The following is a 60,991-nucleotide window of genomic DNA, read 5'->3' as shown; positions in this document are numbered from 1 at the left end:
ACATTAAATAGGTAACAAAGTGCCTGGCATACAGCATTGAATAAAACACCATCATCATTAAGCGTCCCGGGCATCCAGTGCCCTGCGTGAGCTGGCACAATCCACCTTCCATCATCCTCTCCATCCACCCTCCTGACAAATGTCCACTGAAGCCAAATAGAGATGCTTGCTATTCCCTCTCCCCAACCTGCTTGGGCCCACCATCTACCACCTCTTTCTTGGGCCCATTCTCCTACAGATTCTTCCAATCCTCCTCCTTGAAGTAACTGTTCTTCCTCTAGACTTGTGTTATGGGCTGAATTATGTCCCCACAACAAAGATATGTTGATGTCCTGATTCTCAGAACCTCAGAATGTGACCTTATTTGGAAGTAGGGTCATTGCAGATATGATTAGTTAAGTGAAATGAAGCCATACTGCAGTAGGATGGGCTCGTGATCCAATGTGACTGGTGTCACAAAAAGGCCATGTGAAGGTGGAGGGCTGGAGAGATGCGTCTACAAGCCAAGGGACACCAAAGATTGCTGTAAACTACTGGAAGCTCGGAAGGGGCAAGCAAGTATTCCACTATGGTTTCAGAGGGTAAGGGTTTCTCTTGGGTCCCAGCTTCATGCTCTTTGAGTTTTGAACTCTCTGACTTTATTGTGCATACCTGTATTTTGTTTGTTGAAGCTTCTTGGTAAATCACCCTTTTGTCTGTAAGGGGAGAAACCTGTGACTCCCTGGGTTTTAGGGAGCAGTAGGATTACAGGGCTTCCTGTAGATGATCTGTTTTAGGGAATCCAAAGGCAAAGATGGGTTCTACCTGGTCTAAAACTCTTGCTCCACTGTCCTCAAAAATTCCTATTTCCTATATGTATACCCACTATGGACCAGGAACTTGTGCCTTTTTGGAAAATGAGTGAACTTTTGGATAATTTGGAATTGTAATGGCCACTTTAGGGGAAACTTCAACTTAGACAAGTCTACCTGAAAAGAGGATCTCAAACTTCTCAGAGACAATAGAATGCATTCTTTGCTTGGTATGCAGAAGCTTCTAAAAGACAGAATGTTTCCAAAACTACCTTTTCTAAAAGAATCCTTACAGCATACAAACAACAATCTTGAGCAAAAAACTTTGGTCATCTGAGCAGGTAAACTTAGCTTAGTCCAGTGGCCAGGAACACAATTTGGATCCAGCTATTCTTTTGGGTTTTGTATTATTGTACCTGTGACATGGCTAAAATTTTTATTTTTTATTAATATTTATTTATTTATTTTGGCTGTGCTGGGTCTTAGCTGCGGTACACAGGATCTTCCTTGTGGCATGCTTGAGGGATCTAGTTCCCTAACCAGGGATCGACCTGGGCCCCCTGCATTGGGGGCGGGGAGTATTACTCACTGGACCACCAGGGAAGTCCCTAAAATTTTAAAATAAAAGCTATAAGGTCTCTGTTTGTGTCTGTCAATATGTTTACCTATGTAAGTATCTATATTATGTATATGTGATAATTTTAAAAGCGTTCTATTTAATTGGCTAAAAGAAGACTAAGTGCTCGTATGAAGTATTCGTAAAAAACAGAAATATAGAATCTAACTCAAATATTTTTTAAGTTCACATGATCTGGGATAATCTTGGATAAATAAAAACTAGTTTAAGTTTGTTAGTTTAATAAAACAGGCATGTTTTCAGAATTGTCAGCATTAAGTATAGCACAAACATACAACTTTTTCTACCTGGGTTTACTAGTTAAATTAGCTCATGCTATCTCTATATTACAAAATTGTCAGCCAGAAAAATAACTTAAGATGATGGTTAGCTGTTTGATGTCTAATCTAAGCATAACTGTTAAGAAAAAATAACTTAAATAAATTTAAATAAGATAAAAGTTTATACTAAGTTTAACTAAATAATGGATATACTTTGAATATCTAGGTCATATCCAAATAAGATAGTATACTGAGATGTTGATCACTAAACATAAAGATAAGTTTATCTACTTTTGGCTTTTTAATTTTTATAGAGAGACGATGGGTATCTGGGTCTGTTAATAAATATGTCATTTGCCACATTAAAAAAAGTATGCTATGAAAAACATGTTTCTAAAAAGTATACATTTTTATAATTATGTACAGTTGGCACCGTGTATCCTTGGGTTCTGCATCCATGGATTCAACTAACTGTGGATTGAAAAAAATTCCAGAAAGTTCCAAAAAGCAAAACTTGATTTTGCCACATTTTGGCAACTATTTACATGGCATTTACATTGTATTAGGTATCACAGGTAGTCTAGAGATGATTTAAAGTATACAGGAGAATGTGTGTAGGTTACATGCAAATATACATTATTTTATATAAGGGACTTGAGCATCTGCTGATTTTGGTATCCACGGGGGTCCTGGAAACATTCCCCCGAGGACACACGACACGGAGGAATGATTGTATTTATACATTTGCTAATTTACTACAGGATGTTAATATGTGATAAACAGTTCACAACTGCCTGCTTCCTAGTTTTCACTGGAAAGGAAAGATTAGTAATAGTTAAACTTAGCAAAGGGAAACAACTCTGCATACAACGTATGGGAAGAAAATGGGATATATTTTTTTATGAAGAGTATGCAAGGATTATAGGATGTGTTTTTGTTAAGGGAAAAGAGAGCAATGTTGTCTAAAAAAAAAAGACTGGTTGTTCCAGAATAAGAAAAGAAAAAAAAATAAGACAAAACCTAAATGGATATAGAAAATTTCAGGAGGTTTATGGAAAATAAATTTTATGTGTGAGGTCAAATCTGGCTAAAATTGAATAGATATATTATAAGGTTTTTTAAAAACAAGCTTTAATAAATAGTGTACTTATGTAAAACTAAAACAATGTTCCTTCATCTGCTAAAAGGACAAAGTTTTATTAGACTCAGTCTGCTCTTGGTAAGACTCTGAAAGGTTTTTCTTTACTTTTCAAGTAGTCTGCCTAGAAAACAAAGATTCTGTTGTTTTTGAAAATAATTTCCTGTGCTTCATGTTGTCTTTATCAAGACTGATTACTTAAGAAAACTGAGTCTTCTCTGTTAAAAAAGCTAGGGTTTTTTACAACTACAGTTGACCTTTGAACGACATGGATTTGAACTCCATGGGTCCACTTATACTCACATTTTTTTCAGTAGATAGGTACTACACGATTCCAGGTTGGTTGGATCCAAGGATACAGAACCTCAGATTTGGAGGGCCAACTGTAAAGTTACATGTGGATTTTTCACTGCATGGAGGGTTGTGCTTCTATGTTGTTCAAGGGTCAGTTGTATATAACTTTCTGTATTTGCCTTTGAAATCTTTTAATTGTCACTTTGGTTGAATGAATAAGTGTTGTTTCACAGTGACCTGTGATCCTATTTGATCAAGTGTCTTAAACCTTTTGACCTTTTTGTTTTTTAAGTTATTTTACTTTTAAAATTTACTTATTTATTTATTTTTATTTTTGGCTGCGTTGGGTCTTCGTTGCTGTGCGCAGACTTTCTCTAGTTGTGGCGAGAGGGGGCTGCTCTTCATTGTGGTGCTTGGGCTTCTCATTGTGGTGGCTTCTCTTGTTGCAGAGCACAGGCTCTAGGCACTCAGGCTTCAGTAGTTGTGGCACATGGGCTCAGCAGTTGTGGCTCACAGGCTCTAGAGTGCAGGCTCAGTAGTTGTGGCATGCAGGCTCAGTAGTTGTGGCTCACGGGCTCTAGAACGCAGGGTCAGTAGTTGTGGCACACAGGCTTAGTTGCTCCGCAGCATGTGGGATCCTCTCAGACCAGGGCTCGAACCTGTGTCCCCTGCATTGGCAGGTGGATTCTTAACCACTGTGCCACCAGGGAAGCCCCATTTTGATACTTTTGACACACTTCCCCAAATCAAATTCTGAGTGAAGTCTTTTTGACCTCAAACTAACTTTGGGATTTTCCAGAGGGTGCCTGGAAGATTTCAAAAGTGTTGTTCTCTCTCCTTATAAAAGAGAAATGTTAATTTATTAAGTTTATTTGATATGTTAAGTTACATGGGAAACAAAAACTAATGTTTAACTTTCTTAGATTTTATTTACATGGTTGTATATTATTAATATAAGTAATTCAGAAATTATATGAAATTCCTAAAAATCTGATATGTCCTGCTGTAATGTTATCAGTCATAATTTCCGTTATTATTTTATAGTATTATACATCACAAAAATAACAATTTGCTTCTCAATTGCATCAATTTTTTGGTGAATTTTAACCATGGCTCTTTTTAAGTCTTTCGTCACTCACAGACAGTTATTTTTTATTCTCTATTCTTCTCTGAATGCACTTACAGTCAACTACAGGCAAAAATGCTTCATCTTCAAAGAGATTCATGGAAAGGACCCTGACAAGTACTCTAACCACTGGACCACCAGGGAATCCACCCCCGTCTTGTTTTTGGCAACGTTGGGTGGCTTTCGGGATCTTAATTCCTCGACCAGGGGTTGAACCCGGGCCCCAGCAGTGAAAGCGCCGAGTCCTAAACAAGTACTCTAAAGTATACGTTTCTGATAACTTTAAGATCGTAACACTGAACTGGGTCAGACTTTATAAAACTCTAATGAAAACTGGTTGATTCATAAAGCTGCTAACCCAAGATGAAGCAAAACAAGAATTAACAGGAGACTGAATGAACTGATGAAGATGATTATCACTTTTATGATTTAATTTAAACATTGCTGGTTCTTTCATGTTTTGTTTTCCAGATTTAAAGGACCTCTTCTCCTGTCTCTTAAGCTACCTATAACTTACAGCGATTTAATAAAGTATACTTTTGTAAACAAAGTTGAAACATTTATCTTTTTCTCCCTATCTGATCCCTCCAGAATTCAGAAGCTCTTGTTAAATATCCTTATTTTTCATGGCAACACAAGTATTTATATAAACAATAAAAATCTGTTCTCCTTGTAATAGGACACAATTAGACAAGTCCTTGACTTAGCTTCTTAGCCTAAAGAGACTTTAAAGGTCTAATATGAGATTCCTTTGTGGACTTAAAAAATTATTCACAACCTAAAAGTTGAGTTATGTTTTATTTGGCAGAAATTTTTAGGACTTAAGGCAGGGGGGCAGCCTCTCAAGTAACCCTGAGAGAACTGCTCCGAGGAGGCAAGGGGTGGGGGCGGGTAGCCAGATTATTTAGAAGTTTTGCAACAAAGGGCAGGTCGTGGGGAACATCAAAAGATTATTGTAAATTGAAGAAAACCACATATCCCAAGTTAAGGAATTTAGCGCTTTTCTATGTATGGGAAGATGCAAGAATCTGGGCTCATTGAAATCATTCCTTTGATATTCACCTCAGCTCTCTGGGGCCAGTATCCTGTGTTTTCATATCCTGAGTTTCCTCAGGGCTCCCGTTGGAGGGCTGCAATTGCTGATGACCGTGACATCCTTTCTTTACTGATATGGCAGGAAATATTCCATTTTTCACCTTATTACCAGACAGTTTTAAAGAACTTTTTAAGGTTGACTCTATGGAGCCAATAAAGCCCTTTGGATATTACGAAAGCTGTAGCCCCAAAATGTCATATTTAAAACTATGCATATAATGACTATTCTTACTACATTTATGTTAATAATCCAACTTTAATAAGACTAGACTTATTTATTTTACAAATTAGTTTCACTGTAATTATCTTCGATTAAAATGGGATGACTATAAAAAATTTTCAGTAGAAAACTATAGTGTACCCATTATTCTAGTCCAGTTAATTGTCTTTGAGGTTTTGTTATCTACTGTCAATGAAAAAATTAGTCAATCTAAGAAAAAAAATGGAAAATATTATTTGAGCCAAATTGATTATTATAACCCAGGAACAGCCTCTCAGAAAGCTTAACTTAATTAGCAAAACTCCAAAGTTTCAGGTTACCAAAATCTGCAGATACTATTTTAGATGGACATTCCCAAAACATAATTATTCCTAAAGAGTTTGCCAAAAAGCTCTTCTCATTTACCTCTATTTTATTTACTTAAAAGTTTCATCATATCAAGTTATTTTCCTTGCTGACAAACTTTATAACAGGAATAATAAGATCTTATTTGATTTCTAATAAACCTAAGTATAATAAAAGTATTATGCTTAATGTTGATGGCTCTAAAGACATGTCTGCATTAATTAAAACAACAATCTTAAGCTAACTTTAATACCAGATATTAATTCAATGCTGAATATTTCCCATATTATATGAACCTGAAATTCATTCTGGACAGCTTCCTTTATATTTCTGAGTATTTATATAAATGAAACAGGAGGGAAGGAGGCAGGGCACAACATTTGAAAGAATGACATAGCCCGAGGATATGACATAAACTGATTAGAACCAAATGGGTCCAAGATAGTGGACGAGTTGACTTCCACTAGACCTTGAGCCTCAGTATACCCTCACATGAGCAAGCTAAATGACACACCCACAGGCGCCATGACAGTTCCAAGACCTACCATAAGGATCCAAAAGTGGGTGGTGGCCCAATTCCTGGAAATCCCCGCTCCTTCCTAAAGTAGCTGGAATACTCCTGCCACTCATTAGCCTATGAAATTACCCACCCCTATAAAAACTGACAACCCCATAGGCTGGTGTCACTCTCACCTTCTGAGATGGCCCACACTCTGTCTGTGGAGTATGTTTCTCTCTAAATAAATCCACTTCTTACCTATCACTTTGTCTCTCACTGAATTCTTTCTGTGATGAGACATCAAGAACCTGAGCTTCATTAAGTCCTGAAACCAGGTGTGTGATCTCAGTTGGAAGACCGGGTTTTGGCTGGGTTCGAGTCCTGGCACGTGGGTTCAAGTCCCAATCTGAGGTGCACGGTTTCATAAGTGCACCTTAAGCCAATTAAATAGAGCTCTTTTACAAATTAATTTTGGCAATACCACACATTTACAACACACATATATAGATACATACAAACACACAAACACAGAGACCCCATAGTTCCCGTTCCAAAATGTCAGCTATGAATCAGTTAAAATAATTTTAACATAATACCCATCAGTTACAAAAGAGGTTGGATTCAAATTGTGTTTCTGGCAAATGGAACAAATCAAGGTTATCTGATTAGGTGGCTAAATCCTCTTTGTTTAAAATTTATTTTTGGCTGCGTTGGGTCCCCGCTGCTGTATGCGGGCTCCCTCCAGTTTCAGCGAGCGGGGGCTACACCTCGTTGCGGTGCACGGGCTTCTCATTGTGGTGGCCTCTCCCGTTGCGGAGCACTGGCTCTAGGCGTGTGGGCTTCAATAGTTGTGGCACGTGGGCTCAGTAGTTGTGGGTTGCGGGCTCTAGAGCGCAGGCTCAGTAGTTGTGGCGCACGGGCTTAGTTACTCCACGGCATGTGGGATCTTCTCGGACCAGGGCTCGAACCCGTGTCCCCTGCACTGGCGGGCAGACTCCCAACCACTGCACCACCAGGGAAGTCCACCCTTTTTACTAATGTTTATAAAGACACTTAAGATTTCTATTTGTCCTTGACAAGTCAAGTTCTAAATTATCTACCCCCCACCTTTGGTTTTACCTTCCTGAAATTGCACTTTTAAAAAGATGGTAGAGGGAGGGGGAAGGGTAAGCTGGGATGAAGTGAGAGAGTGACATGGACATATATACACTACCAAATGTAAAATAGAGAGCTAGTGGGAAGCAGCTGCATAGCACAGGGAGATCAGCTCGGGGCTTTGTGACCACATAGAGGGGTGGGATAGGGAGGGTGGGAGGGAGACACAAGAGGGAGGAGATATGGGGATATATGTATATGTATAACTGATTCACTTTGTTATAAAGCAGAAACTAACACACCATTGTAGAGCAATTATACTCCAATAAAGATGTTAAAAAAATAATAAAATAAAATAAAAAGATGTTAGAGAAAAGAATACCTGGAGAAGACCAGGTACAACATTTGCATCTCAAAGGCATAGGAGAAGAAAGGCAAGTTCCTCCTAGGAGGAATTCGTTCCCTTAAGGCCAGAAAATTTTTCTCAAGACTTATAAACCTTTTAAGATAAATAGGTGAGGTTTGGGGATTGGCAAAAGGGTTGGTGGGCTTTGGATTGTTTCTGGAGCCACACCGCTGGTCCTTTAAAAACTAAATTGTAAAACAAGGATGGTTGTTTTTAATTCCTCAAAGAATTGGGTGGCCATGTCAATGATATCAAAGGACTGGCACACCCATTTACCTACGTTGGAATGTTTTACTTTCCTTCATTTAGCTTAGGGGAGCAACCCCACCCCCCCACAAAAAAAAAGAAAAAAAATTCCTGTTACGCTCTGAATATCAGCTTTGGTCAGTTTAGTCAGACTGGTGGCCTCCTCCCATCTTGGTAACCCATTTAGAAGCACTTTTGAGGATCCTGCCTGGGTTTAAGAGATTCTTTAACTATGACCATCAGTTGGGCCTTTGAGCTGAAGAGGCTTGCCTACAGCCTCAGGTGGTCCCATTTCTAAAGGTAACCACTTAATAGTGTCTTTAGAGTGGAAAGGCAATTTGGACAGGATTACTAGAATAAGTACTCAAATAAATGAGGATAAAGGGGAGCAGTAGTTGAAGTTTTAGGTACCTTTTATATCATTAACCTTTAGTTAGCCTTCTACAACAAATCTTTCAATGAGGCTATTTTGGAATTTTGAAGCCTTTTGGGGCTTCTGCATACTAATTATTGAATAAAACAGGTACAGTAGTTTGAAATAAGATGTCTCTAAAATTTTAACAATTTATAAGACTTTCCAATTCAAAGGATCCAAGGAACTAGCTCTACAAATATTTTCCCCTGCTAACCTAATTTTAGAAAAGAGAAAAACTTACCACTGTTGTTTCCAGTAGACCCTGCAGACAGAGATCCAGAAGACTGCCAGGTTTAACTGTGCACAAAATGTTTTGGAGGGCCAAAAGAACCCAATTTTGGCCATTTCAGTGTCTGATTTCCTTTAATTCCTAATCAAGTACTTGCAAGCATACGTAAACCCAGCTGGTATTCCCATAGGTGGCTGTCTGCCCGGGAGCGGTTTGGCCTTTGAGGTAAAATTTCCCGTTATTAATTTGGTAGGCTAATTCAGGTATGAGATATGATCTGAACAACTTTCTGAGGACAGTGTGGTGAATCAAATGTGTGCTGCTTCTGAGTCTAGCTTCCCAAGGAGTTACCCTTGGGTCAATTCAACTCTCTTATAGGTCTCGGTTTCCCCCTGCGACAGTCTAAAACCGCCCAAGTGCTAATGTTAGGGGAAACACGGACTGAAACCACCCATCCTGGCCAGGCAAAGACAGTAACAATTTGCACGAGTTATTTTACGACAGGTGATGCTGGTAAGGAACACAGAACTAACAAGCCACCACCAACCGGAAGAATACGGGAAAGGTCGAAAGGAGAGAGGAGACACCAGTCCACGTGTCCTAACAACCTCCCAGAATCCTCCTCGCTGGAATCCACCTTGGCTAAGTGGTTGCACGTGCCACCAGAAAGGACCCTGAGTCAGAATGATTGGCCAGAGACAACCCGGAAACTAACCCAATTACCATAAAACCTAAGACTGCGAGCCACGTGGCAGAGCAGTCCTCCTGGGTTCCCTTACGCTTATGCTCTCCACCCAGGTGCCTCTTCCCAATAAAGTCTCTTGCTTTGTCAGCACGTGTGTCTCCTTGGACAATTCATTTCCAAGTGTCAGACAAGAGCCCAGTCTCGGGCCCTGGAAGGGGTCCCCCTTCCTGCAACACTAAGTTATCGGCCTCTGTCTCAGCCCTCACGCCCTCCTTCCACTCCCCCCAGCCCTCCACAATGGTTGTAGTAGTCAGTTGCCTTGTTCTCTGGAGTTGAATAATTCAGTCTCTCATTTAGCAAAAGTTTTATTCAGACCATATATCAACTTGTTTAAAACAAATTTAACAAAACCCCAGCCATCTATGTTTCCCTGGATGTCCTGAACAGATGCCTTTAGGTCCCTGCCTAGGAAATGCACTGGTGCCCCTTATGACTTCAAGTCTTAAGTAAAACAGCTGGAATAAAATTTTCAGGACCGTCACTCAAACAATGAGATCCAATAACAGGAGAACTCATCAGAACACCTGAGGAGTACTGAGAAGCCAGTGCTCTTAGGGGAAACACTGACTGAAACCGCCCACCCTGGCCAGGCAAGCTAGTAACCACCAACATGAGTTACCTTACAACAGGAGGTCCTGGTAAGGAACTCAGAACTAATAAGCTACCACCAACCAGAAGAAGGGAAAGGTCAAAAGGAGAGAGGAGACGCCAGTCCACATGTCCTACCACAAAATTTTATTTGAGCCAAATTGAGCATTATAACCTGGGAACAGCCTCCCAGAAAGCTCTGAGAACTGTTCCACCTGTTAGAGGTCAAAGCATAGTTATTTAAGTTTTTGAGACAGAGGACTGTATGTTAAATAACATATTATTGACAGTTTATGCAATCCAGATCTGTGTGTAATGGGTCATCAGGGCCCCTTACAGGATTAAGAAGGAAGATTATTTCCTAAGGAGATCTCATTAATGCAGATGCACAGTACACAATAAACGGGAGGGAGGAGCCCAAATGGGCAAAGAAAAATTTTACGTTTAAATTTTTTCTCATCTTGCTATAGAATATGAATTTTATTTCATCACTACTTATAGAACTCAGAGAACTCACCACAACAGATTATATGTGGACAACGTTCATGCCTGTTGCTGTATAGAACCGCTGAGGACATGATCAAAGATTGTCAAACTGCAAACCAGGAAAATCCATCAGATTGAAACTGCCAGCCTCATTCCATCATCTAAAGATGCTTCAGACTCAAATCTAGAAAATTTCTCAGCTGGCTTCTCTCCAAAATTGGAAACTGAATTTATAATTTGCTTGAACTATTAACTTTTATTTTTCCTTTGTTTCCATAGAAATGCCTCATTAAATTACCTGTTTGCCCACATCATACAGAGGCCTAATTTAGATGGAAGCTCACCTAACTCTGCCTCCTGAAATAAAACATCCTCATGTTAGTCCTGTCCTAAGTAATCATGAGGATATGTGTTTGCTAATACATCATGTTGTGTCTATGTAAATTACTAAAAAAATAATGTAGATTGACTTAGAAAAGTAAAATCTGAATTTGATTATAACCTATCTAAGTTATTCAGTTGGTTAAATCTTGGCTTCTGGGAATCTCTGCTCAGGGGAATTTTTCAATCCTTGGTTATCATTCTCCTTATAGTCATCATATTAACCTCTCTAGTGCGTTGTATTCCCTTAAGGGTTTTAAATACCTTTCGGCAGTCACTCACACATCAGATGATATCTGTCAGGATTAGACAACTTGAAGAACTCAACGATCTGACATCCCATGTCTATGATGACGATGCAACTGTTGGTAACAGTGACTACATGACACTCTGTCCTGACAACTCAACTAGCAGAAACACTGAAGATGTGATTCTTCAGCCTGGCTACATCAACAGTGGGAACCCAGAGTAATACTATACTAGTTGGTCACACTCTCAGCCTGCTGAGAGAATGATTAAACCTTTGGCAGTTGGTTGGTGATTGATCCAACTTCCAGTTCCTCTCTCTTCCCTGGAGATCAGGGGGTGGGATTGAAAGTTCTAACCCTCTAAGCACCTGGTTAGTTCCTCTGGTAACCAGCCCCCATCGTTAGGTGTATTCCAAAAGTCACCTCATTAACATAAAAAAGATACCTTTATTGTTCTCATCACTTAGGAAATCCTAAGGGTTTTAGGAGCCCTGTGCCAGGAATGGGAGACAAAGACCAAATAAATATTTTTTATTATAAATCACAACATCACACAAGGTCATAAGGGTGGGGCCTTAAGCCAATAGGATCATGGCCTTATAAGACAAGGAAGATCTCTCTCTCTCTCTGTCTCTCTGCCATGTGTGGACACAGTAAAAAGGTGGTCTAAAACCCAGGAAGGGAGCTAGCACCAGAACCTTGAACTTGGACTTCCAGCCTCCAGAACTGTAAGAAAGTAACTTTCTGTTGCTTGAGCCACCCAGCTTGTGATTCTTTGTTATGGCAGCCCAAGCTGAGTGAGACATGCTGCCATCTTCTCTCACACCTGCACTTTTCTGTTCCAAGCCATCTGGTGGAGCAATCCAACTGCTTCTAGAATTATCTAAAAGCATCACTGGTAAGAAGCTGGTGGGACCAAGGAGCACTTCCTCAGTCCAACACTAGGCCTGTTTTGACTGCTAAATGTTAAGTCCTCTCTGAGAAGCCAGTGCCCACTGAGGATGACTTGCCCATGGCCCCACGGCTCATCACTGACAAACCCAGGCTTCTGTTTGTCACTTCAATGTCCCTTCCCTGCAATGGGCCAACCACTCTTTTGAAAACGAGTCATGAAAACCTCATGATACCAATCCCTAGTAACACATATTTAAATACAGGAAAATAAATAACATAAGCATGAATGTTTAAAGCCAGGGAATTTAAAATGTAATATTTGCACACTGAGATGTCTAATTTGTTTGCTATGCTGATCAGAGCAGAAAATGTTTCCATAGTTCTATTTGTATATTCATAAGTGGTAGTAGACAGAAATGAATCATCGTTTATACATTTTGGCAGTGAAAAGAAAAAGTCAACTTTATGTCAAGTAGCCTAGGGTCCCATGTTTTTCACATGTTCCTCTTTTGGCGTGGAGAAGCAATTCAGTGTGTCAACAAAAGGCAGGACTGAGCAGAGGTGCACTGATGGGAACTTCTCAAATAGTCCAGAAACGTAGAGTCATGATTTTACTGTAGAGTTTCTCCCCAGAGAGCCTTTGAAGACCCCATGTACCCAGCCAGCCAGTAGTTAGCTCCGGAAACATTCTGCCTTTCAGTCGATGTCATGGTTATAAGCAAACCGAGGTGTCACAGCCGTTGATAATCGTTCCAAAAGAAATAGAGCCAGAGACTAGTTAAAGGCAACTTTCCCCTGCAATAGGGGAAGGAAACTTTCCCCTGCAATAGGGGAAGGAGTTAAACTCAATTCCAAAGGCAAGGACAAGTGCGGATTTATGGCCAAGAAAGGGGGGTTGAGGCACCGTCGAATGGAAAATTACTGAGAGGAGACATCAAGGGTGAGGTATTCTTGCTAAACCTACTTAGGAGTCTTGCTGCAGGCAGGCTAGAGTGGTCAGTTCACGGGTGAGGGATGACTTAGCAGGATTCTTTGCTAAGACTGCTGAGGCAGGCTGAGGATGGGCCCTGAGTGAAACCACAGAACACGTCTCAGGGCTTGGTGGAGCTCAGTTTATGTGTTAGCATGGAAAGAATTCAGTGAGAGGCAAAGTGATAGATAAGAAGTGATTTATTTGTATAGGACGCTTGTGAAGGATACAATCGGGCAGGCAAGAGGGCTCTGCCCTGAGAACTTAGCGGGCTACATTTTTATAATCAAAGGAAAAGTGGGGAGGGGGAGAAGACCATGTTATTCCTCATTCTTGAGTAGACCTCAAGCTTCCATAATCAGCTCCTCCTCCACATTGGGCGGGGGAGTTTTTTGGTCCCTACATAGTCAAACCAGGACTGTCATGATGCTATTCGGATCAGCAGAAGGGTGGTAACATATGCTAAAATATGGTAAATCATCTCAGGTTTCAGTATAATGAGGGTCTTCTACTTTGGTATGTCACCTTTCCCCTACATTTTAGTGCACACAGAGGAGCATGTCCTAGGGGTCTTAATTACCTAACCTCAACCAGCAGGATGCAGGCATCATTGACTTGATGTATAGTTTTGTTGTTAGTTTCATTATTAAGCAAGCCTGCTTTGTTTCAGGATTTTCTGATTGCTTTCTTGAGTGATCATTAACTTACAATGTTCTCCCAAAGCCCCCTAAATTTCCCTCTCTATCTATAATCCCTCAGTGGGATTTTTAAACTAGCTATTTGATTATCCTACTCTATCCCTATCAGAAGGATGAGACCTAGTAGAGAAGAGGGTTCAGAGGAGCCTGTCTAAAGTTCGGTCAAGGAGAGTCTTCAACAGAACCGAAGCTACCAGACAGGAGAAAATGCAGAAAAGATTGCCCTTAAATTCAGGTGGGAAATGGATGATAGGGTAGAGTATGTAAGTAGCAAACTATTTTTATAGTGGCAGGGGTCAGGGAGATGGGGCTGGGGAGGGAGGGCAGGTGTGAGGAAGCCCTCATGGGGCTGTTCTCGAGCATCAGCAGTAAGAATGCTGCCTGGCTCCGTGGAGATTATCCAGGACACATAAAGCTGATGAGCAGATGCCAGTAATCCAGGCACTCTTTGATGCCCTGGAAGGAAGTTGGGTATGAACTGATGTTGCACAGCCCAGCTGGGCTTAGGAGTCACCTAATCTAGTTTCCAGGACTCCATCTGCGGCTGCTCCTGTGCTCAGTGGAGGAACATGTGCAGGAGACTTGGTTCCAGAAGAGGCAAGGAGAGGGTCCTGGGCTTCCTTTCATGGCACCTGCAGCCCCCTCCCACCTTAAGGACCAGCCAGTGGGATGGGGTCAGAAGCGAATGACACAAGATCACGCTTCAGGAAGGGTCCTGGGGAAGTCCCTTCCTAGACTGGTTGAGAACACCCATTAGACGGAGAACTGGAGCTCTGCCTGTGTCCCTCATGAGGAAGGCTCTTGAGAGCAGGGTCCCCTGCTTCCACACACACACACACACACACACACACACACTCAGAGCAGCCACAGGAGAAGGGTCTCTAGGTGAGGAGGGGTGCTGGCGCACTGTTCTCCCCAGGATCTCTCTTTCCTGGAGGGCTGTCCCCACTTCACCATGGTACCTGAGTGGGCTGTTCTCCCAGAAAGGGACATCCACCCCTCCCCCAGCACTCTGAGGGCGCACAGTATTTATACGAATAATTGGGAATTTCTTGGTGGGCTGGTGGCACCGTTACTAAAATGAATGTTCTCTACTTTGCTCACTGTGGTGATAAAAGAAGAAACGCCAAACATCACAAAATAGTCTTCATGATATTTAGAGTTTAGCTACATTCATCTTAGTTCTGAGTTTTAAGAAAAGTCAGGCACCTCTATATGCAAGATTTATATTATATTTCTCCTAGTTCCTCTCAAAAAAATTTTTTTTTTTCTCCGATTCGCCTATAAATTCCCCTGAGTCTTCCAAGAGGACAGTGAATCAAGGTTTTGGCAGCGCGCTTCATGGAACAGCATCAGTCCTCCGGCAGAATTTCCCTTAGCCCTGGCTGGTAGCGAACAGTGTCTGCGCATTTTCGCCCCATTTCACTGGGAAGCGCGGTTGGGGGCGGGGGGCGCAGAGAACCGGGAACAGCGAGCGGCTGTTCTGCCCGCGTCTCTTCTGCCCGCGACCCCTCCTTCACCGGCGCTCATTCATTTCGCGCCGCTTCCCTTCCCTTCTCTCTCCATCGCATGCACTCTGTTTTCCTCATTCACCTTGGTTTTTCTCTTGTCCCCACGGGAATATAATGCGCCCGCAGGGCGCGGGCCGGGACCCAGGGCGAGAGGAGCGCGGTCGGCGCCCAAGGGCAGGGTGGGATCCTGTCGTTACTCACATATTTGATGTTTTGTTCACCACTAACTTTTTTTTTTTTTTTTGCATTAATTTTGAAAACTTAAAATATTGCATCAGAATACTATTTATCTTGATCACTGAGTTTTTTGGAGCTAAATCCCTTGAATTCTGCGCCCCGCGCGAGTGCCTCACCCATTCCGGGCAGGGAGTTGAAACTATTTTGCTCGCTGTTGAATCCCAGTGCCGGGCACAGTAACACTCTGGTTCTCGGAATAACACATTCCTTAAGAACCGCCTCCAGTTTCTTGCAGGGACCCTCCCAGCCAGAGCGCAGTACTTCGGGGCAAACCCCAGGAAGGAACAGGGCCCAGGTGTCCCCAACGCCGGGTCCCTCCCCCGTAAAGGTGGAACCGCTCTTACCCTCCCGCGCGCGTCGCCGGGACCCCTGGGACAGGCGGGGAGCGACCATGCGCGGGGTGGGGCGAGCGCCAGCGGGACCTGGGGCGAGGGTGCGACAGGCGGGGCTCGGGGGAGGGTGCGGAGGGGGAGGGCATGGGAGAGGGGGGAGAAGAGTGCGTCGCCGGGAGCGCGGAGAAGGCTTGCCGCGCACGACTGAGAGCTGCGCAGGTGGGTGGGAGGTGAAGGGGGCTGTAGAGGAGGGCGTTGGGGCGGGACGCGGGGGCAGGAGGGGCGGGGGCGGGGCGGGGGCCCCTCGGCTCCCTGGAGGCGGGTGCTGTGTGTGCCGCTGCTGCGGCCGCTGCGTCTGGGGTCGCGGCTGTGAGTGTACCCCCCTCTCCCCAGTACGGACGCCCCTACTCCAGCCGGAGGCCGAGGCTCAGGCCCGTGCTGAGGTCCGAGTGCCCGGCTGTGCGAAAGGACCCAGCCAGTCCCTTCGGCTGGCTGCAGACGGACGGTGACCGCCACTGGCCCCAGGTGACCGTCCGCCTGCAGGTGATCAGCCAGCTGCGCTCACTGCCGCCCCTCCTCCGCCTCGTTTTCCCGCAGGTGTCCGTGCGCTTCGGCTCACCGCCCCGCGTCTCCCGGCAGGTGTCCTCCCGCCGCAGGTGTCCTCCCGCCGCAGCTGTCCCGGCTCGCGGCCATGGTGGACGTGCTGGCCGGGCGGCGCCTGGTGACCTACGACGGCACGTGGGTGGAGGCCGAGGCGGCGCTGCAGAACAAGGTGGTGGCGCTGTACTTCGCCGCGGGCCGGTGCGCGCCCAGCCGCGATTTCACGCCGCTGCTCTGCCACTTCTACGCGGAGCTAGTGGACCAGGCGCGGCCGTCCGCCCCCTTCGAGGTGCTCTTCGTGTCCTCCGACGGCAGCGCGCAGGAGATGCTGGACTTCATGCGGGAGCTGCACGGCGCCTGGCTGGCGCTGCCCTTCCACGACCCCTACCGGCAGTGAGTGGGGACGGTTTGGGGGTTCTGGGAGCTGTTGGGCGCGCCCCCCAGCCCCCCTCCCAATCCCTCATCCCTGTGCTTCTCCCAGCCGTCGGGAGCTCTTTGATAACCCCATCTCCACCCCAACCCGTTTGAGCCTCTCTCAGCTACATCGTAGTCTCTGCTTCGGCTTCCCAGGGAGGCTCTAGCGGTTGGCTGACAGGGAGCATCTGCATCACCGTGGGCTCTTGGTGAGCCTGGGCAGTGGCCTACTCTAGCCTCTGACTCAGTGGGTCTGAGGCTCCGGGAATCTGAATTTATCAGGAGTTCTGGTGATGCTGATGCTGCGGTCCAGGAAGCCCGCTCTGGTAAAGCACAGCCCGGGGACGCCCCATCCTACAGCGCAGGGAAGAAACCGCCCCTTATCTGGAGAGCGGAAGAGGGAGACCCAGAAAGGCCGTTCAGGTCAGAACTGGAGACCATGGGTTGACTGCTGTGGGCCAGTTGGACGGGACTGGGGACCAGGTGCTGCGGGGGAAGGGTCAGGACTCAAGGGCTGGAGGAACTTAGTGCCAGGCCACGTTGCAGTTTCATTTTTACTGGCAGTGACTGAAATTTCATTAAGGCGTCTCCTGCTCCTGTAACTGTAGAAAGAAGCAGGTTCCTGGATTCTGGAGGAGACTTGTCAGAGGTGACAAAAATCCTTGCTCTCTGAAGGGATCTTGCCCCACCCTTGCTTTAGAAAAGATGTAACATGGCAGGGAACCTCAGCTCTGCTGGATTTCAGAGTTTGTGAGCAAACTGGAAATTGACCCTAGTGCTCTATTGGCTGTGGTCATGAGCTCCATGGAGAGGAGGAGGGAGAAGCGGGGGGAGGAGGGGAGGGGGAGGAGGGGGGGGAGGGGAGGGGAAGGGGAGGAGGAGGGGAGGGGGAGGAGGAGGGGGAGGGGAGGGGAAGGGGAGGAGGAGGGGAGGGGAAGGAGGAGGGGAGGGGAGGGGGAGGGGGAGGGATGGGGCACAGACACCGATTGTCTGGCATGCTGGGGTCTCATCTGGTGTTAAGAGTCCACATGTAGGTTTATTGCTCTTCACAAAGTGCATTACACCACCGTCCCTTAACAAATATGGAGGTGAATTTCTGGGTTTTGTTTTATAGCAGCATGTGTTGCATTTCTCTGGGGATTAATATTCAGTTGTGACATTTCCTCCCCCCCACCCTAAATTAATTATTCTGAGATGGCTTTCCTTCTGGACAATTAAAAATGGAAGCTAACTTTGGAAAGTTCCCTGGAGGAGTCATTTTCCTCCAGCACATGCTTTTGGTGATGCCGAGGAAGAGGTGAGGCCCAGGCCCTTGAGGGGCGGGGGGCGGGGGGGTGCCTGCTTCCTGAGGCCTCACTCACAGCAGGATTAGGAAAGTCTTCGATGATAAATCCAAATGCCCGTGATTTACTTGGCGGAAGGATTCATATACCTTCACATCTAGTGGTGGTTGTAAAATGTTTGATTTGCTTAGCGTTCAAGTTATGCACAGCTTTTGAAAGAACATACTTCGTTTTTGAAAGTGACAGAGTGACAGTGTTAGTAATAAGCTCAGGCCCTGGGCAGAGCCCAGCTGTGGGACCTATTCGTGGGGTGACTGTAGGTAAGGTATTCAACCTCCGAGTATAATGATACCCCACAGGACGGATGAGGACTGTGCTGATGCAGGAATTCAGAGCGTTGTCAGCTGGTTGTGTACCAGGACTTTGTGTCTGTTGCCCATTTCACGGTTTTGAGGCACAGGGACTAGTGCTCCTGGCTCTGGAACCTGTCCTTTCTGCTACGGCTTCCTCTCCCAGGAGACACTGAGCCTCAGCACAACCTTGCTAGGAGTGGGGTGGGGGGGGTTGCCGTGCTCCCTCCGCTTCCCGGGTTATCTGGTCAAGGCCCATTCAGTCCACTACAGGTGCTGAGCTGTTCAGGGCGACTGCACTCGGCCAGCTCAGGCGGGCCAGCCTGACCTTGGAGGAATCTGGAGGGGGGGGTTCTTTGGGGGGAAGTTAGCTCCTTGTGCCTCCCCCTTTCCAGACTGAACTTTGTTAATCCTGTCATTGCAATTTAGAAGTTAGGAAATGTGGTATTCTGTGGGAAATTCTTGGAGCTAGGCCCTAAATTCTGTTTATCCCAGCCTGCATTTTGGAATCAGATCATGAGCAAAAATGGAAATAGCTGCCACCAAGGAGAACTAAAGAATGTAGGAAGCCTCCAGGAGGCCTTTTCGGAAGTTCTTGATTTGTGCAGAGCATGGCATCTGCTTGGTGCTGTGAGAAGATGGGTCCAGGACCGTCATCACCAACCAGTCATGGTGAGGGACCCCAGACTGTCTTCCCTCAGCGGCCAAAGCACGTCATCTGCTGTCCACTGGATTTCTGCTGACCAGCCTGAGGCTCAGGAGGAGATAGATCACCACAGAACCCACACACACCCCCTCCCGCCTGGGTTACCCCGGGCGTGGCTGGAGGTGCCGCTGCAGATGCACCTGCAGGAAGAGAATGCCTAGAGCCACTCACCTGTCCGTGGATCTTGGCTGTCCAGTGCAGCCGGCATACAAGACCCGGCCTAGAGAGGCAGTTATTTACTGATGTCCCTACAGCTAGGGGCAGCGCGGGCCAAGGGTGGGCTCTCAGGTCCCGCCCAGATGCCTGTGTGCAGGTGGGCAAGAGGCCTGAGAGAGGGGACAGCATCGAAGACCAGGTTCTGTCCTGCCTTCCTTCCCTTTGTTATGGGCCCAAGAGCCAAGTAACAGCTTCTGACTTTGCCAGCAGGAATTTCTGTCATTTGCTGCCTGGCATGTGAGACCCACTCAGTCCGTGTCTCGCACACTCCCCTCCAGCATTTGACCCATGATCACCTTGTTTTCTTCCCTTTCCACCTGTGTTCTGCCAGACTGGAAAACTGATGTTCCAGAGTACTCTACACACTTTTCCACCTCCACAGGTCATACACATGCTGCATCCTCCAACCCTGGAGCCCCCGCTTCTCTGCCTAGTAGCTCCTCCTTTGTGCCACTGGGGACACTGGGAGCATGTCTGGCCCCAGAGGCCTATGCCCTCTATAGCTCGAGCCAGTGCCACCCCTGTGCTAAGAGTATGTGTCTGGGGTGGGGGCATGTCTCTGTAGTCTCTAGTGTTGGACCAGACATTGTTCAGTGCTTGGCGCCTGCAGGGCACTTGTTTGATGGATGCTCGGAGCAAGTAGAGAGATTTGCTCGGTAACGGTCTGCCAGTGGCTGAGATGGAAAGAGACTGAAGACAGAAGTTGCCATGGCAACCCAGAAGCAGTTGTGCCAGGGATAAGGATGTGCTGCTTTAGGTGGAGGGAGGGAGCCAATGCTGCAACTGCACACAGAGCGAGGAGGAAATGGGCTCTCAGATTTCCCCGAAATGGTTAAAATGCTCAGAGTTATCACTTCATTCTGCCCAGCAACAAGGCTCTTTCCTTTCTGAGGCTTGGTCTATTCTCTCTGGACACGGTGCCCAGAGGAGATGGAGATGACTTCGGGGGAGGAGGGTTGTTATGTGTCTTTCCTGCATGGTTCCAAGGTTACAGCTGTCCCCAAGCAGAGGCTGCCAGGGTGGGGATTTGAGGACCCACACTGGGTGACTCTTTGAAAAGAAGCTGGAGCGATGAATTGTCTTCAAACCTCCTTCTCACTCCTCAAAGCCCCACCTGGTTCCTGATATCCCCGTGTCGTCCCTTTTTCCTTCTCAATCTTGGTAGAGCTTTGCTCTGTTTTTTAGTCTAAGAATCGGGTTTGGCTTTGTTGCTCACCCCATGTTGATTCATTTCCTTGTCCAGTGATTTCTGTCCTCAGTCTTCTTTTGCCTTCTTTCTACTTTCCTTGTAATTGCTTCATCATTGTTTTTCTAGCTTCTTGAATGAAATGCAGAACTCATCTATATAGAGGCCTTTTAGTTTTGGATAAGAGTGTGTAAGACATAACTCTCTGTGTCTAATTGTATCTATAGCTTGGGACCCATAGTATATGGGCATTATGATTTCATATATAATATATGGTTATTTAATTTTTAACTGATTCCAAAAATTATTGCTTATTGGTTTCCAATTCCATTATATCATTAAGTGGTCTGTGTATCACTGATTATTTGAAATATATTAAGATCCCTTTATGACCGAGAACATGGCTGGTTTTGTCACCATTTCATAGATGTTTGAAAACAAGGCATATTTTCTCTCCGTTGGGTGTAGGTACTGTGTTTTTCTTCCTGCTTGAATTAAGATTTGTCTTGGCCTTGGATACTGGAAAGCAGCAGGAAGGGCCTGATGGAGGCGTCACGGGGGAGATTTAGTAACAGGAGGGTCTCAAGTGCATTTTTCCTTCCACTCAGTTTTACAACCCTGAGGGTGACAGATGAGGGAAATCAGACTACAGTTAATGTGAGGCCCTGGCAAGCTGGCTGTGGTAACAGGACGGGGATTTTCACCCAGCTGTCCCGTCTTGAGGGTACTAATCCCTGTGAAGGTTATGGGGAGACTTGCAAAACTAAGAAGGCAGATGCTCCTTTCCTTAAATGAATACAAATAATTTTGTGAAATGGTCACTCAAGGGGTTACATGTGACAGCAAAATGTTTCTCCCATAATGTTAATCAGTGTGTCCTTGAATCTGTAAGGCAGAAAGTCTAGTAAGCCTTTGTATTTATCTAGAACTCATGGAATTTTAACTTTTGCTATTATACGTACCTGATGTATTTAAACCTCCTGAGATGCAGGAGGGATACAAATTTATTGGGTTATATGTGGGTTTAAAATTGCACTGTGCAGTTTGGCAACCACTAACCACATGTGGCTACTTAAATTTAAAACTGACAAAAACAGGGACTTCCCTGGCAGTCTAGGGGTTATGACAGTGCTTTCACTTCCGTGGCCCGGGGTTCAATCCCTGGTCAGGGAACTAAGATCCCACAAGCCACTTAGGGCAGCCAATACATAAATAAATAAATAAATAAATAAAATTAAATAAAACCCAAAATTCAGTTCCTCAGGCTCACCAGCCAGATTCCAAGTGCTCTGTAGTCACATGTGGCTGTGGCTGTGACATTGGGCAGCGCAGATGCAGAACGGTTCCATCACTGCTGACATTCCTCTGCGACAGCACTGTCTTGGACCCCGCTGGCAGCAAGAAGAAAAGAGCCCAAAGGAATCCTCAGCCCAGTGGGAGGGCTCACCGGGCAGGCTGGGTTCTAAGGCTTTGCAGGCTCAGCTGGCGCTGGGGAGGCGCTGGTCCCTGCAGACGTGCAGCAGCCTGGCCTGTCCCACGCTGACCCTCGGTCGCCCTCTTCTCTCCCACAGTGAGCTGAGGACCAGGTACCACATCATGGCCATCCCCAGGCTTGTGATCGTGAAACCGAGCGGGGACGTCATCACTGACAAAGGGCGGAAGCAGATCCGGGAGCGGGGGCTGGCCTGCTTCCAGAACTGGGTGGAGGCAGCTGACATCTTCCAGAATTTCTCTGGTTGAGCTGGGGGGAGATCTCCGGGGACCTGGACAGGTGTGTGTCACTCCTGTTGCTGCAGCGTGAACATGACAGAGAAGAGGAGCATCCTGTTTCCTTTCTCGATGCTGGTGGTTTCTTTCAGCGCAGAAGCACTCAGCTGTGATGGAAAGAAAATATTGCTCAGGGAATGCCCTCCCTGTAGCCTTGTTTGTAGATATTTTTATTATTCTTAGCATAGCTTTCTTCACATGAGCTGAAGTGTGTTCACACTGAGCTATTGGAAATCTAGGCAAAACATGTATTTATACAGGCTCTTCAGGTGAAATAGCATATTTATTGATACATTTTCTGGAGATGCCTTTATTTTAATGACATGCTTTCACAAGTATATTTATTACTAAAGTTTGCAGAATCTATTTGCTTTAATAAACAAACCTATTTCCACCTGGAGCTCTCTGATTTCCTTCTTTCTGCTGGCAAACCAAGTGCCCTTACGAGGAAAGTGAAGCACTCAAGAAATACCATTCTCAAACACTTCATTCGGTTTTTCAAAGGGGATAGTTTTTATTTATCTTTTTTATTTTTTTACTTTATTTTATTTTTATTTTTTTAACATCTTTATTGGAGTATAATTGCTTTACAATGGTGTATTAGTTTCTGCTTTATAACAAAGTGAATCAGTTATACATGTACATATGTCCCCATATCTCTTCCCTCTTGCATCTCCCTCCCTCCCACCCTCACTATCCCACCCCTCTAGGTGGTCACAAAGCACCAAGCTGATCTCCCTGTGCTATGCGGCTGCTTCCCACTAGCTATCTATTTTACGTTTGGTAATATATATATGTCCATGCCACTCTCTCGCTTCGTCCCAGCTTATCCTTCCCCCTCCCCGTGTCCTCAAGTCCATTCTCTAGTAGGTCTGCATCTTTATTCCTGTCTTGCCCCAGGTTCTTCTGACCATTTTTTTTCTTTTCTTTTCTTTTTTTTGGTAGATTCCATATATATGTGTTAGCATACGATATTTGCTTTTCTCTTTCTGACTTACTTCACTCTGTAAAACAGTCTCTAGGTCCATGCACCTCACTACAAATAACTCAGTTTCGTTCCTTTTTATGGCTGAGTAATATTCCATTGTATATATGTGCCACATCTTCTTTATCCATTCATCTGTTGATGGACACTTAGGTTGCTTTCATGTCCTGGCTATTGTAAATAGAGCTGCAATGAACATTTTGGTACATGACTCCTTTGATAGTTTTTAATTATGAGTCTTCTTGGGATTCTTTTCTTCTCTTTGTTCTCTTTTCTTACACTTGCTTTTAATAGCATCACAGTATCTTAGAAAGAAAAGAAAATTTCAAGGCTGCATAGTCACATCTTCAGGATCAAACCTCCACATCTTCTAAAAGATGCTGATTGATCCAGGTAAACGAAAGTTCACCCATAATCTTTTTTTTTTTTTAATTTTTATTGAAAGGTAGTTGATTTACAATGTTGTTTTAGTTTCAGGTGTACAACAAAGCGATTCAGTTATACATATATATTCAATATATAACTATACATATTCTTTTTTTAACATTCTCTTCCATTATAGGTTATTACAAGAAATTGATTAGAGTTCCCTGTGCTATACAGTAGGTCCTTGTTGGTTATCTATTTTATATATAGTAGTGTATATCTTTTTTTTAAATTTATTTATTTATTTTTGGCTGTGTTGGGTCTTCGTTTCTGTGTGAGGGCTTTCTCCAGTTGTGGCAAGCGGGGGCCACTCTTCATCGCGGTGCGCGGGCCTCTCACTGTCGCGGCCTCTCTTGTTGCAGAGCACAGACTCCAGACGCGCAGGCTCAGTAGTTGTGGCACACGGGCCTAGTCGCTCCGCAGCATATGGGATCTTCCCAGACCAGGGCTCGAACCCATGTCCCCTGCATTGGCAGGCAGATTCTTAACCACTGCGCCACCAGGGAAGCCCAGTAGTGTATATCTTTGCTGATAGCAAGAGGGTTGTGTGTGGTGCCAGTTACGAGCTCCTGAGCCTCTCCTCTCGCTGGCTGGCCTGCTGGAGACGGCCAGCTGCATTCTGATCCACACAATTGGAATCGTGAAATACCAGGCAGCCACCTTTAGCCTGGTACCCATCTGCTGACCCACTTGGCCTGCTGGGTCCCTCAGCTGGGAATTTGGAGCAAAGCTGTCCCTTGTAGGATGCAGGAATCCCCATGTTTCCCTAACGAGGCCCTCTGTGGAGCAGTGCTGGGCAAAAAGTGAAGAAGGCCTCTGGTTGCTCTGCTAAACCCAGAACATGAGAGCTGAGTCCGTGAGGGTGAGGCCACATCGTTGGCTTAATTAGAGCAGGGCTGGGGACTCCATGGCGCAGTCACTTTGATCTCCCCCCCACCCCACCCGGCCCATCAGTCAAGTTCTCTCCACTGAGACTGAGACCCAGCGTCACTGGGGTCCGTGGATTGACTAAGGACATATTTGATGGAGGTAACCTGGTCATTATTCGCCCCAGAAATAAAGTGTAAAACTGCAGTTTTCTTCCCAAAACAAGAGATGGTATATTCACTTAACTATGGTATTTTCCCCAGCACCATAGTGTTAGCTACCGTCTTCATCACATCACATTGTTACCACTGCTTTTTTGCGATGAAAACATTTAAGATCTGATTATGGTATTTTTAATCACACATTCTTAGGGGTGGGTGGGCATCTCTTGCAGGTGTAAAGTCCACAAACCATGTGTGCACGTGTGTGTGTGTTAACCACAACCAGACTTCTTAAAAAGTAGAGATATGTTCCTCCTGGTAAACATGCTCATTAGCTGCCATGAGGGAGCCCAGGCAGCATGCTGACCCCGGGGGCTGGAGCAGCATGCTGCTGTGGGCTTGGGAGCTGCACAGGGTTGCATGTGTGGTCATTTGGCACCTGAAGGGAGAGAGGGGTCCCAGACAGAGGCTACCCCACAGCTGCACCAACCCTGCGGGGCACATGCCTCCTCTCCGAGGGTGTGGCTCAGGCTGGGAGTGTAATGTGTCCTTTATGGTATTATTGTTACCAGAAGATATTTTTTTTTTACTATTATAACATCCCTAACAGTTAATTTTTCCTCCAGGAAGAGTATATCCAGCTTTCTATCAGAGAACTATGGAGCTGTTTGCTATTTCTACAAGTGCCTTTGGCCACTGTATTACAATAGCAAAACATGCTCACTGTGGAAAAAACAGAGGGAAAAATCCTATCATCCAGAGGTAAAGCCACTGTCGATGCTGTGCTACACGTATGTGTCCCACTAAAGTCACCCACCAGTACTTTCCCTGGGAGTACTCATTGATGCCCATCTTTATCCTACAACCTGGAGACCCTTGTGTTGTCCTGGACCACCAGCAGCAGTATGGTTGTTGACGACAATAAGTATGGGTTGGGGAGAATGAGAAATGCAGCATCCTGGCTGTTGTGGTCAGCTCTGGCTGCCACGACAAAATACACTGACAGTTATTTCTCACAGTTCTGGAGGCTGATGTCCGAGACCAAGGTGCTGTGTGGTTGGTTGCTGTTGGGGGCTGTCTTCCTGCTTCCAGACAGCTGGCTTCTCACTGTGTCCTCCCGTGGAGAGAGAGCTCTGATGTCTCTTTTTATAAAGGCACTAATCCCATTGGGGGGGGCCCACCCTCATGACCTTGTCTAATCCTAATCACCTCCCAAAGGCCCACCTCAAAGTATCATCAGATTGGAGGTTAGGGGTTTAACATGAGAATTTTAGGGGCACACCCAGACCACAGCTGTGGCCCCACTAGCCCTGCATTCCATCAGGATTCTCGGGTGTCCGTGTGTGTGCTGATTTTAGAGAAGCACTGCTATAAGAGGTGTCTGTGTACTAAATTTGTTGAAATCATTACACTGAGCCCATAATTGTGGCATCTTTTCTCATGCCCAGGCTGCCTGCTATGCAGGCAGTATTCACGAGGACCAGCCACTCACTTCTGTGCAAGAACCACGTGCAAACCCCGGGAGGTCTCTCCTCAGCAATGTCACTTGAGAAAACATGTTGCTGATTGTGTGCTTGTGCAGGGCAGCCACTGAGAGAACATGCACACACACACACCACACACACGAACACCACACCACATATACACCACACACACACTACACACCATGCACAACACCACACGTGTTTTCTGAGTCTTTCCCTCCTTTCCTTTCTCTCCTTCTTTAATAGTATTTTGTTCTACTTCCATGAAAGCAGTATATTCTTGTCTTTTAAGTGGGACACCGATGGGGTTGGGGGAACTAAGTGGAACGCCAGTGGGCTTGGTAAGAGTTCCCCTTTAGAGTGATCTTGCTGGGCCATTTTGTTGGTGAGACTTTCCTCCTGGGCTGGTCACATGGGTCAGGAAACATCCTCCCATCCCCTGTTGGCAGGCAGAGGACTGGCTGCCAGGAATCTGGGGGCTGGCGGGGAGCACACATTTTCACCTGATTTCCCTGAGTTCACTTTGGCACCACTCCTTCAGCTGTGTCTCTCCCACCAAGAGAACCCACTGGTCACCTCTGGGAGAGGAGGTGGGTCACCCAGGGCAACGGGGTGGGGAGGGAATCTAGGGTCTGATGACTTCATGAACAGACCGCACGGCCCTCATAGGTGCCGTGTGTCTACCTCACGGGGCGTCTGGAGCTGCTGGGTCCCAGGCCTTTAGGATTTCCGGCTGTAAACCAGTTGGTTCCCACTTCGCCAGTGCTGGCCAGGATCCTCTGGGTGTGCGGGCCTGTAAAGGCAGGCACCACTGCCCCCTCTCACTTTTAGAGCTTCCAAACATTTCTTATTGTTCCCTCTTTCGTTTTCCCATAATTTAAAAAAACCTTTTGCTATCATTTTAATGGCTCTGTCAGGGAGTGAAATTGCATGTAGATGTTCAAACTGCTTGTTTGCCTGAGAGTTGAGAAGAGTTCATTTTAAGTTTGCAATGCCACAAGGATGGTTCCTTTGAAAAATTTTATTTGATTTAGTGAACTGACAAAATGCTGTGTAAATCTAGCTTTCTGCTTTAAACGTGAATTTCTAATCTTGACAATGTCTCTGCAGTTGTCATTGCACGTTCAGTGTTATTTCTACAATATTTCTCTGCCTTTGTCGTTGGAGTATGAGAATGAGAATACTTGCGCCTGGTTGGACCCCGCCACTTTACACCATGGATAGGGAGCAGTGGTAAATGTGCCCTTGATTAGGGTCTAAAAGGATGATTTAATCCGGGTGGAGCTAGTTGTGAATCTTAGGCTTGAAATCCTGGACAGTAGCTTTCTACTCCGTGTGAAAGCCACCTGTAATCCAGTATCCCATGCGCACAGTCTCCTTCAAAGAACAATTACTCATAGGCAATAGTAATTGAAAAGGAATTCCATTTGTTACTTGCATCATTGAAAAATAATTAAGGAGATCCATTCTACAGCCCCAAACTACACATCGAAAACTCACCTTGCCTCTGCTTCCCAAAGGTCCCTCCAGAATCTCCTGTCGACTCCCACACACCGGGCTCCCCACACCCCGTCTCCTTCTCTCTCAGTTCCTCCTCTCATAGAGTGTTTTAGTGACTCTGGTTCAATTTGCATCACTTTCCTTGTTCTCCTGATGCTGCCTTCTCCTCACTGGGGACCTGGGCTGACCCGGACGGCTCTTAGTGGCTGCGGGAAGCGGCGAGTCTACAGGATAAAGAAACCATTCTCTCTCTGGCTGTGGAGTAACAGCGAGAAGGCTGGCTAGGGACGCGGCAGACCATGTCTCCCTCATACGTTATATAAAATGCGTCTCTTATTATTCCAGGTAAATATAAATCCCTGGGTTAAGGCCTTATGATTTGGGGGTTAGCATTCTCAGTGATTGGGCATAAGATAAATAATTTTTCTTATGTCCTTTTACTTTCTTGCTTTCCTTTTCTGAAACAGAAAAAGTCATTATGTTTAGTCTCTTTCCCTTACATATGTATCATGATGATTTTATTTGTTACAAATAATCATCTTCAGTTTTGGGGAAAATACATTGTTTTAATACAAGGTTTTGGATATTAAATAATACATTCATGCATCCATTCATTCGACAAGTATCTGGTGCTCGTCAAGCAACTAGGCTGGCATACATTAAACATTTCATTAAATGGTCTGCGACAGAGCGTGGGGACCTCAGGCAGGGTTTAGGCTCACAAGTGAGAGAGGAGGGCGGAGTTGGCGGAACCTGCAAGGGCAGCTGCCCACCTGACACCACGGCCCTAGGATCGGGATCTCAGTACCCTTTCTCCAGAGAGCAGGTCTGAGGCCATTCCCAGGGTGTGATTACTTCTCTACATGGATGGCGACCATCTGCTGTGAGTTGGATGGGAGAATCTCTCTCTGCATTGAAGGAAGTCATCCAGCAGCATTTCTGTCCTTAGGGCCCTGGAGGTGATGACATATAGCGGCGCTCCCTGAAGGATGGAGGATGCGCCCAGGACCGTGCCCCGCGTGTCTCTCTTTCCCTCCAGGGGCAGATTTGCTCCATGACATTTTCTCCCAAACAGATTCGCCAAGCATCCTTTGTAAGGCCAGCATCACGCCCCGCATGGCGCTCATTGGGCAGGTTTTCCTGGGAGGATCAACATAACCAATTGGCTGAAATGAAGCCTCAGGTTGACAGGACAAAGGGGATGGGCTGGGGATTTTCTGGGTCCACAGAGCAGATTTTGTGGGCAAAAGGTTTGTGAGGCTTTGGGATTGCAGGAGAAGAGAGGCAACATTTGTAATTGTGGCAAATATCTTTGCAGGCTGCGCTTTTGTACACCTCAGCCGACAAGGCCCTTCTTTCCTCCTCCCTCTCCCAGTTTCAAGAGAGACCCAAGAAACCGCAGGCTTGGGTGGCTCCCCTTCCAGGGGGGCATCAGAGCTTCTGTGGTGAGGTTCCCGGCCCTGCAGCCAGCTGTGCCAGGGTTTCTGGGGTGCTTACACTGTGAGGATGTTCTTAAGGTACAGTTGATTAAATAGACACTCACATACACAAACGAACCACTTTTGCTGTCTGAATTCATCCCAATTTGCAGAATTGGTGGGTTAGGAATGGTTTTCCTCCTTCCCTGTGTTCAGGTGGGGAGGCGCCCACCAACAGCCTGAGACAGGCAGGAGTAACCCAGCCCCAAAGCATCTGCTTTGTCCCCAGAGAGACCCCGACTGGCTGCGCAGTTACAGATGCGCTTCCAAGCCCCAACCACCCGGAGCAAATGAGACGGAAACCAACAAACAAAGAACTCAACAGTATCCCTCTACACTCAAGAACCTTTGAGCCAGGGGAAGAAAATTACAGGAGGAGTCAGTTCACCCCCTCATTTTATTTTATCGATATAATAACCCACTGGAGCAAAGGTCTCTCCTTCACATTTCAGGAACTGCCCTACAGCTGTTGGTTCACCCTTGCTTCATTTAGCAAATGTCATTTGAGGACTTGTTTAAGGGGCAGATGATTGTGCCTCCTTCTCCCTGCCAGGGCTTCCCAGGACCTAGGTCCAAAGGGGAGGAGACAAGCCCTCTGTTCCTAAGTGGCAGGTCACTCCATACTCACAGGGCTCCCTGTCCCCATTTTCAACCTCTTGGCACCTGTATCAGTCAGCTTGGGCTGCATAACAAAGCACCACACACAGAGTGGCTTAAACAATAGACATTTATTTCTCACAGTTCTGGAGGCTGGACGTCCAAGATCAAGGTGTGGGCAGGGTTGTTTCTCCTGAGGGCTCTCTCCTTGGCTTGTGGACAGCCACCTTCTGCCTGTGTCCTCACGTGGTCTTCCCTCCGCGTGTCTGTGTCCCAATCTCTTCTTCTTATAGGGACACCAGTCATATTGGATTAGGACCCACCCTAACTACCTCATTTTAACCTAATCACCTCTGTAAAGACCCTATCTCCAAATACAGTCACATTCTGCAGTACTGAGGGTAATTCAATATATGGATTTTGGGGGGGTGGATACAATTCAGCTCATAACAGCCCACAACAGCACCCAACGCTCAATCTCCTGAAAGCACTCTGCACTGAGCAGAGACATCTGCTTCTAACTAATACACTCTGAGTTTCTCAGTAAACTCAGACAACCCAGAAACAACAGAGGAGGAGAAGGAGTGGGTGACAGCCTTTCAGGGACCTCTTTCCCTTCAGGTCCACCTGCTCTCCTGTGCTGCCCACCCAAGGTGGCCTCTGGGGTGTGGGACAAGGAGCCGGAGGCCTCTGCTTGGGGCCGGGCAGGTGGACGTTGCGGCCTGCCGGCAGTATGGCGGATGGGTGGACACCACGAGGAGCAAGAGCAGCTCTCTGGAGACCGGAGGCTGATTGCGGCTTAACCCAAGATGCCCCGCTCTCCTGAGACCCCGGAGAGACGGCCTCCGCAGGGGCTCCTCTGAGACTCAGTGCTTCGGCACCTAGCAGGCTGGTCCTCCACGACCAGCCAGCTTCCACTGCTTGTCCGCCACAACAACAGCGACAACACGACAGTAACTGCAAAGGGCGCTCTCCTTCCCCAAGTGCATTCACTCGTGTGCTCTCGTCCCCCTCAGTGCCCGCAGCCGCTCCTGACCCCAGCTCTGCGACAGAATCGACATTCCATGCTCTGCACTTCCCGCCAGGTGTAACCTCATCCAACTCGCCCAGTCCATTTACAGTTATTTATTTTTATTTATTTATTTATTTTTGGCTGCGTTGGGTCATTGTTGCTGCGCGCGGGCTTTCTCTAGTTGTGGTGAGGGGGGCTACTCTTCGTTGTGGTGCGCTGGCTTCTCTTTGCAGTGGCTTCTCTTGTTGCGGAGCATGGGCTCTAGGCGCACGGACTTCAGTAGTTGTGGCACGCCGGCTCAGTAGTTGTGGCTCGTGGGCTCTAGAGCGCAGGCCAAGTAGTTGTGGCGCACGGGCTTAGTTGCTCTGCGGCATGTGGGATCTTCCCGGACCAGGGCTAGAACCCGTGTCCCCTGCATTGGCAGGCGGATTCTTAACCACTGCGCCACCAGGGAAGTCCGCCTGGTCCATTTAAACTCAAAGTTCAGGACAACAGTGATGATGTGAGTCCTTCTACCCTGAAATGGCAAAATAAATGGAATAAGTAGAAAGATTGTGCATCCTCCCCGCAGGGAGCCTCCCAGATGGCTCACTTCCTCTTGGGGCTGCTCTCCTGGCCAGGTTCACTCCCCACGTCCAGCAAAGCCAAGTCCTGAGATTGCAGGCGGGAGAGACTGGGGAGTCTGACACCTTTCAGGGTGACCCAGCAAAGCCAGTGAGCCCTCCCAGAGTGGCGCAGCCCCTTCCCCTTTCTGCAGGCTCTTAGAAGGAGGTGGGCGCACCTGCATAAGGACCATCATTCTCAGAGGAAGATGGAGCTGGCAGAAACCCTGAGCAGAAAGGGGGGCTGCAGTTTCCTCAGGAATCATGGCACAGTCTCCCTTTCTTTCAGCATCAGGAAATCTGAACACAGATCTTCACATGGTAGTGTGAATTCTGGCTTCAGTGCAGATGTTAAGAGAAGGCCTGTCACCTTGGGCACAATAGCGGCTCCTGGACCAGCTGGATGCATCTATCTGCCTGCTCTGGCCTCGTTGTCCCTCTGGCCCCGTCTTCCCTGTGGAGATGAATCTTCCCTACCCTCATCCACATTCCACTTGCCACGGGCTCCTGCCTCCCCAAGGGGCTGGTGACCAGGGTGTAGGCTGAAAAGGCCCAGAGGCTCTTGGGTGTGGCGACCTTGATCACTGCAGAGCCCTCAGGGGGTGCAGGAGCAGGGCTGGGCGTGGAGGGTAAGTACAGGGATGAAAGCATGAGATTTCCTTCCTATGTTAACAAATCTCAGGCTGACTCAAGAACTGCTTAGACAAAACCCCCAAAGCGCAGGTGATAAATAGAGCTCTTATGACTCTAGTTTACATAAAAATTGAATATTTCTGTGACAGAACTAGCGGACAACTGATTAAGAGAGAAGACGTTTGCAATGGCTGAAAGCAGAGGATCTCAGGAAACCATGAGATTCCTCCCCACGTTGTCTGTGAAGTTCCTGCAAGTGACAAGAAAGGACAGTGGGGAATGTGCAAAAGGCATGAACGGACGTGTTACAGAAGAGGGGGCCAAGAGGCTCACAGACCCCTCAGGAGATGCTAACCCCCTCAGTCATTGGATATGAGTTGCAAGAGCCCAGCTGGACTTGGAGGGCTGTGTGTCCACCCCCAGGAGAGTGAAGAGGTGCACCGTGGCAGATGGCGCCAGGGCAGGACACGCAGCAGCTAGAGGCCTCAGGTTAGAGGTTCAAATAACATAACGTGGAAACCACGCTCCACGGGGCAAAAAGAGAAAAGTATTCAGGATGCCTTGATTCTGCAGATCTTGGAAGACTGAAGAGCAAAAACAGGCTGTAGAAGACTTCCAGCAATGCCTGGGATTGTTGCTGCAGGTCCCCTGGCCCTGGAATCAGCATCTTGTGCAGGCAGCTGGCCTTGACCTGAGAGACAGATGGTCATTTTCCAACATGTTTTCACCAGTGACCTGAGTACAAGCAGCATGGATGGCTATTAAGAGTGGCATGCTGAGTGAAGAAAGCAAAACACAGAGTGAGCTATGAGATGGGCATGCAGTTTTGTCATTTATGTCATTGAAAATATGCACACACGCGAGAAAACCCCACACACGGCCCAAGAACACACGCAAACCAAAGTATGCACGAGACCTACAGCATGAGTTCCTGGTGCTGGAGGAGGGCTGTGGAGATACAAAAGGGACATAAACATGGGAACAAATAAAAATAAGAGGTGAGCCTCATGTTGGCCAATGATGACACTGCACGTGGACCTCTGCCCAAAGGATAAAAAATGAAACGCACAAATCCAAGATTTGATACCAATCACACCCATCAGGAAGACTCAGTTACAAAGATGGAAAATTTCAAGTGCAGAGAGCACCACTGTGGGAACATGGATTAATGCAGACATTGTGGAAACTCGTTTGACTGATTCTGCTAAAGCTGAAACTTTGCATACCCTGGAACTCGGGGATTCCAAGGTCTATACCAACAGATCACCAGAAAACACAAATGAGGATGTGCATAGCAGCGCTATTGGTAACAGCCCTGAACTGGAAGTAGCTCATGGCCCATCAGTCGCAGAATCAGTAAATCATTCGCAATGTATTTACAAAGCAAGGACCTGCAGCTGCACACAATGATATTGATGAATTTCAAAAATTAGCATGGAGTAAAGTCAGTCAGACACAGAGAGTCCAAGAGGGAGGTTTTCACTGAGCTAGTGCTGAAACAGGTGAAATTGATCTGTGTAGTTAGCAATCAGGATGGCCATTGCCCTGGGGGAGCGGTTGGAAATGAAACAAACCACAAGGGTGCCCCGGGGTGCTGGTGACAGAGGTGTGTGCACTTTGTGAGAATATGTCCGAGCTGTTCATTTCTGTTAACTTTCAATAAAAAGGAAAGAAAAAAAAGAAAAGCAGTTTAAATTGTAGTAGTGATCTCGGGTGGCCTCGGCCTGCAGCAGCTTGAAGCAGGATTTTGGTTCCCAGCCAGAGACTGAACTCAGGCCGCGGCAGTGAGAGTGCTAAATCCTAGCCACCAGACCAGTGGCCTGTGACAAGGCCTTGGCCCGTATGGCTTTGCAGAAAATGAATTTCCACAAAGAAATGGAAAGTAGTGAAACAAAGTGTTTATTAGGAGGAAAAGGGCTAAGTGTGGATAGACACACGGGCAGACTCAGAGAGAGAGTCGTGCGCCCGTGGTAGTTTGACTCACTTATATGGGGCATTTCTTCCAGGTTTCCTTTGGCCAACCATCTTGCTTTGTCTGGTTCTGAGTCTGTATTTGGTTTATCTCAGGGTCCTTCCATGCGTGTGCGCACATCTCTTAGCCAAGATGGATTCTAGCGAAGAGGCCTATGGGTAGGTTGACATCACCTACTGTGGGGTGGCCCCCCCTCCCTTTTTGACCTCCACGGAGCCTTTCTGTGCCTGTGTAGTTGGGAAGGTCTCCTTGACTTCGAGAATGAGGAATAGTGGTCTTTTATCTCTTATCTGGGCAGGGCTCAGCTTCTCTTCCCTCCTGCTATTTTGGAGTTTCTGTCTACAGGGCATGAACTCCAGCTGCTCAGCCTGGAGCCTATCTATCTCCTGCCTCAGTAGGGCAAATAATAAGAGATCACACAGAAAGGTTTGCTTATTGACACAATATTAAAATACACTCAGACTGAGGGTTTCCCACATGTGGGGCTGGGGTCAGAATATAGAGATGGGTGACCTGTTGCCTGCTTGCGGCCCTGTACACCAATGCACACTGAGAAAAGAAATTTTCACATACTGAGGTATGGGGAAGTCATTCTGGCTTATACATGAGTTAACTTGAATTTTATGCTAACTAAAGCAGCCTGTTTGTGGCCTGTCAAACATACATTGTACATCTCATCTGCTTTAATTATTCAAGAAAAGAGCATCTCTGTCTCTTGACCAAAAGTAAAGACTGTCCATGTTAAAAATAAAGATTAAATGCCTCCCTTACTGTGATGCCAGTGTGTCCACATTTAATTTTTATGTGTGGTGAGAACCGACACTGCTCCATTACTGAGCTGCTATCCAGCTATGACATCTGCTCGGCCTTTTATTCGTTTGTTTTCTGTCTCTTGCTGGAGTCTTCCTGCACAGCCCTGCATCTGTCTTGTTTCTTTTCACATGTATTTGTTGGCTGTTGCCTTTGTAAAGAGAGATCTCTTCCTTTTGTTTCCTCCCTCAAACTAGTTTTTATCTATACATAGAAAAGAAGCTCCTCTAGCATGTGAATTTGTCACCAGCCACCTTATGGCTTTTATTATGGTTGCTAAGTTGTGTCTGGATTTCCTGAGCACATGGTGGCATCCGTTTCCAATACGATGGCTTTGTCTTCTTCTTCACAATTTTCAGCTCTTGTGTTCCTCTCTCACCTTAAATCAACATTTAATTAAAGCGGATACATAATGAGAATGTTTCTGGTATTTCACTATCAAGATTGGTGCTTATTTTTGGTTTAAGATTCTTTTTTATCATAATAAGAAAATATCCACTTATTATTAAGTGTTTCATAATAGGAAAATATCCACTAAATGTTTTAAAAATTTAATCAGGAATGGATGCTGAATTTTCTAAAATGCCATTTTAGCTTCTCTGCAGATAATTATGTGGTTTTCTTCTTTGACTTACTAATGTGGTGAACTGTGTGAATTGATGTCCTAATTTGAATTATCCTTGAGTTCCTGAGGGGTAAATCCTACTTGGCCGTGGTTTATTATTATTTTAATGAGCACTTGAATTAAATTTGTTAATATTTTATTGAGGCTATTTGCAGAGATATTCATATATAAGATTGCACATTTTGTGCCCCTGGATCTTGCCATGCACAGCGACGTGCCACCTGCATCTGCAGACTCTGCAGGATACAGAATTCGGTGCCCATCCAGGGTGTCATCCACTCTCCAGTGCAGTGTGCACGGGACAGCTTTTCATAGGGGGTGACTGGGTTTTGCTTGTTTTGTACTTTTCAAAGTGTGCTTTTCTTTTGGCGAATAGAGAGTATGGTGCTGGGGTTAAATCTTTTATTTAGATAAAACCTCTTAGGTGCCTTTGCTCACCTTGTCAGGCCTCAACTTCCTCATTTGTAAAGTGGAGATATTATCACACCTCTTTCGTAAGGCTGTTGGGGATTAAATGGATTAACAATACACACAAATTTCTAAAAACAGCATCTGGTACATAGTAAATATTATGTAAGTGTTGGCTATTATTATGATCAATACTATTATTCATTTGTTAGCTCCAGAGAATGCCAAGTTTAACTAGAGGAACCCAGAGCTGGCTCATTGTCTTTAAATGCTCAGAGCTTTGGAACTGGAAGTGTGTGGGGAAGGGCCTCCGATATACACTTGCACTGAGGTCTGCAGGTGGGAAAATCATAGAGGCCGCTGAGCTAGCCAGCAGACTTGGAACCAGTGTTTTCTTGCTGGTTGAAACCCTCTTTCTGTCCTCCCGCCGTTTGAGGCTGTCGGCTGCCTCGGTAACCTGGGTGCAAGTGCGGGTGAGTGGGACCTGCCACACGAAGTGGAGGTTGCCATGGCAGAGCTGTTGTTTCCAAGCCAGGGTTGAATTAACTCAGCGGCTAACTCCCAGGTCAGCAGATTTAGTCCTGTCCTGTAATATTCATAAAGGGCTTTGTCCCATCTGGTGGTGCCACCGAGTCTAGCCTTGAGCATGTGGGAACATCCCACCAAATAAACCGCTGCCCGGCAAGCCACGGAGCTGCAGGCCATAGATTCCTGCAGAATCGAACAGCACCCACACACATCTCCACGGAGACCTCAGCCAGATCACGTCTAGTCACAGAGAAATATTTTCCCCATCACAGGACACTTGGGCAGGGGTTTTAAATGGGTGGTGATAGAGCTTGGTTATAGAGCACCTGACTTGGAATCCTGGCCATGTGGCCGTGTCTGATTCTGCCTTACAGACTTAAGTGGTCTCTGCTCACTGAACAGATGGAAAAGTGAGTAGATGTCCAGAGACCGAGGGATGCGATGTGTACCCCCAGTGAGGGTGGATTCTCTTATCCCAGTGACCTGCAGAGATGATCTGTGAGAAAGGAGTCATTGAGACATCCACAGTGGGGACTGGGGAACAGGGGCAGGACAGGGAGAAGATACTACCCCATTCCTTCTTGGAGCTAATGATGATTTGAACCTGGATGCAGAAAACAACCCCAAGGAGGTAAATGGAATCTTACCACGAGGAAAGTGGGCATCAGGCCAGGGGAGTGTGACCAATGCCAGCCGGGGGTTCAGGTGGAGGGCTGTTTCCCTTGGGGCATGCGGCTGAGGCAGCAGCCTTCTTGGACAGGCTCTGTGGCTGGAGACCCTCTGGTTGGGTTTAGGGGTAAGTATCTGTTATATAATAAAGGATGCGTCTAGTCTTTGTCTTGGGATCCTGGCACAGAGCTTCTAAACCCTTAGAAATTCCTCGATGATAGGAGTGTCTTATTGTTAATGAGCCCTTGGACCACATATGAATTTATGCTAATGAGGTGACTCCTGATGGAACCGTAGATAGTTTCAGGATGGGGTGGCTAAGCCAGAAACACCAACCACGTGGTTAGAGGGTTGGGGCTTTGAGCCCCATATCAGCCAAACTTCCCAAATCTCCGGGGCAGGGGGAGAGGAGCAGCTGGAGATTCAATTGGTCATGCTGATGGCATAAAACTTCAACAAAAACTCTGGACACCAAAGCTCGGTGGTGCTTCCTGGTTGGTGAACATGTGGACGTGGTGGGAGATGAAGTAGCTTGATGTACAGGAGGAATACACAGAAGCTCTGTGTTTGGGACCCTCACAGACTTCACGCCATGCATCTCTTCATTTGGCTGTTCCTGATCTGTATCCTTTAGAATACAACTTAATCAGAAGCATAGCACCTTTTTGAGTTCTGTGAGCTTCTGGTGAATTACCAGACTTGCGGGGGTCATTGGGAAGACGTGGGATTGGTAGTCAGTTGGACTGAAGTATGGATGGCTTGGGAAACTCCAAAGTGCAGCTGGCCTCTGAAGTAAGGGAAGTCTTGTTGGGGACTGTGCCTTCTAACTTGTGGGGTAAAGTGCTAACTCTGGGTATTTAGTACCAGAATCAAATTGCAGTATACCAGCTGGGGTGGCAACAGAAGAGTTAATGTCAGGAAAAAGTGGAATTAGCTGAAATCACTGAAATTACCCAAATCACTGAAAAATGTGGTTTGCGGGGAGAAAGGATGAAAGGGCGGGGAGCAAGGAAGCTTTGACTCCTGAGTGGTCATGGGGTCTCTACCCATGGTATGGAGCAGCTGCTGAGCTGAGGTCAGTTACTGAAGGTAAGTGACTAATGGAATTTAGAGATAATGGATCCAAATTCTGGGCAGCTGGCTCACGGGATCTGTAAGGAAATGCAAAATAAAATGGAAAGAACAAAAGATACAGTCCCTTGGTTATTATTCTATGTGAGAGCTACAAAGAAAGAGAAAGGCCAAGCTTAGCTTGTGGCCAGGGAACTATAGCCTTGTGTCTCAGGGCCCCCACTGGAGGATATGCTGGGTATCCCAGATGCAGGCCTAACTCAAATTACAGCCTCTAGTCTCAGAGCCATTTCCAAAGGAAAAAGGCGTGCCGAAGCAACACATGACAAAGAAGGCTAGACTGATGGCCAAGGGAAGGCGGATAGATGAGGGGAGAGAGAGTTCAAGGGACTTGTGCCGTGGAGTGGAAATCCTGAAGTTATGAAGAAATGAGGTGAATAAAGCAGCTGTTAATGGTCCAAACAGAGGTCTTCTGCAGCATTCTCAGAGGATGACTGGACCAACAGGAGCCCCTGCTGGTTCGCCAACATCAAAGCAACAAAGCTGCTTTATTTACTCTAGCTTGGAGGAATTTGGAAAGGCCCAAGTCAAAGCTGGCAACAGGAAACCATACCTGCAATCACATGGGGTGATGGTCCAGCAATTGAATCAAGAGAAAGAGTGACAAAAAGGCCAGGGTTTCTTGGTTCAGTCCCTTGCTGGTGACCCAAAGCCAAATGCATATGAATATAAGACGGTCGGGGGGCAGGGAAGTTTCTGGGACTCTGTGACACGGGAGCCCATGGACCGTGGTACCAAAACCCATTGGTGGAGTCCCAACAGGTGCTATAATAACACAGAGAGAATATAGGACCACAAGTGTTGATAAAGCGGAAGTTTGGATGAAATTTGGGATGTAAAACATAAATGTGAGGAAGTTGTGTCTCCTTCACCTGAATGCTTTCTGGGCATGAGCATAATGTCTGGCTGGGAGGGGGTGCACTTCCCCTATTTGGTACTGTAAAGCAAAAACCTGTTGGTTAAGTCCTGTAGTCAGGAATGCAAGGGTTGATGGATTAAGGTGAAGATTTGGTCAAAACTGGGCATGTCTGCATAGGCTTTTTGTGAAGTGGCTGCATCTCTTTTACCTGCATATGTGGTGGAGGTGGATATTTCCTCCCCCCCAGAATTGTAAAACAGAAGGCAGGTACATCTGTCCTTCAGGCAGTATTGATTGGACATGTCGATGGGAACCAATAAGATGCTCGAGCCCTCACAGGTTGTTAATTTCAAACAGTATAGAATAGTGGCTGGAGTGCTGATGTGAACAAATTCTCTGTAGAGTCAGTAGCCTTGTATCAGGTGTAGACTGGGGCTTACGATAAAAGCCCATGAGTGCCACCCAGTGACATCTATTGGGACTTTGGGCTAGAGAATTTCCATTTGAGGGGCAATGACTAGCTTGTTATCAGGCATGAATTGAAACTGCCCTTATGACTGAAGGACTTAATCTTGAAATCTGAAATTCCCTTGATGTCTTGGGTAATGTCTGAGAAATGCTCCTGTAGAGAGGTCAATGCCCAGAAGAGTTCCATAATAAAATGGAAATTGTTTACCTAGGATCATGCTACCAGGGGAAATGTAGTTACTCACTGTACTCACAAGCAAGTTGTCAAACTCCCGGAAATGGAATGTGGAGTAGAGGCTGCCAGGCCTGGGGGAAGGAGAAACAGGGAGTTGTCATTTAATGGGTATGAAAAGTTCTGGAGATTATTGCACAAGAGTGTGAATATCCTTAAAACTGCTGAGCTGTACACTTAAAAGTGGTTAAGGTGGTACATTTTATGTTTGGAGTATTTTACCATAATGAAAAGAGCAAAAGATCTGTAGACACATTTCTCCAAAGAAGATATACAAATGGTCAATTAGTACATGAAAAGGTGCTAACGTGACTCATTATTGGAGAACTGCAAATCGAAACTACTGTGAGATACCTCTTCACAGCCACTAGGCTGGCTGTAATAGATGACAGATGGTTAGTAACAAGGTTGGGGAGGATTGCAGACACTGGAAACTTCACAGTGCTGCTGCGGGTGTAAGGGGATGCAGCCTCTTTGTACAACAGTTTTTTAGTTTCTTTAAAAAGTTAACATAGGTTTACATATGGTCCAGCAATTCCACTTGTATGTATATACCCATGAGAAGTGAAAACATATGTCCGTGGAAAAACTTGTGCACAAATGTTCATAGCGGCATTATTCAAAAGAACCAGACAGTGGAAACCATCCAAATGCCCATTAATTGATGATCGGATAGTTAAATGTGGTATATGTGTACATCGGATTATTATTCAACAATAAAAATTATTGCAGTACTGACACATGATACAACATGGATGAACCTTAAAAATATTATGCTCAGTGAAAGTAGCCAGTCACAAAGATTATGTATTGTTTGATTTCATTTACATGAAAATGTTCAGACATTTGACATCCGTAGTGACAGAAATAAAGTGGTTTATTAAGACAGCGATAGGGGAAAGGAATGTGGGGAAATCATTATCATGCATCTGCTCTGCTGGAGATCTGAGGGGAGAGGGCCAGCTCTCAATTGACAGGACTTGATAGCTCGTGGGAGAGGCAGTGATTGTACAAGAATAAGCAATAAGTAAGCCCAACATTTGCCCACTGTGTTGAGTGTAATAAAGGAAATAGAACGTGAGAGGTAGGTTTGGGGGGAGTGGCTTCCTTACATAGTTATTCATTGGGGGGGCCCTGAGAAGAAGAGTTTTCAGCTGATCTGGATGGAGGGAGGTTGCCAGCCTGGTGGGAGTGTTTTCTGGACTTGAAAGAGTTCCTGCAAAGACTGGGGGAGGAGCTCCATGTGTTCTGCAAACTTGGGTGGAGGTCCTGGCAGGGGCTGGGTGGTTTGAGCACAGGTGCCTTCACCTGAGGGCAAGAGCCCGAGGACAGAGATTTCATTGCCATTCTGGGTGATGCACGTCAGATGACTTATTTTAAACCATTTTTTTTCTTGTAGAATTCCTTAACTGATTTTTAAACCGTATTTTGAAGCTTAAAAAAGATTACCCAAAGACTTGGTGTTAAGCTCGCCTTTCATTCTTGTGATTCAGGTGAGGGAGGGAGGACGCTGTGTTGAAGCGTGGGCCGTCCCACCCGCCACCACCACGCGGCACCTGTGCCCCCTGGCCTGGGATGTCGTCGCCGCCTACTGGGCCCTCCTGAGTGGGAACCACAGGTGGGACTGGGGCGAACCTGGGTCTCTCCACTTTCACACCTGCTTCAGCAGCTGGCTCCTCCTTTCTCATTTTGGCGGCTCCTGGCTGAAGTGCGTGGAAGAGTTCCAGGTGCCCTGGAAGGATTCTCTTCAACTCACACCTTCTTGCGAGGGAGGGGTCCCCCCAGAAATGGGAGACAAGGCAGAGCTCCGCTCTTTGTGGGACTGTGGGCAGCTTGGAGGTCCTGGGCAGCAGGAGGCGAGGTGGTCTCTGCTCCCTCTGGGGCTGTGTAGGTGCAGGCACCTGAGGCCGTGGGCCTCCTCGGGACCCTGCCCTGCCATGCCCCTGCCAGAATGTCTCCATGAACGGCTTCCTCTTGACCTGGCCACGTAGAAGGAGTTCCAGCAAAGAGGGGTCAGCCGTCCCTCCACCTAGCGGTAGGTGGGGTTTCCCATCTTCCCACCTGAAATGTGTCCTGCATCCAGGCTTGTGGTGGGGACCCCCTGAGCAGAGGCTGAGGTAGGGGCCTCATGACCCTCATTTGATAGTCCAGGGGCAGCTGAGATGCTGTGGGGGGCAGCGGGGTAGGAGGGCGGGAAGGCGGGCAGGGGCCTGGGGGCCCAAGGCCTGGGGCGGGGGGCACAGACGGAAGTAGGAGAGAAGGATGGTCTCAGAGGGAGGGTGAGGGAGAGCAAATGGGGGAGGGGGTGGGAGGAGGGGAGGATGGAGGAGGGCGGGGAGAGGAGGGGAAGGAGATAATTGTGCAGAAACATGTTGAAACACATAAATGTTGCACCACGAGGGGGAGTACCTGTCAGAATCCTGGACGAAGTGAGAGATTGAACTGCATGGATTTCTGAACAATTCTTGGCATTAGGATGAAGAATGGACTCCCCAGTTCTTTTCCTTTATGCTTATTTCCGCTATTAATGGCTTTTCCTCACGCTTCCATGGCTTACTGCAGCCTCGAGGTCTGAGTCATACTTTAAAGTAAGAGTCGGCCTGAACACAGTCTCTGTGACGATGCTGTGTTGTTTCTGAGGAGAAATGTGGTGGTTTTGGCTCTGAAAGTGCAGGGGACCCAGCTGCCGCCTGCTCAGCGTCACGTGGGTCTGAGGCCACACCTTGTGCCCCGCGGTGAAGCTGTCATCTCCTGCACGAGGATGGGGTGTGCAGGCAAGCCCGGGGGGCATCGTGTGGTGCGGGGGCTCCAGGCCGGGTGGGGTGGACGAACCTTTTGCTCCTTCCCACCCCTGAGAGCCCACAAGACCAGCTGGTGTGGGAGTGTTTGTGGTGCTTCCCTAGGCAGGGGCACAGACACTCTACAAGGACATTGGGGAAGTCTCTTTGTGTGAGGCCTCAAGGAGAACGCGGGGCCTGAGGGGACCCTGGTGACCCTGAGTACTGGGCTGGCTGCTGCATAGGCGGCCGCTGTCAGAGCCTCGGGCCGTCCCCATATGGCCACCACTGCCGATCCAGTCCCCACGGGGCTCTGAGTTCAGCCTTGTCTTCACAACTGAGGTGGAAGGTGGGAAATTTGTAAGGCATCACTTAAAACAGCTAAGAATTTGGGAACTGATCGCTCTGAAGGAAAGTCAGGGGTGGAATAGTCCCTCGAAAAGTCGTGAGAATGCAAAGGGCAGGTGTTTTTAATTTATAAGGGGAAACGGGATTCAGTTACAATGAAAGTAACTGGACACAGGGTACGGAACATCCTTGGCCAAGGGAGGGGGTCCCGGACCCCGGTGGACCAGGAGAGCCTGGCACAGCACGTCTCTGGTGTGTGGCTCCCCTTGCTGGGGGTTGGGGGTGGTGGTGTCTGGAGTGCCCATGGCCCTGCCCAGGGTCTTTGTAGGAGGAAGGTGTGAGTTTGAAAAATGTGGGTACACATGATGCAAAAAGAGAAATGGACCTCTATTGACCATGATTTGGTCATGAAAGTTATTTATTAATTATAGGAAATTTGGAAGATACAAAAAAAGGACAGAGGGCTTCCCTGGTGGCTCAGTGGTTAAGAATCCGCCTGCCAACGCAAGGATCATGGGTTTGAGATCCCACATGCCGCAGAGCAACTAAGCCCATGTGCCACAACTACTGAGCCTGTGCTCTAGAGCCCGTGAGCCACAACTACTGAAGCCCGCGTGCCTAGAGCCTGTGCTCTGCAACAAGAGAAGCCACCACGATGAGAAGCCCAGGCACCGCAACGAAGAGTAATCCCCGCCCTCCGCAACTAGAGAAAGCCACGCACAGCAACAAAGAACCAAAGCAGCCAAAAGTAAATAAATAAAATAATTTATTAAAAAAAAAAAAAAAAAAAAGGACAGAAAGAGAATAGAAATAACCTGCAGTCCCACCACTGGCCAGCACATCAGTGCGGTTCCTTTCTCCTAGCTTCCAGGTGTGGACGTCTGGAGGCAGACCCGAGGATGCTGCAGGGCTGGCCTGTGACGTGTCCACACTGCCCCCTCGCGGTCCCTGCGCTGGCAGCCATCTCCACCGTCAGAGCGGTGCACACAGAGCGCATCTCTTGACTTCTTCAGTGCCAGGAGCCAGCCTGGAGGGTCAGCCTCAGAACCTGGAATTCATGGAGGGAGCCTAGAGTCCAGGGCTTTAAGGGGGCCTCCTCAAGGAGCTCCAGAGAGGTGAGTTGCATCCAGCTTGTCAGGGCAGCAGAGGACAGTGGTGGACGGGGCAGAGGGCCCGCCTACGCAGAGCCAGGCCCTGCAGGTGGTGGGTGGGCAATCCAAGTCCATGTCATCCCGACAGTCATTTCGGGGCGGGGACCAAAGACTGAATTTCTTGCTATGTATGTGTGTGTGTGTGGGGGGTGCTTTTAGAACATCAAGATTTGGGCATATGGGCAAATGTGACACATTTGTCCCTGTCAGAAGGCAAAACTGGGGGATACACACAGGTGGTCTCTGTCCCTTCCTATTACCACCCCACTGATGCTGCCTTTCCATAGCCCAGCATGCCAACGCCTCAGGGTGTCAGCTGGCCTTTCTTCGCTTTTCTTCAGTAGATAAAATGCAGCTAAACATGGCTCCCCTCCTCCGCCTCTTCCTTTCTCTCCTCCCCTCCTCCTCCTCTTCCTCCCCCCCTCCTCTTCTCCTCTCTTCTTTTTTCTTCTTGTTAAATTTTGAAGAGATTTTATTTTTAAAATTTAAAAACTTTTTATTTTGAAATGACTTTGGACACTTAAAGTTGCAAAAATAGCACAGAGACTTCCCATCTGTTCCCCTAGTGTTAGCATCTTGCATAGTTATGTGATGATGGTCAAACCAGGGACTTTGCCTCGATGCAGCACTGTGAACAAGTCCATCAACCTCATTCATCCACCTCGATGCAGCACTGTGAACAAGTCCATCAACCTCATTCAAATTTCATCCATGGCTCTGCTGATGTCTTTTTCTGGGCCAGGGCCCAGCCCAGTCTCACATGTTACCTTTAGTTGTCAAGTGTCCTTGATCTCTTTTAGTTCGGAATGTTCCTCTGCCTTTCTTTGTCTTTCACGACCTTCAGACTTTTGAAGAATAATGGCCAGAGTTTGTCACATGTCGCTCAATTTGGGCTTGCCTGATGTTTTCTCACAATTCAATTTACGTCATGCCTTTTTGGTGAGAATACAATATGCGACAGTATCCCCTTCAGTGCATCGTATCATGAGCCCCATGACGTCAGTGTGCCATCACTGGTGGTGCCGACTTGGATCACCTGTTCAGGTGGGCCTGCCAGGTTTCTCCTCTGGGAGGTGATCTTCCCCTTTGTAATTAGTGCGAGTCTCAACACTGGCCTTTGAATGCACTGACTTTCACCGTCTGACAGTTTAGTCTTCCAGGCCCACCATTGCCCACCGCTTCTGGAGGACCTTCTGTCTTCAGGCCCTGCAGGGAAGGACAGATGGCAACTGGAACAGTGCGGAAGTGGGGAGGCCTGTGCAGGATGGGGCTTATCTTCAGTTCCTAATCAATGAGCTCCAAAATGGGGGGCAGGGTGTAGTTAAGGACAATCAAAGCAACTAGTACCACTCTTTTTTTTTTTCTTAATAGTGAGTGTGGGTGATTTTAAATGAGGTCACTCTCCTGTTAATCCATTTATTTGCAAATGCCTTGTTTCCAGATCAATAAAAGCATATTTTGAATGGACTTTATTCCACAGAGCACCTGGTGACATATAAGATTTTCTCTACAGTTGGGAAGGTTCTATTTTTTAGAGGTGATCCCATCTTGTCACGGGCAAGATGACAAGAGCTGTGGCTGGTGTCAGTGAACGTGAGCCTGTGGCGTTTGGCATATGTCCTTACAGGAGGCCCTGATTTCTTTTCCTGTTAATCCCTTCTTCTCAGAGTTCCCTCTCAGTTCTCACTCACTGGTTCTGTCATCCCACACCTAGATTCTGGAAGAATATTTGAGTTGCAGAGAGTTTTGCTCTTTGCTACTCTGTAGCCACATCTTTCTAAAAAGAAAGAGACTTTTTTTGGGGAAGGGTAAGATTAAATTGCTCATTAAAAGAGCAGTTTAAGTGAGGGAATTGCACTGTTAGCTTTTGCTGCATGACAAGCATCCCAAAATTTAGAGGCATAAAACAACAACCCATTTTCTTCTGCTTACAAGTCTAAGAGCCTGTCAGGCCAACTCAGCGGTCTCTTCTGGACTCTTCCATGCATCTGTGGTCAGAGGGCAGGCGGGCATCTGGGCAACTTGGTTCTGCCCCTTGTGGACATTAATCCCCCAGCAGGCTCACTTGGGCTTGTTCCCATGGAAACTTGGGGATGCCAAGCGGATGCAGCTCGGTTCAAGTCTCTGCTTGCATCACATTTGCTGTCTTTCCACTGGTGGCTCTGTGCAGAGTCAATGTGGAAGAAGGCTGCCTGAGGGTGTGAACGTAGGGAGACAAATTATCAGCCACGTTTGCAAGCCGTCTCCCACGAGTGAGGTGCGAACATCACTGCTTATATGGCATTAAGCACCAAATTGTTAATAAAATAATGAGAAAGCAATTCCCTCTTCATTTTATTATGTGTATGTTACACAGCTCTGTCCTTTCTCAAATGTGTGCGTGTTGCAAATAAAGACACAACCCAACACATCAACAAAGATTTCCATTGAGAAACTAGTTCCTTAAGTTTTTGGAGCCAAACACACCACTTAAAACATAGATGGAGCTGAAATTCTGTCATTGTCTTGGAAAACTGGTCAGTTCTGTGCAATTATGCTAGATGATTTTTTTCCTGAGAAGTTATATTAACAACCTTTTGAATCCAAGCAAATGCCTTATGGTTATATGCACAGTTTTCTCCAGGAACCACGTTCACTCCCATGGCTGGGAGTCTCACTTCTTGGGTTTTTGTTGCATAGTTTCCCTGAACACGTCCCAGTCTTGTGCATAAATGAGGTGGCAGCAGCAGCAGCAACAGCACATTACAGACGAATTCACCTCTCTAGCAGGTGTCCAGAAATACTAGGAGAAAATATTCCCCCGCATTGATTAGAAAAGTAATAAAGTAACTAAAGTCAAGACATTTCATTTCGAATCTATATCATGATTGACATCAAACTTTTCCAGGTGTCTGCATCAGCTCCCACCTTCCCCTCCCACCTGGGTTTTGTGCCTGTCTCCAAGGGTTTGCCTTCACCCGCCCTCTGGAGGCCCTGCCCTCTGGCCTCTGTAAATGTAATATATGCCTTTACCTATAATTGCTGCCCTTCTCCTTTCTGCCCTTTCACGTGCAGATTTTAGCTTGGTCATCATTAAGAATATTTACTTATTGAAATTAATAAATATTTATTAATGTAAAACATACTTGTGATTGAAATTATTAAACACAACTGAAAGTCTCAAAATGAAAATAATGGACCCCTTGACCACCTTCTCTGTACCCTAGCCATGCTTCTAGACAATATGGTTATACTGCTATGTCTTGATTTGATCAATTTTAGGCATTTTCGATGGGTTTTCTATAATCAGATTTTCTTCCATGTCTTCTCTGACTTCTTCCAGTACAGTTGGGTCAATAATCAATATTTACATTACTAGTATAGCTGTGTAAATATTGTTCATTGAGGCCCCAGGTGAACATTTCCTATTTTATGGAGTTTTTGTTTCTCTTGAAGTTTGTAATTGCTTCTTTTTTTCCACTTGTATAATTTTTTATTCACATATTTTTATATTGTCCCCAAAGGTTTAATTTTTATCATTTGTTCTCCTTTTCCCCCACTAGTTTTACCTTCCAAATACTTCTACAGCTCACTAAATCTGGACTATTTGCTCTCTAGGCCCATGGCACATTTTTCATACTGGAGCTTCCCCTTACTCTCCTGGGTTGGACCCACTGTTTCTTTGCTCCCTTGTCTTCCTAATTTTGCGAGAGATTATCTCCAGTAGCTCCTTAAGGAAGGTGCAAGAAAAGTCAACTTTGTGAATCGTTATATGAACGAAAATGTCTTTAGTCTATTTTTACTTATGACTGATATTTTGCTGAATTTATGATTCCAAGTTGAAGATAAATTTTCCTCAGAATTTTTAGGTAAAAAAATAATACTAATACAAGGTGACATAAGAACCTCATCATGCAGTGTTATATGGAGGCTGTTCTACATAAGCCTTAACTCTAAAGTTACAGATTCATAGATGTTCTTAGTTCCACCCCCGTTATACAACCGATCACCTGATTGCTTCAATACTGAGCCAGAGCTTGATGCTTCAGAATGGTTAGTCTTTACATGTTGAAGATCTCTGCTAGATGATTTGTGCCTATCATGACATCTAGCACATCTTTGCCTTTATAAAAAACAGTATTTTGTCATTTTCTCAGCAGGTTTTTTTTTTCTGTTATTTTTGTTAAGAGATCCCCCCTCTCTGTGATCATCCTTTCTCTCCTTTTAAATTAGAACGAAGAGTCCATTTCTGAACAGATCTGAAGAATTGCAGCAGCTCATGTTTTTGTTCTCAGTTTTGCTGGCAGCCTGGTCAGGGATGGGTGCAGCATTGCTGCCAACAGCCCATGGTGACCCTGTACGTGGAGGGGCCAGGGGATACGGGCGCATCTGGGTGAGGGCTGTGTACACCCTCCATGGAGCTGCGGTGGAGAGAGGAGCCCAGAGCCAGACAAGGAGAGTACAGAGCTGCACAGGAGGGTGGGGTGTGAGGAGGTTCTCCTGAGCGGGTCCTTCCTGCCCAGTGATTGAGCCTGGCCACCAGGCAGGTGTCGGCTCCCAATCCATTGCTGGAGGGAGAGATGGGGGAGAATAAAACTTGGTTTGTGTGATGGCATCAAACTAATTCTAATTTTGAATTTAAAAAATCCACGCTCTGACCCCTGAAGCACAAATGGATTTAAAACCCAGGCAGAGAACAGCCTCTTCTGTTACTAAAAGAAACTGCAAGTTGACTTCCCCCTCAGACACTATTTGTCATGTCTTCTGCATGTCCCAGACAGACAAGCCTCTCACTGAAGCTTCCTGGGAGGAGCCAGGGTCTCCCAGCTCACAGAGGAGGGCAGCCAGTCCTGGTCTCCATGTCCTGGGTGTGCCTTTTTTGGTCCCTGCCCAGCAGGGGGTGCAGGTGATCCTCCTTGGGTGCATTCAGTGTCTGGAGCCAGAAGGAGGCCAGATGTCTCACTGAGTGCCTCCCTGAGGGTCTCCAGCACTGGGAGCCGCTCCCTGAGACGTCTGTGCTCAATGTCAATGGGAGTGAAGTGTCTACAGTAATTTTCCTGTGTGGATTCTGGGATGCTTCGCCGTTCCTTCCTTAGTGGCACCTCCTGGGGATAGAAGGGGGTCGGGTGGGGATGGGGGGAAAGTGGAGAATGGAGGTAGGTGGGGATGGGGGACAGGTGGAGACACTGTCTGCACTGTGAAGACCCACAGCCTGTGTGAGCCAAGCCAGGGAGGGTGACCCCGGCTCCCAAAGACAGGCGGCAGTCAGGGCTTTAGCAGAAAGTGGCAGGATGCTTTATGTGCCTTTACAGACTTCTTTCCCGAGGGTGATATGAAAGCGTGTGACCTGGTTGGGCAAGAACTCATTCCTTTATCCAGCCATGCTGACTTCTTTAGAGGAACTTGGCTAGCTTAGGGGCACCTGGGTCACACTCCCCTCCAAAAAGGGACGTTGCCACCAAACAGCCCGGGGAGGGACGGGTTCTGGGAGTGAAGAGGGCTTCCCTGGCCCAGCATGGGGCTGAAGCCGGTAGTGGGGGGGAGTCTCTGTGGCTTCACACAAAGAGCTGCAGGAAGGCAGCCTGTTCCATTCCTCACCCGCCACTTATGTCACAGGGAAGGAGGATTATAGTAATGGGTGTTCTTGTTACTAATGCAAAGCTACTGCTATTACAATTAACCAACCAACAAACCACCCATCATTATTGAGCACCACTGTCTGCCAGGCAATTGATAAACGTTTTACAAGCATCACTCATGTAACCTTCATAACAGCCACGTGACACATGCTCCTCATTTCACAGACAGGACACTGAAGCTCAGAGAGGTTAAGTGACTCCTGCAGGGTCACATAGCAGAAGCGTCTGATTTCAGAGCCTTCTGCCGCAACCTCTATCGCAGGGTGGTAGCTGACCTGGTCCATGCTTGCTGGGGTTCCTCGAGCTTGCGGCCAAACATGATGAGTCGTGGAGAGTGAAAGCCCTTCTCTGCCTATGGTGACATCTGCTCTGTCCCAGACGTACTTTCTCTAGGACCTCATTTCTTTGCTTCTGCTACAGCTTAGGGACAAAGGCAAGTTCTTTATTGAAAAGCTGCCAGATGTGGCCTTGCTCCTCCAAATGTTTGGTGTACCTGCAAAGTAAACATTCATTTTCTCCCTCCTTTGCTTCAGAAGCTGCCTTCTGTTTCTCTTACCCCACCACGCAGAGCAGCGATGGCCCTGTGCTTCAGCACGGGTGGAAACTTGCTTGGCCCCTTTCTCACTTGGGGCACATTTTACTGGCTTCCTGTCTCTTCTGGAACCCAGTGTCTAGACTTCAGGATGGCCACAGTTTCTACTTTGAAGGCCAGTCTTCATTGAACGTTAGTGATCGCTGACAGCTCTGTGTTGAAATGACCCTGAGACATGGTAGGATGGAGTTCTGGGTTCCACTGTTAATGTCTGTCATGGTCAAAGGATAGGAGGTGGTGGCAATTGTACTGACAGGCTATGGCCCTTTCTAAGAAGTGACAGGCTTCAGTGAGGTGTAGGAAAGTAGGTCATTCATCAAATTACTGCCATAATGTCTTTGGAAATGATGGCCGAATGAGCCCCCACTGTCCGCTTTAATCGTCTCTCCTGGACAAGTGTCGTGGTGACAGGGAACCTGGGTTTGCCTCCGTCACAGGGGCACAGGAGACCTGGAGCAGCCCTTGCCCCAGCTTCATCATCACGGCCACATTGTTTCAACCACAAGTGCGGAAGTCGGGGCCACGTCCTGGGAGCTCTGGCTCCTTTCTGCTTACTTCCCCCTCTTGAGGGCATTCCAGCTGCTCCGATTCTCCACCATTTTAGCATCAAATATACAGAAACATTGAGAGCGAGCACCCAGACGCCTACCACCGGATTCTACAAAAATATTGAATTCTTTTGTTTTTGTTTTCCGTATCTAGCCATCCATCTCCATATTGATCCACCTCATATTTTTAATTAATTAAACTCCACACTTTATTTGGATTTTTAAATTTTTAAATTGTGGCAAAATACACATAATATAAAACTTACCATGTTAACTACTTTTAAACGTACAGTTTAGTGGCATTAAGTACGTTCACGTGGCTGTGCGACCACCACAACGTCCGTCTCCGGGACTTTTTCATCTTCCCAAACTCAAACTCTTTCCCTATTAAACACTAAGTCCCCATTCCCTCTCCCCCTACTAAGCACTGTCTTACTTTCTGTGTCTATGACTTCACTACTCTAGGTCCCTCATATGAGTCCCTCATACACATACACATCTTTTTGTGACTGGCTGATTTCACCCAGCATGATGTCCCCAAGGTTCAACCATGTGACATGGTTTCCTTCCTTTTTAGGACTGAATAATTTTCCATTGCATGTGTATACCGCATTTTGTTATCCATCCCTCTGTCGGTGAACACTTGGGTTGCTTCCATATCTTGGCTATTGTAAATAATGCTGCTATGAATATAGGTGTACACATATCTTTTCAAGTCCCTGCTTTCCTTTCTTTTGGGTATGTACCTAGGAGTGGAATTGCTGTGATCCACCTCATTTTTTGAAGCATTTCAAAGAAAGTTACAGACATCCATTCACTCCACCAGGACACTTCATCATGCCTACTTCTACTTTACAGTTCTCTCTTTTTCTCCTTCACAAATCTTATCTAAACCATCCAATGAGTTTTGACAAATGCATACACCTGTACAGCTCAAACACCACCGAAATATGGAACATCTCCATCACTCCAGAAAGTTCCCTTATGTCAGAGTGTGTTTGTGTACACAGTGCAGGGAATTTTTTATTTATACTGATTTCAGAAGATGAGAAAACCCAGATTTCTGATCAGATGATACAAAGGTAGAATTAAAGGCAGCTTTGATAGCTATTACATGTGCCTTGTCATCAGTGTCCACCAGCTTTCACATAATATCTTTCTGGTTCATTTTGTTGTGGGTTTAGTTTAGTGAAGGTACTAAACTCTATACACTGTGTATGTATAGGTTGGGTTGAATGTGTGCTCCTCCCCCCAGACTCCTGGTACCTGAGAATGTGACCTTATTTGGAAATAGGGTCACTGCAAATGTAATTAGTTAAGATGAGGTCATACTGGAGCAGGGTGAGCTCTAATCCAATACGAGTGGTGTTCTTAAAAGAAAACATTAGGACACACTGGGGGAAGGCAGTCACGTGAAGTCAGAGAGACCAGGAGAAGGTGGCCGTGTGAAGACTGAGACAGATATTGAGGGATGTGGCTACAAGCCAAGGAACAACAAGATGCTGGAAGAGGCAAGGAAGGATCTTCTCCTAGAGACTTCAGAGGGTGCACAGCCCTGCTGACACCTTGATCTTGGACTTCTGGCCTCTAGAACTGTGAGAGTATAAATTGCTATTGTTTAAGCCACCAGGTTTGTGGTACTTTATTTCTGCAGCTATAGGAAACAAATACAATGACTGACCATGATGTGTTGAAACTAACCTCAGAGAGGACCCAAAAAGGGCTTTCTTGGTTTTTGTCCAACAGATGTGGAGGAGTTGTTACCTTTAGGTTAAAAAAAAAAAATAGAGACCTTGTGAGAATTCCACAGGTTGAGGAAATCTAATCACAGCACTACAAATACAGTGGCTTAGCAGTATAATTCTATGTTAATTGACTCACTGTTGTCCAAATTCATTGGGTATTTATGTTCTTAGATATCTCCATCCCTATATCCTGAATTCCTGACTATGAGAGAACTTTTGTCCAAATGTAAAATCCCTGCAGATACTCAGACTGTGTGGTCACACGCAGATGTGCCATGCTCTACTTTTGTTATTTTACTACTGACATCCTTCTGAATGGTCCATGTTATCTTATTACCTTTTCTTTAAAATCTTCAATAATGAATAAAAGTGAGCAAGAGCTGTTAAAACAAGTCTTGTCTCTCTCCAGATTGCAGAGACTTCCTTGAACGGGGAGATAATACATTTTCACAAACCGCCCCCCCTTCGGCCTGCAGAAATTAGTGGAAAAGATGCCCAAAAATATCACACAAAAGAAATAAGTTATGTTTGGATCTGTCTGCCCTGCTGGGCTGTGGGGCAGGTGCTGCTAGGCCTCAGATCCTGCTCTGGGGGCTGGCAGGAAGGTGGCCAGCCTGCGAGCAAGCGGATGTCACCATGAAACCAAGCAGACCTACGTAGAGGCCTTCCCAGTGACAGAATCCCCAGAGTTCCCTGCTTACTGATGACTAGGAAAAAGACTATGGGAATATACTGTGGCATCCTAAGCCATCGATGAGTAGAGAAAGAAACAAGCCTCAGCAGTTGATGATTGGAGAAACAAAGGAATGCAGAAACAAAGATGAGGCAGTCAGGCACAGAAATAACCATAACTTAAACGATAGGTCGGCTCCAAGGACTCCTAGTTCTGTCTCAAAGGTAAAGATAAAGTCTAACGCACATACCTCAGTTGTCTTACAGAAACAAGATCTCAATCAGATGGAGAGTGGTGACCATGAGGAGACCACTCCAGACCAGCTGGAGCCTGAAGATTGACAATGCTGACCCCTGTGACCTCACCTGGTTACCTCGCCACCCACCAATCAGAAAACTGTGCACAAGCTGATTATTGTTCCCCATGACCCTCTCCCTCACTCTGTCTTTATAAAGTCTTCCCTGAAAGCCATCTGAGACTTTGGGTCTTTTGAGCATTAGCTACCTGTTCTCCTTGCTTGGCACCTTGCAATAAATGCTATACTTTCTTTAACCACAACCAAGTGTCAATAGCAAACCCAAGTTTGGTTTGATAACAACCCTAGAAAATGGGTCTCTTGCTGTGGACTTAGATGGTGTTGCCCCAGAATACTATATAGATACACATACACAGACACACACACACACACACTGTGGATTCACTGTGTTGTCCGCTTTACTCCTGGCATGTTTGTGCCCCCACCATCCCACCCACACTGTCCCAGTCAGGACACACAGCACAAACCTGCCATGGACAACAGGTCAGGACATGCTGACCACCAGCTATGTGAAATGTTCCAATAAAGAAAGTAATTCTCCACTCAACCTGTGGGCCCCATGGGCAGTTCTGACTGCCAACCCTCTGAGATCTCCGCAGGGGCTGAGGGAGGGCTCCATGTCAGCCACATGGGTTCCTGCAACAGGATTTTGTTGATCCTTTCGTGATTCTGAACTTGGGATGTTTCTTAGTATTAACAGCAAAACGTCTTCCTTCATTGCAGGCAGAGGATGAGCCCATGATATCATTGTGGTGTGTGAACCAGCTTCGCCACATGGAGGGGTGTCTGTGGACCAAGTCTGTTCTGTGTTGGTGGGATTTTAGCTTCACTTTGGATTCTTCCTTTTTACTTAGTATGTCTTCACAAAACTCACCTATAAAATGATGCAGTTATACTTTATGTAATTTCAAAATTACATATTACATATAAAATTTATGTATTTTTATATAAAATAAAAAGTTAGGTTTCCTGGAGGAAATTGCCCCCTCGTGCTGGCCACCCTCTGTGCCTTGTTCATGCACCTTGGGGCCAGCATGCCCTGCAAGCAGGAACAGCTCTCCACCACAGCATGGCTGACGTTCACGCACAGAGGCAGGGAATGCAATTTAAAAATTGAAACTGTGACTTAAGTGGGAAATGGCGATGACATCCTGGCATTTGGGGGTATGTTTCAAAATGATTTTGTCAATTTAGGATGGAATTCTAACCCCAAGTGGGTTGGGACCATGAGCAGGAGTTGGTAAAAATACAAGTGAGCCCCTGACACTGTGGGAAAGGTCAGCGGCTCAGTGTGTTTCCCAGGATAGTCCCTCCCAGGCCTCAGCTGCCAGCCTGAGGGGGAAGCGTGAGCAGTTCCATAGAGCAGAGAATGCTAGTGTCGGCTAGTAAACACGGCAAATGAACAAAAGTGTGTGCTTTTAATGTAAAGCTGTCCCCTCAACCCTCCAAAAATCTGACTTTGGGAGAGCAAGGAGCTGGGCCGTCGGGAGGCCTGGGGTAGCCGCATGCCCAGCTCACATTTGAAACATGTTTAACGGTGGACATGATGCAGCACTTGGTTGTTTGGAGAGGAAATGAGATGCTGTGTTTGAAGCCTTGTGACCCCTCTGGGCAGCGGTGTGTAGAGTGACAGTGGCCCCAGGCAACACGGTGTGTGTGGGGCCTTTCTCCACACACCTCTATAATTTCTCAGGAAGGGGGTACACACACAAGGAAACTTGGGTGTGTAGGCATTCTAGAGTCAAAAAGTTGAAAGTCATGATAAGAATGACCCTTCAGGCATCATAGTGAAGCTGTCGACTGGCGCTGGGGGCTGTGTGTCCCCTCAGCTACTCCCATGGTGTTGATCTGGCTGGTCATTCAGCTCTGTAGGCCAAGAGCACTCAGCTCTGCAGAAGTGATGGGGGACCCTTCTGTGAGGGCTTCTAGAACATGAATGAGACACAAAATACCCCCTGCCTGGGGCATTTTGAAAGTAAGTGAGATAAAGCCAAAGAAGGCGAGATTGGTGACATCTTTTATTCCTGTGATTCTGTGAAGCAGGAAGAAGTGCAGAGAATTTCGCAGGCTCAGAACTGGACGAATCTGCACTGGGGATGCTGGTACATGTTCCTACATCTTTTGACACATCTGTCCAGGCAGACTAGGGAGTGAGCCAAGAAATTTCCTGCCTTTTGAAAAAAATGCCCCCCGCCCCCAGAAAAAAAGAAAGAAAAATGTGCAAAACCAACCAACCGAAAAACACAAGCAAGGCCCTTGAGCCAAGAGTGTAAATATCAAAGGGAAAGTGGGTCTTCCTTCCACCCCTCAGACCCCACTATCAGCCCCTTCAGCCATTGCTGTCATTAGTTCTTGAGGCACTCGGAGCCCCACAGGCTCTTGGGGGTGAGATTTGTAGGCAAAAAATGGCTTTCCTTTGCCCCGAGAAGGGGACCCTGTATAAGGGAAGAGAATGGTTAGAGCCTCATGCTTTGTTTTCTTATCAAAAAAATGACTCAGTTTTCCTGGTGGTCAGAACCAAAATGGAATAATAAGATTTCATCATTTCAAGAGCTTGTTTCATAAGTGGGAACACAGCATGTACACACAATATTGGGATACAGTTTTGGGGATTCTTAGAGATCCTCTATCAGCAGGGGGCCCATAACTCCAGGTTAAGAACACCCCAGGAGAAAATTTTGCAAAGTGCAGGAAATAAAACCAAACCACATTCCCACTTCCACCATCATAAACAGGCTGCTTTTCCTTTCAGTTTCCTCTAGCGTTTTTGCTTTCAAAGCCCTTCCCCATCAATGTTCTTCACAAACTCTTTTTAACAGCTGCGTAATACTCTACTGCTGAAGCATAGTTTGCTGTTGGGTATTTAGACTGTTCCCACTTCTTGACCATTAGAAATAACACTGTTGTAAAATCTCTGGGGATACAGTTTTGTCTCCTTTTTAACTTAATTTCCTTTGAGTATATTCCTAGAAGTGGGATGATTAGGTCAGAGGATTTAAAGAATTTTTCATATCCTTGATACATGGTGTTAAATTCTGATTTTCAGACACATTGTTTTAATTACAATTTCATTATTGGCAGAGCAAGGAAGTGGGCTCAGCTGGCCTGTAAGAAGCCAGGGTACCGATGTGGGGAGGGTGCAACCTTTAGTTGTTGAGAGTAATTGCTGGAAGGTACCCAACTGTGTCCTGCACTCGTGTTCCCAGTGGGAAAATGGAAAGTGTCCCTCACTGCCCTGCTGCCCCTTGAGGAAGCTAATAGCTGCTCAGTAATGTGTTGACTGTAATGTATTTTCTGGAAGCTTGACTCTTTCTTCTCAACTGGAGAGGTCTCTTCTGGTAGTCATTAGCCAAGTTACTATTTAAACTTAAATTCATTAAAATGAAATAAAATCGAAAAACCCAGTTCCTCAGTTGCACTCAGTAGCCCCATGGACAGCATGGTACAGAACATTTCTATAATCTCAGAGACTTCTTTTGGACAGTGCTGGTCTACCAGCTCCAGTTCAGGGATATTCTCTCCTGAGCTTACTGCCCAGTGGTTCTTCTGCACTGGGTGACAGAAACTCTAACTGTTGCCATCGAGGATGAAGGCTATTACTCTCACCCTGTCCTCACATTGCTAGCTTGTGTAGATGAGTATCCCATGGCTGCCTCTGATGGATGGAAGCTAGTCACATGCCCACATCCTAACTGCAAGGGAAGCTGAGCAATACATTTAAAGAAAATTTGGCTTCTTTTCTGGTAAGAATCACATTTGGGAAACCTTCAAGTTGTAGAGAGATGGGAGGATATGAATGGCAGATAGATGTTCACTGCATTGCCTGTTTTCTCTGTTAGGATCAGGGCCACCTCTGTATGCTCCCATTTGCCTGTCAACCACAGAAGGTAGACTCTTTCTCCCCCAAAAGCCATTGAATATCTTGGAAATTTTGTTAAGAGTTACAGCCATCCTCACCTGAACTTGTTGGATGCAACAGAATACTGAGCTTAACATGGGCTATAAAGAACAGAGAAAGTACAGAGAAAGAACAGAGAAAAGGTCATAAAGCACAGAGAAAAGTTCTGTTGTTAGCACATTTAGGGACTGGAAAATGCCTGGAAGCCCATCATCATTCTTCTTACTCAGAGCCGTGCACAAGATGTGCAAAAGCATGCATGTGCAAGGCAATTCCCTATCTTAACCTAAAGTACACATAAGATGGGCAAGGGAAAATGGGACAGGCAAAGATGCCTGGGGTGGTTCTTAGTGTGACAGCTGATGCTTCCTGGGCCAGGTGTCACGGTTTCCTCACCATTTGCTAAGGGACACATTACATGAGTGTGCCCTGGCTGACCTTCACGTGACACAATTGCCTTCAAGATTTGAATGGAATGGAAAGCTAATGCAGAATCCAGTCATTGTGTTCTGACTTCCCAGGCAAACTCCAGAGCTTCAAAGAGTCAGACAAATTGAATAATGAGTTTCCTTTGCTTTGACTATATTGCTTGAATTTCTTGAGGCTACAACACAGAAAACGTTTGTTTAAATTTCTGAAGATACATCAGTATGTCCTATGTTTTACAGGAAAAAATGTAGTGCAGTAAAATGTCAGTCAATTTGTTTTTTTTGTGGTTTCCTTTAATAGTGGATTGGTTTTCCTTTTTTTGCTTTTCTTTCTTTAGGGATTTTGGGAAATAGAAATCCTATAAATCTTCTTTACTGGGCCCACAATTTACTGCCTCTTGGCAACTATGAAAATGGTCTGATGGCTTTCAGTCCATTATGATGACTTTTTGAAAGTCCTTGGAAAATTTGTCTGTGATGTACCACCAAGCCGTTCAGTCATTCCTTTCTCAAATTCCTACATACCAGATGCTGCCCTAGAAAACATAGTTTACATTTAAGTCCATGACCCATCGAGTTAAGTTTTGTATATGGTGTGGAGTATGGATGAAAGTTTAAATTTTTTACATAGGAGGTCTAATTATTTCAGCATTATTTGTTGAAAAAGACTATTCTTTCTCCACTGAATTGCATTTACATCTTTGCAAAAAAAATCAGCTGTCCATAAATGTGTGGGTTTGTTTTGGGGTTCTTTACTGTGTTCATTGATCTATTTTTCTATCTTGATATCAGTTCTACACAGTCTTGATTATTACAACATAATAAAAAACTTGAGGTCAGGTAGTGTTGGACCTCCAACTTTTGTCCTTTTTCATAGTTGCTTTGGCCATTCCAGGTACTTTGCATTACCATATAAATTTTAGAATTAGTATCAGTTTCTACCCAAACAAAGCTGTTGGGAATTTGGTTGGGATTTCTTTGAATCTACAGAACAATTGGGAGAGAATTGACATCTTAGTAATATTGAGCCTTCTGATCCATGAACAAGGTATATCTCTCCATTTATTTAGGTATTATTTAATTTCTTTCATTAGCATTTCATAGTTGTAAGTGTACAGGTCTTACACATTTTTGTCAAATTTATCCCTAAGTATTCTATATTTTTGGATGCTATTATAAATGGTATTGTCTTAATTCCAACTTCTGATTGTTCATTGCTAGTCTATAAAAATAGAATTAACAGTTGTATATTGACCTCAAATCTTGCAAGCTCACTAAATTCACATATTAGTTCTAGCAGCTTTTTTATAGATTCTATCAAATTTTATACATGGATGATAATAAATCAATAAAACAATTTTGCTCCTTCCTTTTCAATCTAAATGTCTTTTATCTCTTTTGCTTGCATGCTTACACTGGCCAGAACCTCCAGCACAGTGTTTACTAGACATCATGAGAGCAGGCATCCTTGTCTTGTTCTTGAATCTTGGGGGAAATGCATTCAGTTATCACCACTAATTATTATGTTAGCTATAGCTTTTCTGTAGATGTTCTTTATCAGGTTGAGGAAGTCCTTTTTGGTTCTAATTTTCTGAGTTTTTAAAAAATTAGAAATACACGTGAAATTTTGTCGAGTGTTTTTCCTGTATCTATTGAAATAATTATTTAGTTTTTTTATTTTTAATTTTTTACATTTTAAAGCTTATTGCTATGTTCAGTTGCATTGATTTTTAAAATGTTAAATCAACCTTACATTCCTGGTAAACCCAAATTGACATAATGTATTTTCTCTTTTATACATGATTGACTTTGATTTGCTAAAATTCTGTTTAGAATTTTTGCATTTATATTCATGTAGAATATTGGTCTTTAGTTTTATTTTCTTGTAATATCCTTGTCTGGTTTTGGTATTAGGGTAACTGGCCTCATCGAATAGGTTAGGATATATTCCCTTCTGTTTAATTTTCTGGAGTTTCCTTTGTAGGAACAGTTTTAACCACAAATTCAGTTTCTTCATGTGGGAGTGCCTTGGCCAAGCTTCATGACAACGTGATTGCTTTCAAGATTTAAATTAAACAGTAAGCTAATGTGGAAGCCAGTCATCACATTCTGTCATTCCGGGCAGACTCCAGAGATTCTAAGTCTCTGAATCTACTCAGATAGAATAGTGAGTTTTATTTGTTTTGACTATATTGCTTTTATTTATTTTATTTCTATCAGGTTATCTCTTTCTTCTTGAGTGAGCTTTGGCAGCTTGTGAATGTTAAGGAATTTGTCCACTTCAGTTAAGTTATCATATTTATTTGCATAAAGTCATTCATAGTTTTTCCTTATAATTCTTTTAATATATGTGGAATCTGGGATGATGTCACTTCTCTCATTCCTGATACTGACAATTTGTGTCTTCTCTTTTAGTTGGATAATTAAGAAAAATGCCTTATTTTGTTATTTTAGTGGTTGCTTTGGGTTTGTGGTTTACTTATCAGGGTCTACTTTCAAGTGATGTTATACCACTGCATGTATAACATAAGAATGCCACAGTAGTATACTTTCATTTCTCCCCTCTCACCCTTTATAGATTTGCCACCATACTTTCTAATACATGCTATAAATCTCAAAATCTATAGTTTTTATTTTTGTAGAAGCAAATATCTTTTAAAAAGATTTAAACAACAAGAAGCAACCATATATTTTCACTCATGTAGATACCATTTCTGGTGCTTTGTCCCTTTGTTAGATCCCTGTTTCCCTGTCTGCCAGAAGGATGCCCCTTAACATTTCTTGATATATGAGTCTACTCATGAGGTATTCTTTCAGCCTTTGTAAATCTGAAATACACTGAATTTTGCTTTTTAAAATTAATGATATTTTTGATGGATATTGAGTTCTAGACTGACAGATTTTTTTCCCCTTCAATACTTTCATGATGTTACTTCACTGTGTTCTTATATGCATAGTTTTTACTCTTCTACTTACCTTTTCCCTCTGTACATATTGTTTTTTTTCCCTCTGACTTAAGATTTTTTTCTTGCCACTGATTTC

At 45.7% G+C, this 60,991-nt stretch overlaps 1 protein-coding gene across 4 annotated transcripts; it reads left to right on the top strand.

Annotated features, from left to right (window-relative positions):
* Positions 1–15,925: 15,925 nt before the first annotated feature.
* Positions 15,926–47,338, top strand: NXNL2 (nucleoredoxin like 2). Of its 4 annotated transcripts, none has more exons than XM_082471364.1 (3): positions 15,926–16,105; positions 16,484–16,879; positions 43,845–47,338. In XM_082471364.1, exons 2-3 carry the CDS (start codon positions 16,578–16,580, stop codon positions 44,050–44,052), a joined length of 510 nt encoding a protein of 169 aa, XP_082327490.1. In that variant the 5' UTR covers positions 15,926–16,105; positions 16,484–16,577; the 3' UTR covers positions 44,053–47,338. The 4 variants fall into 4 exon arrangements, with proteins under 4 accessions (XP_082327490.1, XP_082327492.1, XP_082327489.1 ...); XM_082471366.1 differs by lacking the exon at positions 43,845–47,338 and adding an exon at positions 22,213–33,839 and having other exon boundaries at positions 15,999–16,105; XM_082471363.1 differs by lacking the exon at positions 43,845–47,338 and adding an exon at positions 22,213–33,839 and having other exon boundaries at positions 16,087–16,105; positions 16,543–16,879.
* The last annotated feature ends 13,653 nt before the right edge of the window (positions 47,339–60,991 follow it).

This window comes from Balaenoptera physalus (assembly GCF_965194825.1).
Source record: "Balaenoptera physalus genome assembly, chromosome: 7".
Classification (NCBI taxonomy): domain Eukaryota; kingdom Metazoa; phylum Chordata; class Mammalia; order Artiodactyla; family Balaenopteridae; genus Balaenoptera; species Balaenoptera physalus.
The sequence above is the reverse complement of the archived record's forward strand: the minus strand, read 5'-3'. Positions and strand labels throughout refer to the sequence as shown.

Bases quoted from the DNA above. Each gene is read 5' to 3' on its own strand.
- NXNL2 (XM_082471364.1), top strand. From the start codon at position 16,578: ATGGTGGACGTGCTGGCCGGGCGGCGCCTGGTGACCTACGACGGCACG. The intron at 16,880-43,844 runs GTGAGTGGGGAC...CCTTTCTCCTAG, and splicing joins TTCCACGACCCCTACCGGCA to CTTCCAGGTGTGGACGTCTG.